This window comes from Nicotiana tabacum, chromosome 4 (assembly GCF_000715075.1).
Source record: "Nicotiana tabacum cultivar K326 chromosome 4, ASM71507v2, whole genome shotgun sequence".
NCBI lineage: Eukaryota > Viridiplantae > Streptophyta > Magnoliopsida > Solanales > Solanaceae > Nicotiana > Nicotiana tabacum.
Genome location: NC_134083.1, coordinates 8,776,110 through 8,848,198, shown reverse-complemented (window position 1 = coordinate 8,848,198; position 72,089 = coordinate 8,776,110). Strand labels below are relative to the sequence as shown.

General features: G+C 37.9%; 3 protein-coding genes and 1 non-coding gene across 6 annotated transcripts in view; 3 read left to right on the top strand and 1 right to left on the bottom strand.

Moving 5' to 3' along the window:
- The first annotated feature begins 49,833 nt into the window (after positions 1-49,833).
- TRNAS-CGA (transfer RNA serine (anticodon CGA)) lies at positions 49,834-49,915 on the top strand. The gene has a single exon. It is a non-coding gene; the product is annotated as a tRNA-Ser (tRNA).
- A 954-nt stretch (positions 49,916-50,869) lies between these two features.
- Positions 50,870-51,827, bottom strand: LOC107782999 (protein THYLAKOID ASSEMBLY 8, chloroplastic). The gene has a single exon (XM_016603954.2). It carries the CDS (start codon positions 51,717-51,719, stop codon positions 51,021-51,023), a length of 699 nt encoding a protein of 232 aa, XP_016459440.1. The 5' UTR covers positions 51,720-51,827; the 3' UTR covers positions 50,870-51,020.
- A 9,990-nt stretch (positions 51,828-61,817) lies between these two features.
- Positions 61,818-66,747, top strand: LOC107783000 (transcription factor bHLH68). 2 transcript variants are annotated; one of them, XM_016603956.2, is made up of 7 exons: positions 61,818-62,357; positions 63,050-63,371; positions 63,750-63,824; positions 64,148-64,213; positions 64,569-64,634; positions 65,308-65,370; positions 66,183-66,747. In XM_016603956.2, the coding sequence occupies exons 1-7, from the start codon at positions 62,158-62,160 to the stop codon at positions 66,312-66,314; spliced, it is 924 nt and encodes a 307-aa protein (XP_016459442.1). In that variant the 5' UTR covers positions 61,818-62,157; the 3' UTR covers positions 66,315-66,747. The 2 variants fall into 2 exon arrangements, with proteins under 2 accessions (XP_016459442.1, XP_016459441.1); XM_016603955.2 differs by having other exon boundaries at positions 64,142-64,213.
- A 3,199-nt stretch (positions 66,748-69,946) lies between these two features.
- LOC107783001 (putative inactive nicotinamidase At3g16190) overlaps positions 69,947-72,089 on the top strand; it is a 3,104-nt gene continuing 961 nt past the window's right edge. The window contains exons 1-4 of one of the 2 annotated variants that reach the window (XM_016603957.2): positions 69,947-70,153; positions 70,254-70,367; positions 70,825-71,059; positions 71,165-71,281. In XM_016603957.2, the coding sequence (XP_016459443.1) occupies positions 70,094-70,153; positions 70,254-70,367; positions 70,825-71,059; positions 71,165-71,281 (526 nt within the window). In that variant the 5' untranslated portion in view covers positions 69,947-70,093. The remainder of the gene's footprint in view (positions 70,154-70,253; positions 70,368-70,824; positions 71,060-71,164; positions 71,282-72,089) is intronic. The other variant, XM_016603958.2, reaches the window with a different exon arrangement.

The window sequence follows — 72,089 nt, the reverse complement described above, 5'->3', positions numbered from 1 at the left end:
TTTCAATAGCTGGACAAGGGATTTGATTCTTGATACTTGCTAGAATTAATTGATGGAGCTTCAATTGTATTATGGAGTTAATTAGTATTTTTCTTAATCGAAAGAGAAGTTCGATATTAATTTTCTGCACATCTTATGATCTAGTTTACCATGCTTCAATTGGGTTAATTACTGAACTAGTATTTAATCGAGAGAGGAATATTAACTTCAAGAGTAATCTGATAATCGGTTGAATTCGTAAGAATCGATCGTATTATAGAGTGAATTAATTCAAGAATTAGTTCCCGAGTTAGTTATCGTGCACCTATCTAGTCAATTACCCTTAGTTTCCTCATAAATATTTTGTAACGACCCGGCCGGTCATTTTGAGAATTTAAGTCTCGTTCGGCGGCATAAGGCCCTGAGCAGCTTCATATTATGTGTATTGACTTGCGTGCGTGGTTGAATTTAGTTACCGGTTGTTACGGAGTGACTTGGGATACTTAGTCCCTAAAACGGGAGCTTAAGTCTTAGGATTTTGACCGTAGTCTGAACTAAGTGAAGACGACTCCAGAATAGAGTTCTGTCTGTTCCATTATCTCCGTTGGGTGATTTTGGACTTAAGAGCGTGTCCGGACTGAAAATCCGAGGTCTGTAGCGGATTTAGGCTAGAAATGGCGAAAGTCAAATTTTTGGAGATTTGGACCGGAAGTGGACTTTTTGATATTGGGATCGGAATGCGATTCTGAGAGTTGGAACAACTCCGTTATGTTATTTGGGACTTGCCTGCAAAATTTGAAGTCATTCCGGGTTGATTTGATAGGTTTCGGCATAGGTTTTAGAAGTTAAAAGATTTGAAATTTATAAGTTCGATTCATGGTGCGATGCGTAGTTTCATCGTTAGTTGATGTGATTTGAGGGCTCGACTAAGTTCGTATGGTGTTTTAGGATTGGTTGGTATGTTTGGTTGAGGTCTCGGGGGCCTCGGGTGAGTTTCGGGTGCTTAACGGATTAAAAGTTTGATTTGTGTTGTTGCTAAGTCTTCAGGCTTCTGGTATTTTTGCACCTGTGATGAAGAGGCCGCAGGTGCGAGAGCGCACATGCGTAGAGGCAAGCGCAGAAGCGGAAAGGTGGAGGAGTGCCAGGGGTCGCAGGTGCGAGGAAAATTCCGCATCTGCGATGCCCGCAGATGCAGATTTTGGCGCGCAGAAGCGAGAGGAAGCGCATGTGCGGCTTGGACATGCGCACCTGTGGTCGCGCATATGCGACTAATTATGCGCAGGTGCGGTCACGCCTGGGCAGAAAATAGAAATCCGAGGGTTTGGTTTCATTCTTCGTTTTTGGACTTGAGAGCTCGGAATTTGGCAATTTTTTAAGGGATTTTCAGAGGAAACTTTGGGGTAATTCCTAACTTGTTTTTGGTTCTATTCCATTAATCTATAGTTGTTTCTCCATTTAGTTTCGGATTTTTGGGGTTGAAATTGGGAAAAATTGGAAGAACTTCTTCAATGAAGATTTCGAGTTTTGAAAGGGGATTTGAGGTCGGATTTGAGTAATTCTTATATGGTTGGACTCGTGAGTGAATGAGTGTCCATATTTTATGATTTTTACCCGATTCCGAGAAGTGGGCCCCACGGGCGATGTTGAGTTAATTTCAGAATTTTTGTTAAAATGTTGATTTCTTTAATTAGATGAGTCTATTATTGTTGTAATTATGATATGTAATTTCTTTTGGCTAGATTTGGGCCATCCAGAGCCGGATATTCGTGGAAAGGGCATTCTTACGGATTTATTGAGCTTGACTCGAGGTAAGTATCTTGCCTAACCTTGTATGGGGGAACTACCCCTTAGGATTTGAGTTATCTATGTTGATTGTAGTCTGTGTACGCAAGGTGACGAGTGCGTGCTCGGACCTATTTGTGGAAAGTTGGCCTTTTAGGGTTCTTATGTCCTTATATTCACTGTGTATGATGTTATTTTTGATCTTTTTGAATTCTTATTTGCTAGTTTCACCTCTACATGCTTTGACTAGAGATAATTACTTTAGGATTCACTCTTACTGTCTATTTGACCTTTATTCGACTTAACCAAAGATTTTACCTCTTCTATCGTCGTGCTATATTTTTTTTCCATAACTGCTTATCTTTAATTGAAATCATTATTTTCTCACCCTATAATTGTTTAGTCTTAATTGGAGTTATGATTATCTTCCACTGCTTATCTTTATTTGAATTGTTGAATTTTTCTCGTAATTTCTCAACCTCAAAAAGAGTTTAGATAACCTATATCTTAGTTGACTTGCCATTATTTGGAACTATTTGACTCGTGTTGCTTCTTATTGTTGACTTGAATATTGTGGAATCGTTGCTACATTTTTGTTTTGTTTTCCCTTGTTAAGTTATTCTCCTTGTGCCTAACATTCTTTTACTGTGGTTATTTCTTGTGAATGAGTTATACTGTTCTTGTGAGTTAAATTCTTGAGTTGATTTGCTCGTCGTACTTTGCATTTTCGTCATTGTTGCTTTTATACTCGTTATGGTGATTAACGAGGTTTCTGTCGTGTTATAGTTGTTATGGTATCGTCAGGCTTATGTGGATTAGGGTGATGTGGGGTCAACCACGAGTGTATGTTGAACATGTGCTTTTAGTGATTTCAAGACTTCGAGGCGATGCTTAGCACGTTCGAGGACGAACGTTTGTTTAAGAGGGGAAGGATGTAACGACCCGACCGGTCGTTTTGAGAATTTAAGTCTCGTTCGGCGGCATAAGGCCATGATCAGCTTCATATTATGTGTATTGACTTGCGTGCGTGGTTGAATTTAGTTACCGGTTGTTTAGGAGTGACTTGGGACACTTAGTTCCTAAAACGGGAGCTTAAGTCTTAGAATTTTGACTGTAGTCAGAATTACGTGAAGACGACTCCGGAATAGAGTTCTGTCTGTTCCATTAGCTCCGTTGGGTGATTTTGGACTTAGGAGCGTGTCCGGACTGAAAATCCGAGGTCTGTAGCGGATTTAGGCTAGAAATAGCGAAAGTCAAATTTTAGGAGATTTGGACCGGAAGTGGACTTTTGATATCGGGGTCGGAATGCGATTCCGAGAGTTGGAACAGCTCCGTTATGTTATTTGGGACTTGCCTGCAAAATTTGACGTCATTCCGGGTTGATTTGATAGGTTTCGACACAGGTTTTAGAAGTTGAAAGATTTGAAATTTTTAAGTTCGATTCATGGTGCAATGCGTAGTTTCATCGTTAGTTGATGTGATTTGAGGGCTCGACTAAGTTCGTATGGTGTTTTAGGATTGGTTGGTATGTTTGGTTGAGGTCCCGGGGGACTCGGGCGAGTTTCGGGTGCTTACCGGATTAAAAGTTTGATTTGTGTTGTTGCTAAGTCTTCAGGCTTCTGGTATTTTCGCACCTGCGGTGAAGAGGCCGCAGGTGCGAGAGCACACATGCGGAGAGGCAAGCGCAGAAGCAGAAAGATGGAAGCGAGAGGAAGCACAGTTGCGGCTTGGACGTGCACACCTGCGGTCGCGCAGATGCGGCTAATTATGCACAGGTGCCGTCACGCCTGGGCAGAAAAGAGAAATCCGAGGGTTTGGTTTCATTCTTCATTTTTGGACTTGAGAGCTCGGAATTTGGCAATTTTTCGAGGAATTTTCGGAGGAAACTTTGGGGTAATGATTCCTAACTCGTTTTTGGTTCTATTCCATTAATCTATAGTTGTTTTCTCCATTTAGTTTCGGATTTTTGGGGTTGAAATTGGGAAAAATTGGAAGAACTTCTTCAATGAAGATTTCGAGTTTTGAAAGGGGATTTGTGGTCGGATTTGAGTAATTCTTATATGGTTGGACTCGTGAGTGGGCCCCACGGGCGATGTTGAGTTAATTTTGGAATTTTCGTTAAAATGTTGATTTCGTTAATTAGATGAGTCTATTATTGTTGTAATTATGATATGTAACTTCTTTTGGCTAGATTTGGGCCATCCAGAGCCGGATATTCGTGGAATGGGCATTCTTACGGATTTATTGAGCTTGACTCGAGGTAAGTATCTTGCCTAACCTTGTGTGGGGGAACTATCCCTTAGGATTTGAGTTATCTATGTTGATTGTAGTCTGTGTACGCGAGGTGACGAGTGCGTGCTCGGACCTATTTGTGGAAAGTTGGCCTTTTAGGGTTCTTATGTCCTTATATTCACTGTGTATGATATTGTTTTTGATCTTTTTGAATTTTTATTTGCTAGTTTCACCTCTACATGCTTTGACTAGAGATAATTGCTTTAGGATTCACTCTTACTGTCTATTTGACCCTTATTCGACTTAACCAAAGATTTTACCTCTTCTATCGCCGTGCTATATATTATTTTTTTTCATAACTGCTTATCTTTAATTGAAATCATTATTTTATCACCTCTATAATTGTCTAGTCTTAATTGGAGTTGTGATTATCTTTCGCTGCTTATCCTTATTTGAATTGTTGAATTTTTCTCGTAATTGCTCAACCTCAAAAGGAGTTTAGATAACCTATATCTTAGTTGACTTGCCATTATTGGAACTATTTGACTCGTGTTGGCTTCTTATTGTTGACTTGAATATTGTGGAATCGTTTCTATATTTTTGTTTTGTTTTCCCTTATTAAGTTGTTCTCCTTGTGCCTAACATTCTTTACTGTGGTTATTTCTTGTGAATGAGTTATACCGTTCTTGTGAGTTAAATTTTTGAGTTGATTTGCTCGCCGTACTTTGCATTTCTGTCATTGTTGCTTTTGTACTCGTTGTGGTGATTTACGAGGTTTCTGTCGTGTTATAGTTGTTATCTCTGTTGTTTGCGCTGCATATTTAAATTAGGACTACGGACGTATTCCGGGAGATCCCCCAGCACTGCATATTTAAATTGGGACTACGGACATATTCCGGGAGATTTTCCTGTCTTGCATATTTACTTTGGGACTACGGGCGTATTCCGGGAGATCTCCCAGTACTGCATATTTAAATTGGGACTACGGACGTATTCCGGGAGATCCCCCTGTCTTGCATATTTACTTTGGGACTACAGACGTATTCCGGGAGATCCTCCTGCACTGCATATTTAAATTGGGACTACGGATGTATTTCGGGAGATCCCCCAGCACTGCATATTTAAATTAGGACTATGGACGTATTTCGGGAGATCCCCCTGTCTTGCATATTTACTTTGGGACTACGGACGTATTCCGGGAGATCCCCCAGCACTGCATATTTATTTTGAAATTACGGGACGGTATTCCGGTAGATTTCCCACTGTGGTTATATCTGTGTTCAGGGCTGCAAATCTTCCATGCTCAGGTGTCACAAGGTGACTTATACTCGAAGGATATGATTTGAAAAGTTTATATTTGAAAAGTATTTATTTCGAAGAAACTATATTTGAAGATATTTATTTGAAAGGGTTATACTTGAAAAGTATTTATCTTGAAAGAACTATGTTTGAAGGCTAATTATTTGAAAAGTTTATATTTGAAAAGTATTTATCTCGAAGGAACTATATTTGAAGATATTTATTTGAAAGGGTTATACTTGAAAAGTATTTATCTTGAAAGAACTATGTTTGAAGGCTAATTATTTGAAATGTTTATATTTGAAAAGTATTTATCTCGAAGGAACTATATTTGAAGATATTTATTTGAAAGGGTTATCCTTAAAAAGTATTTATCTTGAAAGAACTATGTTTGAAGGCTAATTATTTGAAAAGTTTATATTTGAAAGGTTTTATCTTGAAAGAACTATGTTTGAAGGAAGTATATTTCAAAAATAATTTCTTATTGGAAAGGATTATATTCTAAAGACCTCAATTTAAAAAAAAAAAACTTACGGGTGAATGTTTACACTTGAAGAATTTTGACTAATTTATTGGGGTTGTTGGCTGAGACCTGATGCGAAAACTATTGCAGCTGCTGAGTTACTACTTGCCTTTACTGTATTGTGATTTCTGGATTTGGGTTGTGTTTTCGTTCATTCTTCTGTGTCTTATTCTGGTGTTCCGCTGTTGCTTGCTGCTTTTCCTTCCTTATTGCAGTTGCTATGTCGTTAGTCATATCTCGGGGTCCTTAGATAGATGTCATGTTCTGTCATCCCTATACTTATACTTGTTCAATTTATTAGACCAGTAGGTGTCTTGACTAGTCCTCGTCACTACTTCACCGAGGTTAGTCTTGATACTTACTGGGCACTGCTGTGGTGTACTCATGCTATTCTTTTGCACATTGTTTTGTGCATATCCAGGTACTTGTTCGTTAGCTATTTGTGTGGACTGTTACTGTGGAGACTCAAGGTAAACCTGCTGCCGCGTTCGTAGGCTTCAGAGTCACCTTCAACTTTTCGTTTTGCACTGTTTATTCTTATTTCTAGAAAGTTGTATTTAGAAGTTTTCTAGCAAATATTCTGTAGAGCTTATGACTTGTACTACCGGTTTTGAGAGTTTTAAGAGATTCTATTTAAATAATATTATTTTAATTATTGTTAGACTTACCTAGTCCCTAAGACTAGGTGCCATCACGATGCCCAGACGGAGGAAAAATTGGGTCATGACATATTTCTTCATGCTTACTTGCTCTTTTTATTGATCAATTGATATTTGCTTGAACTTCAATAGTTAATCGTAGTAATAGATATCCAACCAAGTATTAATTTTTCTGGATAGTAATCAACTGAAAATTATTCAACACTGTTTAATTCCAATCCCTGTGGAGACGATAATTTATCTATACTATCTTTGACTAGCGAGCATAATTTAAGTGTGTGTTTTGCGCTCGTCAGATGCCGGTCTTAATAAGCGGATGTACTAACTGTATGGGTCGAAAATTGTCTCATTACTTGGGACTAAGTAACATCGAGAAAAGAGTCAGTTGAGGTCGACCAGGAGATGGCGAAGCCCGTGGTCGAGATACAAAAGATGATCGATGTCGAGCGCCGCAAAAAGAACTGCAACGACTAGTTTATTAGGGAAGGATATTAAAGAGAATATTTCATTGGATATTCTTTATACTTGTACTACTAGGGTTTATTGGGGTATGTCCCATATAAATAGAAAAAAGATAGTAAATAAGGGCATGTGATATTCATTGTGATAAGAGCAGACTTTGCTAAAAGATTCTCTCTTGTAAAGACACAAAGACTACCTTTTTATCAAGATTCTTGCTCATATTATTGTACATTTTTTCATAAGATCCGAGAATATTTTGAATGTTCTAAGATATGTCTGTCACTCATCATTGTAGGAGGAATAATCACCTACCTCATTGTTTATTGGGTGAATCATTTCTCTTATTTACTTCAATGTCATTTATTGCTATTTATGATCAGTTATTCTTCCATTATTGATCATACTTTATGACTATTTAATGCGTGTTATTGTCAACCCCTTATTGGATCTGTCCCACCTTATACACGTTTTCAAGATTCACATCTAGAGATATTGTCATTAACTAGGTTTAATCCTTTATTACATAAATATAATAGTTTAAACCGAAAATTATACTTTTTGGTCAAACATATATGTTAGTATTATTTTTATAAATATGATCATTATTATTAAATTATAGTTAGTTAATATATATATATATATATATATATATATATATATATATATATATATATATATATATATATATATATATATATATATTCTTAACGGGTTTATTACTTAACCATAATATAAATTGATATGAGCTGGTGTAAATGAATGTTTTACGTGTGTTCATGAACTTCAATACTGAAGATCAAAGTAAAAGTAAACATAAACATTTATTTATTTGTACTTAAAACATTTTTACTACATATAATATGAATTTTCCTACTTCTTAGAAGAGGGAATAGCGGGCACCAGCCCGTCAACATGCCTGTTTAAATTAAGGGCATTTTCAAAATTTATCATGTTAGCTTACTTGAGAGAGTTGCACTCAGTGCTTCAGTATTTGGACGTTAACAACAACTACATAAGATGACCATCGTTTTGTGCAGACCTTGTGCCACGTTGAAATATCCCTGCGCAGCTGTACTTTGAGGGCCCATGCTCACTGTTTGTCTATGATGGGACCACACTGAACACCCTAGCATCTTATTGCATTCTTGATTTAAAACTTGAGAACTATTAATTCAAAGAACTGGTACATAAAATTTGTAATTTAATCGTTGTTATCATAGCTGATACATATGTCCTGAATGTCTCACTAATAGTTTGCTCCTGTTATATTAATATTTTAATATAAGTCTATTTACAGAATAATCTATCAGTTGAATTTATTAATCTATGCATGTCCTCCAAAATTTCCTACAACATAGTCCTCCAAAATTTTCTGCCAATTTCTACAATTAGACCCTCAGCTTTTCTCGCTGAAGGCCTATACTTGCTAGCCATATAATTAATCGTAGAAAATCATTGCTAAAATCTTAACGGATACACTTGAAGATTAGCTATAACTTATATTTCAAATTAAGAAGATTATGTAGCTTAATATAAATAGATTTAAGATACGGGGTAGCTTCTAATGAAAAATTTTCAAATGCTAAATGGCATCCAAAGCTACTGCAGATCCCACCTCCCATATAGCATAGATTAATCTCAAATTAGTTTTTACCACCTAAATCATATTCCAACACTATGTATCTTGAAGAGATTGAATATTATATCAACTTGATCTTCTTGGACCATTTAGAAAGTTTAGGTTGGTCCCTACATTTATTTCTCTTATACCTTTGAATCTCATTTATAGAACCATTGGTATTATATGTTTTTGCTTGCTCTATATCTAATAGAAAGTGTCAAATAACTTCAGATAACTTAAAAGTTAGCATGTTTATTTCTTTGCCAAGTTTCTGCAATCTCCATTTGACCGCTTTTAGGAAAAAATGTGTGTTTTATAGCATCCACTGAACTCCAACTAAATTCTTTGAAAAATACGGGCAAAACGTTTTCACTGTAAAAGCTTTATCGAGAGAAATACAGCTTTTCAAATGTTTTATGAGAAGAACACTGTAATCTTTTCAAAAGTAGAATTCACATCATGTCCTAAGAATTTAAACTATAAAAATGAAATTATAATTAAAACTATTTTACTAGGAAAAAATTAAATTCTTATGGGAAAATATTACTATTATTTTCTCTAACCCGTAGTTAGGTCTTATACAATGAGATAAAGAGAGTACTTAAATGAGGGGGGAAAATAGTAGAACATTTAGAAATATTTACGAGTTTAACATAAATATCTCAAGGTTAGATTATGTTATTAGTAACTTTTATTCGTTTACGGTTATTTAGAGAGAATGATTAATTCATGCAAATTCCATTTAGACAGCTTTGGAAAATAAGGGAAAAATTATTTAAAGTTGGAGTTACATAAAATTAACTTTTATTTTCTCACAAATTCGCAAGTGTCATGTCTAGCTTATTTCTTGGGCACATGTACTATCAAATATCTTCTTCTTACACGTGAAATTTATAGCATACCAAAAAATAAATCTTGTTGTATTTTCCTTTTTCTAAACTAAAACTAATATTCTTTCACTCAATATAAATTGAATATCTAACTGTAGTATATTTATTTCTAAAATCATATAATTTTAGATTATCAATTCATATAAATTAAGAAAATAATTCACTCACGCTAATTAACATAACCTAAATATAGAAATATTAACCCAAATAGCCGCCCACCCAACTGTTTAAACTAAAAATATTCGGTGGAGATATAATATATGCATAATTTATATATTATATGTGTATAATTTGGTATACTCAATGTATAAATTATATATATCGCTAGAAAAGGTAAACCATGAATATGGATGACTATTTACATAAACATCCGTTAAATATGATGTTATTGGGCCCATGCGCAGCATGGGTTACCCTTACTAGTATTTTTTATTAACTGACTTTTCTGCTTGAAAATTTCAAATATTTCACTGTCTTGCTAGTTAATTCTGATGGATTATTATATGCAGCGGAAGCAATCCCAGTATCAAAATCACATGTAATTTAGACAACTAGCATAAACGGGATTTCACGGGTTACCTCTTGAAGCCTGAACAAAGATCCTCTATCACGCGAGCCTCCAATTCCACAACAACTCAATGACTTCTCCATGATCAGCATGATAAAGATTCGTGTACGTTCCACAGTCTTCTACTGTATTTCTCAAATAATATCCGAAAATAGTAATTTCATGTGGGCGAAATTTTTTAGGAAAAAGACTGAAAATTTCGGCCACCTTGTTCTTCTTCCTCTAGATGAAAAACCTTATATATTTATAGCACAAGTTTTAAGGGTTAAAACTCTTTTCCAAAATCTGTTGAGTTTTCTTTTCCACCATAAAAAGGATTCCTTTATTTCCTATTATTTAGGCACAGCATGAACCATAGAATTTAGTTAACAAGGCTTCCAATTATGGAATTAATTTCTAATTTTCGAAATTAATATCCACCATAATTAATTATGAATTATTCCACTAAATATTCGTAATTGCACTCCTTATTCAATTTCGAAATTTATCCATTAAATCTTACTTAACTCCCCATGTTAAGATTCAGATACTAATCAATTAAATTAAATTACTGACGATTTAATTTATTGATTATTTCTTTTAGACTTTCGCTTAACTTATTTCATGTGTCGGATACAAAAATTCACCGGCTGGGTTTACACATGAAAACTTATAAGTTTTCATAAAGGTGTATCATCAATCTCTAAACCGAGACATGGATTCTATCAAATAACTATTACTTCGTCAATGTACATTATTATTATCCAATTTATCAGGCATATTGACCCACGAAAGAATCTCGCCTTTTAATAAATCAAAATAATAATATACACAGCTAATAATAATTATATCAAGATTAAGAGTATAAGTACATTTAATGGCTAGAGAGTTTATTTTATTAAGTCAGTATAAAATACTTATCTCTACTTGGTCCATTCAATACATACAAAATGTACTAGCACAAGAAGTTGGAATTAAACTATTCCCATAATCAAGATAAATAATATTTAATCTTGTGCTATAATCATCCGTGATGGTTTGTCCAATTCTATCATTAGATTGTGAACTCAAACTTTATACTTATAAGAATCGTTGATTTAATCTTCCGTGTATAAGCTAAACTCTATACACTAAATCATCTACTATATAAACAAAGGATACAAACTAATATATGATCTATTTAAAACTTTATTAAAACTGAATAAATAATTATTTCATAATAAATACTATATCTAAACCAAACCCATGGTTAATAGTATATATCCCAACAATCTCCCACTTAGGCTTTTAACCATGACAATTGTTAGAATATACTATATCCAAACACATGGTTAATAGTATATGCCCCAACAATCTCCCACTTAGACTCATAGCCATACATCTACAACTTTCTCTGGCATTCTTTTACATGACTATTAAAAGTATTCACCAAATAAGGTTTTGTTAAAGAATCTTGACAAGTTATTTTCGATGCAATCTTTGTCTAGTAGTTCTTTGCCGTCACTATCTAGTTTGGTATTAAACTCTTCAGGGATCCTGTTACCGAAACTATCCCAAGAGTGTACACCGAACTATGATTTTCCTTAGTATTCTCCCACTACGACGAAGTACTACTAATATTACCTTCATTACCTTACGGTATTGAAATATTAGCTACTTCTTACTATAGTGTTCACTGTTCAAACATCACCCTCACTCGATAAAGGCATATTATGTCTATTAACGTTCTCCCACTACTTAAATGCAATGGAACGTCAATTCCGACGTGTGAATTTTGATGTTCTTGAACATCTAGTTATTTCTTTGCCCAGTTCCTGTAAAAATAGTTTACTTCTAGGAACATGGTTTATTAATTAGTCCTTATCTAGAAAAATGCCATTGTTTTAACAATTGCCTTATTTTCTTTAGGACAATAAAATAATACTCCATTCGTTTTCTTGGATACTCAACAAACATGCACCTATCCATTCTTAGTTCCAAATTACATATTCGCTTTCCCTTTCAGCACATATGCGGGATAATTTTATATCTGAACATGCCACAAACTGAGCTTACATTCAGTCCACAGTTCTATAGATGTCACAGATATTAACTTAGAAGGAACTAAATTCAGAATGTAATTTGCAGTTTCTAGGAAATATTCCAAAAACGAATAAGGCAAATCTGAATAACACTTCATTAATCTATCCATGTCCAAAAGAGACTTATTTCTTCTTTCTACCACACCACTCTATTATGGAGTTTACAGTATAGACAATAGAGATGTAATCCCTTATTCTGATAAGTAACAAAAGAACTCTTTAGAGAGGTACTCGCCACTACAATCAAATTATAGTAACTTAATATATTTCCTTGGTGCTTCTCCGTTTCAAGTCTTAAAAACCTTGAATTACTTAAATCATTAAGACTTGCGGTGCATCAAATAAATATATTAATATTTTGAGTAATCATTTATGAACGCCACAAAGTACTCAAAACTATCTCTTACCAGTATGTTCATTTAACCATACAAATCAGAAGGGATTTATTCTAGCTTATCATTAGCTTTTATTTCCTTTTGAAGGGAAACAACCTTTAGTCAAATTTCCTTCTAAACATGATCTACAAGTTGGTAGTGCCTCTACTTTCAATGAACCTTAAGGTCCATCCTTGACCAACTTGAAATCCTATCCAGATTAATATGACTTAGACGAAAGTGTACAGATAAGTTTTTCTCAATTTTTGAAGAACATATTCTCTTATGAGGTAGACTAATATTGTTCTGTTCAGGAGAGACATTAATATACAATAACAAGGTTATGCATTCATGTACCACAAATGATAAAATATTTATCAAGCTTAATAACTCAAGAGTTATTCGAAAAAGAAAACAAATATCCATCTCTTATTTTGCCCAGAAATCGAAATTAAATTCCTTCTAACAAAAGGTACATATATCGCATCCTTTAAATTAATGTCTTATCACTAAAAGAAAATTTTAACAAGTAATACGACAAATAGCATGAAGTCATTATGGAGTTGAAATAAAAATATTAAATAGATCATAATAAGTCAAAACACTGAATAGTAAAATTCAGACTACATTCAATAATTATATACATACATGCATCTCGAATAATAAATTTTGATGGGAAAAGAATTATTGATGCAAAGTATATTATATAATGCAAGAATTATGCAATCCAAAAATAAATAGAACCAACTCAGACGTAGAGTATACTATTATTTCCAGTTAATTGTATATAACCTTTTAATATGAAAATTTTAAACACACTACACATATATGTCATGCATCCTGAATAGCAATTTCGATGGAAAAAGAACTACTCATGCAAAATACATATATAATGCCAGATTATTCACTCCAATAATTAAAACAGACCCAACTCAAATGGAGAGTATTTTGTTAATTTAAGTCAAGTGAACCTCATAATTTATAGCTCTAGTTCCATTGATCCAACATGTATACTCAGATGGAGAGTAAATACAAGATATCAATTACTAGTATTTCACCTAGTGAGCTTACAATAAATTTATCCGATATGAAAGAAGACCTAAATTCAACGCATAAATTTATTACTCTCTTAAAATTAATAGTGGAAGACCATAAAAATATATTTCCATCACCACTTAATCATGATTGTATTTTAGTTACAAAATTGATTTAACCCTTTAAACTCAGATAGTGTCACGACCCAAAATCTCACCCGTCGTGATGGCGCCTATCTCAATACTAGGCAAGCCGAAAATCTCAATAAACCACAATTTCTCTCAAGATTGAAAATATAATATTTAAATACAAGACAAACACTCCCCAAAATCTGGTGTCACTGAGTATATGAGCATCTAATATGAATACAAGTCTGAAAAATATAGTCTATAATAGTCTGAGACCAAATACGGTAAACAAAGAGATAGAGAGGGAGAGACAAGGTCTGCGGAACACGACAGCTACTTCAAAATCTCCTGAAAATCAATCGCGCGAAAGAATCAACACCCGCTATGTCCGGGAACACCTGCATCTGCATACGAAGTGCAGGGTGTAGTATAAGTACAACCAACTCAGCAAGTAACAATAATAAATAAGGAACTGAAGATAGTAACGAGCTACACAGTTATGGTTCATTTCGAGTAATTTCAGCCAAGAATAGACATGCTATCAAATCTGGCAGATTAATGTCAAATTAATTTTTATACAGTTCATGTTCATGTAATCCGTATATAAACAGTTTCTGCTTATGTGACTTGCCTAGAGGTCTTGTTTTTGATTTCGGAGTGATTTGGGACACTTAGTCCCTAAAATAGAAGCTTAAGTCTTAGGATTTTGACCGTAGTTGGAACTGTGTGAAGACGACTCCAGAATGGAGTTCCGTCAATTTCATTAGCTCTGTTGGATTATTTTGGACTTAGGAGCGTGTCTGGACTGAAAATATGAGGTCTGTAGCTAATTTACGCTTAAAATGGCGAAAGTCAAATTTTTGGAAAGTTTGACCGGGGGGTTGCACGTGAGTTGGCCGTGCGGATCCTTATATTATACTATATCACGTGAGTTGGTCGTGCGGATCCTTATATTATACTATAGCACGTGAGTTGGCCGGGCAGCATGTAAGTTGGCCGTGCAGATCTAGATATTTATATTATGGCACGTGAGTTGTCCGTGCAACACGTGAGTTGTCCGTGCAGATTATAGCGCTTGGGCTGTAGGAGCCCCTCCAGAGTCTGTACACCCCCAGTGAGCGTGAGTACCCATTGAGAGAGTGATGAGGGCTGGGAGCCCAGGGAGTGATGAGGGCTGGGAGCCCAGTGAGTGATTGTTGTCCTAAGAGGTTGTACTTGATTTCCATTTGTTGTTGCACTTAGTTGCTATCTGTCATTATTGGAAAATCTCTGAAACCACGTGTCATAGTATCAATATCTCACAATCAGGCCCTCGACCTCACTTAGTCAAAAATCTCTCCAGTCTCTCGGGCTCTCAATAATCATGAAATCAGCCCAAACAATAATGATATGATGTATCAATAATAATAAAAGAGACTGAGATAAAATGTACAAGTAAAAACTGAGACTGAGCAAATATAGCATTTAGCAGGCAATTCAACAAGTACACGACCTCTGTGGGTCCCAACAGTACTATCACATAGCCTAAGCATGATTTCTAACATGATTTATAGTCAAATTTTATCAACACATAGAGAGCATATAGCTAACAATAAATTATTCAACTTTACGATTTTTCGGGACGGACCAAGTCACAATCCCCTCGGCCCACGCCCACACGCCCGTCACCTAGCATATGCGTCACCTCCAAAATAATCACATGATACCAAATCCGGGGTTTAATACGCTCAGGACCAGATTTAAAACTGTTACTTACTTCAAGCGTGAAATTCTTATTCTGTAACGTCCTTTCCTCGTGAATTGGTCTCCAAACGCCTTGAATCTAGTTATAAATAATTCATTTCAGTCAATAAAATTCATTGGAATTAATTCCATAAGAAAATAATAATTTTCCATAAAAATCCGAAAATTAGCTCAAAAATCGCCTGTAGGGCCCATGTCTCGGAACCCGACAAAAGTTACAAAATCCGAAAGCTCACTCCGCCCAGAGTCTAACCATACTAATTTTACCAAAATTCGACATCAACTCGACCTCCAAATCATCAAATCTTATTTCAAATCCCTAAGTTGAAAACCCCCGATTTACACGTCAAAAATATTAATCTAGTCGGATTATTCGATGATAATTCAATATTATGGAGTAGAAATGATCACAAGGGACTTACTTCAAGTTTTCCCGTGATAACCTTGCTCAAAATCGCCCAACCCGAGCTTGAAATGCCCAAAAATGGCAAAAGCTCGTAACCCCTATGTTTTTGTACTGCCCAGAGGTTATCGCACCTGCGGCAACTTGGCCGCTTTTGCGCCAACCGCATGTGCGGAAAAAGTCCCGCATCTACGCCTTTGCCCTCATCTGTGCGTCTATTTGTGCTCCTGCGCAAGCCGTTTCTGCGCGCGTCCCTCCGCATCTGCGCTCACGCAAGTGCGGAATTTCCCTCGCACCTGTGACCACTGCCCCACAGTCCATTTGCGTATGTGATGACCCAAAAGGTCATCTCATGTTTTAGAACTCGAATTTGCGCTCTTAAGCCTTAAAATCTCATTTTACCCTCCTCGATTTGCGTGCACAGTCCGGGCAGGTTTCCGAAAAGCTTTTATGTTGAAAACTAATAAAAATAAGAATTTTTGCCTTAAAAGTTGATTTTAGTTGACTTCTGTCTATATTTTTGGTAAACGAGCCCGGATCCATACTTTGACAGTCCCGGTAGGTCCGTATCGTATTATGGGACCTGGGCATATGCCCGGAATCGAATTTGAAGGTCCCTAGCTTGAATTATGAATTTTTGATGAAAATTAACAGTTTGGAAATTATTTATTTTTAAGAATTGATTGATATTTGGTATTGTTAGTATCGGGTCCGTATTTTGGTTTCGGAGCCCGGTACAGGTTCATTATGATATTTAAGACATGTCTGTGAAATTTGGTGAGAAACGGAGTTGATTTGACGTGATTCGGACGTCCAGTTGAGAAAATAGAAATTTTAAAGTGTTTTTGAGAATCCCATTTTAATTGGTGCTAAATTTAGAGTTCTAGGTGTTATTTTGGCGATTTGATCACGCGAGCAGGTCCGTATGATGTTCTAAGACTTATGTGCATGTTTGGTTTGGAGCCCCGAGGGCTCGGGTGAGTTTGGATAGGCCATGAGATGTTTTGAACATTGGAAATCTGATTTTTCTGCAGAATTTGTGTTCTGGCATGTCCTTCTTCGCGTTCGCGAAGGTACTCTCGCGAACGCGAAGAGTAAACTGGGCAGCTGAGGATTTATTCTTCGCGAACGCAAAGGCTTGGTCGCGAACGCGAAGTAATGGGGGCGTTACCCTTCGCGAACGCATAGCGTTAGGCACTGGGGAGGGGGAGTCAGCCTTTTCTTCATCGCGAACGCGAGCAATGTCTCGCGAACGCGAAAACCAGGGAAGGGTAGCCTACGCAAATGCGAGCACTGCCTCGCGAACGCGAAGTCTTGGCAGTCCATACACTTTGCGAACGCGACAGTGCTCTCGCGAACGCGATGAACACTGTCGCCCAGTACTTAACAGAATCCAAAACGAGATTTTTTCCAAAAAAGCTCATTTTTCTCAAAAACCAAACGGTGAGGGGCGATTTTTCAAGATTCATTCCTTCCCTAAATTGTTGGTAAGTGATTCTAAACCATTTTCTTTCAGTTACCCATTACATTTCTTGGATTTTCAACCTAAAATCTAGAATTTTCATGGTAGAATTAGGGGTTATGGTAGAAAATAGGGATTTTGGGGGATTTAGACCTCAATTTGAGGTTGGATTCCAAAACTAATTATATATTCGGGCTCGGGGGTTAATGGGTAAAAAGATTTTGGTCCGAACCTCGTGTTTTGACCAAGCGGGCCCGGGGTCAATTTTTTGACTTTTTGGAGGAAAAATTGGAAAATTTAATTTATAAAATATAATTGATTCCATTAGCAATATTTGATATTATTGAGTCATTTTTGAATAGATACGAGTGATTTGGAGGTGAATTCCAAAGGAAAAGTTGTGATTGAGAATTAAGTGGCCTTCAGAGCGAGGTAAGTGTTGTGTCTAGCCTTGACTTGAGGGAATTAGGAACCTTAGATTATTTGCTAAGTGAAATTCATGTAAGCGGCGTATATGTGAGGTGACGAGTACTTATGCGCCGCTAATTTACTTGTTTTCCATGTTTCTCTGTTTTTCTTATATTGTCTTATTCCTATGCCAAATTGCTACGTGTTATATTGGTGCTGTTCAAATTATCGTTCTTATCATGTTTACGGAATTTTCTAGTGATAATTGAGTTTTTATTTCAAAGTTGAGATTGATATTATGGAACCAAATGTTGAAGTAAGGTTTGTACTTGTTATTCTATCTCCCTGTTGTTATTCATGCATTGCATTATGGTAAGGGAGAGTGTTAATGCACGAAGGGTGATGTCGTGCCATATTGTGAGTGTTAATGCACGAAGGGTGATGCCGTGCCATATTGTGAGTGTTAATGTACGAAGGGTGATGTTGTGCCATGATATGAGACTAAAAGCACGAAGGGTGATGTCGTGCCGTTTCTATTAATTTTATGGTGAGATTGAGAGTAAAAGCACGAAGGGTGATGCCGTGTATTTTTCTTTACTGTATTCATTATTCATGTTGATTCATGGTATATTGACTGCTACAGTGATTATTCTGTTGTAGTTCTTTATCTGTATTCCCCTCAGTATGTCTCCCCTCCTGACATTTCCTGTTTAGTTCTTCATTCCTGTTATTTGCGTATACACTGTTAAATTGTACAGGTTGATTGTAGGTGCCTTGCCTTAGCTTCGTCACTACTTCGTCGAGGTTAGGCTCGACGCTTACCAGTACATGGGTTCGGTTATACTGATGTTGTACTCTGCACTTTCTATGTAGATTTTAATACCGGCTCAGGTTGATCGCGATTTGCTATTGGTCCGCTGTCCGGAGACTCAAGGTAGATCTGTCGGTGCTTACAGACCTTGAAGTCCCCGTCTATCTTTTTATGTCCTATTGTTTTCTTTCATTCAGACAGTTGTATTTCTTTCATGCTATCACTTGTAGTAAATTCTAGAATGCTCGTGAATTGTGACTCGAGATCTGGGTGGTAGTAATTAATACAGTTTTATGATATTCTGCACTTATTATATTTCATTTTAGTTAATTATTGTTATTTACTGAATGGAAATAAGGAATTGGTTTTTCTCTAACATTGGCTTGCCTGGCAAGTGAAATGTTAGGCGCCATCACGGTCCCGTCGGTGAGAAATTTCGGGTCGTGACTGTTGGTATCAGAGCATTAGGTTACATAGGTCTCACGATTCACGAGCAAGCTTAGTAGAGTCTGGAGGATCGGTACGGAGACGTCTGTGCTTATCTTCCAGAGGCTATGAAGTTTAGGAACAAGTTTCACTTCTATCATTCCTTGTCGTGCGATTTTGCTTTCTCAATATTGATTGAACTCTTCTATTCTTATTCTCTAGCAGATGGCGAGAACACGTACCGCTTCCTCAGCTGAGCAGCAGCTAGGGCCTCCAGTGATAGCTCCTACGCGGGGCAGAGGTCGAGGCCGAGGCCGTGCCAGAGGCCGAGGCAGGGGCAGGGCTCAGCCTAGGGCCCGAGCAGCAGCCCCTGTAGTGGAGCCTCAGATAGACATTGACGAGGAGGTTCCAGCCCAGACTGTTCCTGTCAGACCAGCTCAGATTCCGGAGGGGTTCATTGTTACCCCAGTACTTCAGGACGTTTTGGTCCGTTTGGTGGGCCTTATGGAGAGTGTGGCCCAGACTGGCACATTTCCCATGGCACCAGCAGTCTCTCAGGCTGGAGGAGGAGCCCAGACTCCTACCACTCCCGCTCCGGAGCAGATAGCTCTCCAATATCAGGCTCCAGCAGCTCAGCCAATCGGGTTAGTTCAGCCGGTTATTGCGGCACAGGTTGGAGATGGGCCAACTATGTATTCTGAGGCTTTATGGAGATTGGACAGGTTTACCAAGATATTTCCTGTTCACTTCAGTGGTGCTCCTTCAGAGGACCCCCAGGAGTATCTTGACAGCTGTCACGAGGTTCTACGGAACATGGGTATAGTGGAGACCAATGGGGTCGATTTTGCTGCATTTCAGATGACTGGTTCCGCCAAGAAATGGTGGAGGGATTACTTGTTGACCAGACCAGCTAGGTCGCCTGCTCTTACTTGGGACCAGTTCTCTCAGCTCTTCATAGAGAAGTTTCTGCCTATCACATTGAGAGAGGGGCGTCGCCGTCAGTTTGAGCATCTCCAGTAGGGCAGTATGACCGTTACTCAGTATGAGACCCGTTTTGTGGATTTGGCCCGTCATGCCATTATTCTGCTTCCCACCGAGAGAGAGAGGGTGAGGAGGTTTATTGATGGACTTGCTCAGCCTATCAGATTGCAGATGGCTAAGGAGACTGGGAGTGAGATTTCTTTTCAGGCGGCTACTAATGTCGCCAGACGAATCGAGATGGTTCTTACTCAGGGAGGTCAGGAGTCTGACAAGAGGCCTCGTCATTCCAGTGAGTTCAGCGGTGCCTCATCTAGAGGCAGGAGTACTTTTGGTAGAGGCCATCCTCCAGGCCGTTTCATTCAGCGCTCCAGGCATCCCACGGTGCCTCAGGTGGTCGTGGCCTTTAGATGCATTATTCCGACCAGCTAGCCTATAGTGCACCACCAGCTCCTATTAGTGCACCTCCACTCCAGAGTTATCAGGGTGGTTATTCAGGTCGACAAGGTCAATTTCAGGGTTAGCAGTCACAGCAGCCGAGGTTATGTTGTGGTGATTCGAGGCACATTGCTAGATTTTACCCTCAGGCAACGGGCAGCTCACAGCATCAGAGTTCTCGTGCCATGGTTCCGGCACCAGTTGCTGCACCACCTGCTCAGCCAGCTAGAGGCAGGGGTCAGCAGCCAGAGGTAGGGGCCAAACAGTTAGAGGTGGAGGTCAGGCCGTTAGAGGTAGAGACCAGCCAGCTAGAGGCTGTCCCAAGGACGTAATTCAGGGTGGTGGGGCCTAGCCCCGGTGTTATGCTTTCCCAGCAGGGCCTGAGGATGAGTCACCTGACGATGTTATCACAAGTACTGTTTCAGTTTACAGTAGAGATGTTTCAGTTCTATTTGATCCGGGATCTACTTACTCCTATGTGTCTTCCTATTTTTTTCCTATTTGGTTGTGCCCCGTGATTCTTTGAGTGCTCCTGTGTATGTGTCCACACTAGTGGGAGATGCTATTATTGTAGATCGTGTTTATCATTCATGTGTGGTCACCATTGGGAGTCTTGAGACTCGTGTAGATCTTTTACTTCTCGACATGGTTGATTTTGATGTCATACTGGGTATGGATTGGCTGTCACCTTATCATGCTATATTAGATTGTCACGCCAAGACGATGACCTTAGCCTTGCAGGGGTTGCCTCAATTAGAGTGGAGAGGGAATCTTGGCCATTCTGCCAACAAAGTTATCTCTTATGTGAAGGCTCGGCATATGGTCGAGAAGGGGTGTCTAGCTTATTTGGCTTATGTCCCCGATTCTAGTGCGAAGGTTCCTTCCATGGATTCAGTGCTAGTTGTTCGTGAGTTTCCAGAGGTGTTTCCTGCAGACTTGCTGGGGATGCCACCCGACAGGGATATTGATTTCTGCATTGATTTGGCTCCGGGCACTCAGCCCATTTCCATTCTGCCATATCGCATGGCCCCGCCAGAGTTGAAAGAATTGAAGGAGTAGTTGCAAGATTTGCTTGATAAGGGCTTCATTAGACCTAGTGTCTCACCCTGGGGTGCACCTGTGTTATTTGTGAAGAAGAAAGATAGATCGATGAGGATGTGTATAGACTATCGACAGTTGAACAAAGTCACCGTCAAGAACAAGTATCCATTACCGAGGATTGATGATTTATTTGATCAGCTTCAGGGTACCAAGGTGTTTGCAAAGATTGATTTGAGATCTGGCTACCATCAGTTGAGGATTAGGGCATCTGATGTTCCTAAGAGAGCTTTTCGGACTCGGTATGGGCATTATGAGTTTCTAGTGATGTCATTTGGGCTGACAAATGCCCCAGCAACATTTATGGGTTTGATGAATCGGGTGTTCAAACCCTACTTGGATTCCTTTGTGGTTGTGTTTATTGATGATATCTTGATCTACTCCCACAGTCGAGAGGAGCATGAGCAGCATCTTCGGATCGTTCTTCAGACTCTGAAAGACAGTCAATTATATGCTAAGTTCTCAAAATTCGAGTTTTGGTTGAGTTCAGTTGCTTTCTTGGGTCACGTTGTATTAGCAAAGTGTATTCAGGTGGATCCTAAGAAGATTGAGGCAGTCCAGAATTGGCCTAGACCCACATCAGCTATAGAGATCCGTAGTTTCCTGGGTTTGGCGGGCTATTACCGTCGATTTGTGGAGGGGTTTTCATCCATAGCAGCCCCGTTGACCAGATTGACCCAGAAGGGTGCCCCGTTCAGGTGGTCAGACGAGTGTGAAGCGAGCTTTAAGAAGCTCAAGACAGCTTTGACTACGACACCGGTATTGGTGTTACCCACAGGTTCAGGATCTTATACAGTATATTGTGACGCATCTCGTATTGGTCTGGGTGCGGTATTGATGCAGGGTGGCAAGGTTATTATATATGCTTCACGGCAGCTGAAGGTTCACAAGAAGAATTACCATGTTCATGATCTAGAGCTGGCAGCCATCGTTCACGCGCTGAAGATTTGGAGGCACTATCTTTATGGCGTGCCATGTGAGGTATTCACTGATCATCGGAGCTTGAAGTATTTGTTCAAGTAGAAGGAACTCAATTTGAGGCAGAGGAGGTGGCTGCAGCTATGGAAAGACTATGATATCACCATATTGTATCATCGCGGGAAGGCCAATGTGGTGGCCGATGCTTTACGTAGAAAGTCAGTCAGTATGGGTAGCCTTGCATATATTCCAGTTGGTGAGAGACCGCTTGCATTGGATGTTCAGGCCTTGGACAACCAGTTCGTGAGGTTATATGTTTCTGAGCCCAGCTGTGTTCTAGCTTGTACAGTCGCTCGGTCTTTCTTGTTTGAGCGCATCAGAGATCGGTAGGATGACGATCCGCATTTACTTTTCCTTAGAGACATAGTGCGGTACGGTGGTGCCAAGCAGGTTACTGTTGGAGATGACGGAGTTTTTAGGATGCATGGTCGTATTTGTATGCCTAATGTGGATGGACTTCGTGAGTTGATCCTTGAGGAGTCCCACAGTTCCCGGTATTCTATTCATCCGGGCGCCGCCAAAATGTATCAGTACTTGAGGCAGCATTATTGGTGGAGGCAAATGAAGAAGGACATAGTTGCCTATGTAGCTCGGTGCCTAAATTGCCAGTAGGTAAAGTGTGAGCATCAGAGACCTGGTGGTTTACTTCAGAGGTTAGATATTCCTGAGTGGAAGTGGGAGCGTATCACTATGGACTTTGTTGTTAGACTCCCACGGACTCAGAGGAAGTTCGATGCAGTTTGGGTCATTGTGGACAAGCTGACTAAGTCAGCGCATTTCATTCCTATGACAGTTACCTATTCCTCGGAGCAGTTGGCTGAGATTTATATTCGTGAGATCGTTCGTCTTCACGGTGTGCCCATGTCTATCATTTCTGATCGAGGTACGCAGTTTACCTCATACTTTTGGAGGGCATTTCAGCGTGAGTTGGGTACGCGGGTTGAGTTGAGCATAACATTTCATCCTCAGACGGACGGGCAGTCCGAGCAAACTATTCAGACCTTGGAGGATATGCTCCGCGCCTGTGTTATTAACTTTGGAGGTTCTTGGGATCAGTTTTTGCCGTTAGCGGAGTTTGCCTACAATAACAGCTACCAGACGAGCATTCAGATGGCTCCCTATGAGGCATTATATGGTAGGAGGTGTAGGTCTCCAGTAGCGTGGCTCGAGCCGGGGGAGGCTCGGTTATTGGGTACAGATTTAGTTCAGGAGGCCTTGGACAAGGTTAAGATTATACAGGATCGACTTCGTACAGCTCAGTCCAGGCAAAAGAGTTATGCTGACCATATAGTTCGTGATATTGCATTCATGGTTGGAGAAAGAATATTTCTTCGGGTATCTCCCATGAAGGGTGTTATGAGATTTGGGAAGAAGGGCAAGTTAGAACCCTAGGTATATCGGGCCATTTGAGATCCTCGAGAGAGTGGGGGAGGTAGCTAATAGACTTGCGTTGCCTTCAGGGTTATCCTCAGTTCATCCGGCATTCCATGTGTCTATGCTCTGGAAATATCATGGTGACCCGTCCCACGTGTTAGATTTCAGCTCTGTCTAGTTGGACAAGGATTTGACTTACGAGGAGGAGTCGGTGGCCATTCTAGACCGACAGGTTCGTCAGTTGAGGTCAAAGAGTTACCCTTGAGTTCGAGTACAGTGGAGAGGTCAGCCTATTGAGGTAGCTACTTGGGAGTCTGAGTCCGATATGTGGAGTAGATATCCCCGCCTTTTCACCAGCCCAGGTATTTTTCTATGTCCGTTCGAGGATGAAGGGTTGTTTTAGAGGTGGAGAATGTGATGACCCAAAAGGTCATCTTATGTTTTAGAACTCGAATCTGCGCTCTTAAGCCTTAAAAATCTCATTTTACCCTCCTCGATTTGTGTGCGCAGTCCGGGCAGGTTTCCGAAAAGCTTTTATGTTGAAAACTAATGAAAATAAGAATTTTTGCCTTAAAGGTTGATTTTAGTTGAATTCGGTCAATATTTTTGGTAAACGGGTCCGGATCCGTGCTTTGACGGTCTCGGTAGTCCGTATCGAATTATGGGACCTCGGCGTATGCCCGGAATCGAATTTGGAGGTCTCTAGCTTGAGTTATGAATTTTTGATAAAAATTAAAAGTTTGAAAATTATTTATTTTTAAGAATTGATTGATATTGGGCATTATTAGTATCGGGTCCATATTTTGGTTTCGGAGCCCGGTACAGGTTCATTATGATATTTAAGACATGTCTGTGAAAATTGGTGAGAAACAGACTTGATTTGATGCGATTCGGACGTCGAGTTGAGAAAATAGAAATTTTAAAGTGTTCTTGAGAATTCATTTGAATTGGTGCTAAATTTAGAGTTCTAGGTGTTATTTTGATGATCGCACGAGCAGGTCGTATGATATTTCTAGACTTGTGTGCATGTTTGGTTTGGAGCCCCGAGGGCTTGGGTGAGTTTTGGATAGGCCACGGGATGTTTTAGACTTTGGAAATCTAGTTTTTCTGAAAAATCTGCGTTCTGGCATGTCCTTCTTCGCGTTCGCGAAGGTACTCTCACGAACGCGAAGAGTAAACTGGGCAACTGAGGATTTCTTCTTCGCGAATACGAAGGCTTGGTTGCAAACGCGAAGCGATGGGGGCGTTACCCGTCGCGAACGCGACAAGCCCATCGCGAACGCATAGCATTAGGCATTGGGGAGGGGGAGTCAGCCTTTTCTTCATCGCAAACGCGAGCAATGTCTCGCGAACACGAAGACCAGGTAAGGGTAGCCTACGCGAACGCGAGCACTGCCTCGCGAACGCGAAGGCTTGGCAGGCCATACACTTCGCGAACGCGACAGTGCTCTTGCGAACGCGATGAACACTGTCGCCTAGCACTTAACAGAATCCAAAACGGGATTTTTGCCAAAAAACTCATTTTTCTCAAAAACCAAACGGTGAGGGGCGATTTTTCAAGAGTCATTCCGTCCCCAAATTATTGGTAAGTGATTCTAAACCATTTTCTTTCAGTTACCTATTATATTTCTTGAACTTTCAACCTAAAATCTAGAGTTTTCATGGTAGAATTAGGGGTTAGGGTAGAAAATAGAGATTTCGAAAATTTGGGAATTTAGACCTCAATTTGAGGTTGGATTCCAAAACTAATTACATATTCGGGCTCGGGGGTGAATGGGTAAAAAGATTTTGGTCTGAACCTCGGGTTTTGACCAAGCGGGCCTGGGATCAATTTTTTGACTTTTTGGAGGAAAAATTAGAAAATTTAATTTATGAAATATAATTGATTCCTTTAGCAATATTTGATATTATTGAGTCATTTTTGAATAGATACGAGTAGTTTGGAGGTGAATTCTAAAGGAAAAGTTGTGATTGATAATTAAGTGGCCTTCGGAGCGAGGTAAATATTGTGTCTAACCCCGAATTGAGGGAATTAGGAATCTTAGATTATTTGCTAAGTGAAATTCATGTGAGCGGCGTATATGTGAGGTGACGAGTACTTATGCGCCGCTAATTTACTTGTTTTCCATGTTTCTCTGTTTTTCTTATATTGTCTTATTCCTATGCCAAATTGCTACGTGTTATATTGGTATTGTTCAAATTATCGTTCTTATCATGTTTAAGGAATTTTCTGGTGATAATTAAATTTTTATTTCAAAGTTGAGATTGATATTATGGAACCAAATGTTGAAGTAAGGTTTGTACTTATTATTCTATCTCCCTGTTGTTATTCATGCATTACATTATGGTAAGGGAGAGTGTTAATGCACGAAGGGTGATGTCGTGCCATATTATGAGTGTTAATGCATAAGGGTAATGTCGTGCCATATTGTGAGTGTTAATGCACGAAAGGTGATGTCGTGCCATATTGTGAGTGTTAATGCACGAAGGGTGATGTTGTACCATATTGTGAGGGTTAATGCACAAAGGGTGATGTCGTGCCATGATATGAGAGTAAAAGCACGAAGGGTGATGTCGTGCCGTTTCTATTAATTTTACGATGAGATTGAGAGTAAAAGCACGAAGGGTGATGCCGTACATTTTTCTTTACTGTATTCATTATTCATGTTGATTCATGGTATATTGACTGCTCCGGTGATCATTCTATTGTAGTTCTTTATCTGTATTTCCCTCAGTATGTCTCCCCTCTCGACATTTCCTGTTTAGTTCTTCATTCTTGTTATTTGCGTATACACTGTTAAATTGTACAGGTTGATTATAGGTGCCTTGTCTTAGCCTCGTCACTACTTCGTCGAGGTTAAGCTCGACACTTACCAGTACATGGGGTCGGTTGTACTGATGCTGCACTCTGCACTTTCTGTGCAGATTTTGATACCGGCTCAGGTTGATCGAGATTTGCTATTGGTCCGTTGTCCGGAGACTCAAGGTAGATTTGTCGGCGTTCACAGACCTTAAAGTTCCCGTCTATCTTTTTATGTCCTACTATTTTCTTTCATTCAGACAGTTGTATTTCTTTCAGACTATCACTTGTAGTAAATTCTAGAATGCTCATGAATTGTGAGTCCAGATCCGGGTGGTAGTAATTAATACAGTTTTATGATATTCCGCACTTATTATATTTTATTTTAGTTAATTATTGTTATTTACTGAATGGAAATAAGGAATTGATTTAATGATTCACTAACGTCGGCTTGCCTGGCAAGTGAAATGTTAGGCGCCATCACGGTCCCATCGGTGGGAAATTTCGGGTAGTGATAGCGCATCTGCGCTTGCCAGGCTCACTTCTGCGAGCTCGCACATGCGATGGAATTTCCGCAGGTGCGATTGCAGCAGAGGGCAGAAACTTCAGCTATTTCTTCTAAGTCCGAATTTGATCCGTTAACCATCCGAAACTCTCCCGAGGCCCCCGGGACCTCAACCAAATGTACCAACAAGTCCTAAAACATCATACGAACTTAGTCGAGCCTTCAAATCACATCCAACAACACTAAAACACAATCACACATAGATTCAAGCCTAATGAACTTTGAAATTTCTAATTTCTACAAATGACTTTGGAACCTATCAAATCACGTTCGATTGACCTCAAATTTTGCACACAAGTCATAAATGACATAACGGAGGTATTTTAATTTTCAGAATCGGATTTCGACCCCGATATCAAAAAGTCAACCCTCTGGTCAAACTTCCCAAAAATTTAACTTTCGGCATTTCAAGCCTAATTCCACTATGGACCTCCAAATAATATTCCGGACACGCTCCTAAGTTCAAAATCACCATACAGAGCTATTGGAATCATCAAAATTTAAATTCGAGTTCGTTTACACATAGGTCCATATTCGGTCCATTTTTCTAACTTAAATTTTCAATTATGAGACTAAGTGTCATATTTCATTCCGAATTTCTTCCGGACCCGAACCAACTAACCCGATAAGTCATAAATCAATTGCAAGACATAATTTGAGTAGTAAATGGGGGAACGAGGTTATAATATTCAAAATGACCGGCCAGGTCGTTACAGATAGAGAGTTAATACAGGTTATCAATAACTAGTAATTGTATCCAGTGAGTTCATAATAAATTTATCCGATATGGAGGAAGACCTAATGTCAACGCGTAAATTTATTATCTCATTATAAATAAAAAATGGAGAACATAGGGGTTAATTCCTATCACCACTTTATCACAACCACGAACTTTTCTCTGAGGATTAAGTTCCATAATTAAATAAAATGCTCAATCTTTATTTTAGCAGTCTTAAAATGCTAAATTTAACGTTTTTCAATGCATAGCCGTGAGTATTGTTCACTAGGTTATTTCTGATAAACCTACCAAATTTCAGACCAATCGGAGATCGTTAAAATCACAATCTCCAAAAATTGCGACCAAATTTGGAAAATTATCATTTTAAGCATTTTTTAAGAATTTAAAATATGACCTACATTTTTATCATGTACCAATTCATGTCAAATCAACATGTGTTATCATGTTCCAGATTAGACATAAATAAAATGATAGAAAGAATGACTTTTCGTATGTAAATCACACTTTAATCCGCCAAACCTTCAAAAAAACTCATCTAAACGATCTCGAATCATCAAAATACGATCTGGTTCACTGCATAGCAGTGAGTTCTGCTTAATTGGTCGTTTCCGATGATCCTACTAAATTTCAGGTCATTCGGAGATCGTGAAATTAACGATCACCAAAAAACTAGACCAAATTCAAATAAATTATTTTTGGCGTATTTAGGGTTAAATCCATGTGATTTGCATTCTTGCTATATATCATATCAAGTTAAATCATCATGTTTCATATTTAACACAAATATAGCCGATATATAAAGAATAATTTTTTCATATTTATAACAAATTCAATTTAATAAACTGCTTGAAAACCCATCTAAACGACCTCAAAATGCCGAAAAACAGCATGATTCACTGCATAGCAGTGAGTTTTTCTCACTAGATCGTTTTCGATGAACATACCAAGTTTCAGGTCAATCGGACTTTATCAAATTCATGACCACCAGCCTTTAACCGAACTCGGAGAATAACCATTTAAGCAGTTTCATGAATTAAAATAAATATGATATTGATTTATATTCTCCTTATAATTATACTATGAGCTCAAGGCATATATTATGTTCTTCCTATTTCTAGGATACATAATATCTCCTTTTATAATAAATTATCCTTTTATTAAATACACAAGAACCTAAGATATTATATTTTCTCCCATTCGGCGAAAAATCTAATATCTCTTCTCCTGGATGGAGTTGGTCTCACTAGTACCCAAAGATAAAACTCTTTTTCTAATTAAGAACCTCCACCACTAATGTAGATTTATCAAAGATAATTTTCACATGGTACATTAAGCAGATTTTAATGACTCAAATAAATAGACCATTTTGTGGATCCTACTTATTAATCATAATTCTCAATCCATGAATAGACACAATTTCATATGTACAAATTTATTAAGAATTTTTCATGAGTTCAAACAAACAGACCACTTTAATGGTAACTATTTATTACTCACAAAATTCTCAATTTACGATTGAAGATACATGTAGCTCATAAAATTATTTTACGACAGATTATGGACCACAGCTTAAAAGCCATACCAATAATATAAAACTCATACAAAATACCGTCATATTTCACTTAATTACAACCTCCAACTAGAGAATATTTTTTTTAATCGAAAATCCAAGACTAGTAATCACGTAGGGCATGAAAACATAAACTAAAATTTGAGAAATATTTTATGCACAAATATTCCAAACGCACCAATCATTAGTCATCCAGGATATCAAACAGAGGATTTCACTTTCTTACAAAATAATTATATCATCATACAATATCAAGTATACTTTGTAAGACCTAGTCAATAAAATCCTACACTTCTATTATTAAATTTAATATAACAACATGTCTATTTACTAATAGCCAATGTGTAAACCTATTATATCACCAGTATTTAATTATGGAGACCATGGAGAGTCACCCTCACCACCATTGAATTAAAATTATTAAGAAATAATTTCCAAAAATTAGAAAAATGTCCAAAACACAGTCCAAACAACCTCAAAATGCCTAAACACCATGATTAACTTCTAAAGCAGTGCGTTTTTCTCACCACGCCATTTCCAATGGACCCACCAAATTTCAGCTCAATCGGAGTCCGTCAAGTTCGGTGAGCTCCGAAAATACCGGCAATTTGGTCAAAATTAGGTTTTGCATTTTTCTAGGGTTCACCAAAAAAATCCAGATCATCCCAATCAAATATCAATAAAAACAGATATCTCATGATTACAAGAATAATCCAATTTTTTTGCACAGTTAATTCACAAAACAGCAGTGCAGTTTTTCAGAAAACCACATATACATGTAATTCAAAAACGCATATAAACACGATATTCTTGTTTCATGAAAAATTTAATTATCTAATTAGATGTGAGTGGGCTTTGATATCAATTGATGGATTAATATAAGCAGCGGAAGCAATCCCAGTATAAAAATTACATGTAATATAGACAACTAGCATAAACGGAATTTCGCGAGTTACCTCTTGAAGCGTGAACAAAGTTCCTCTATCACATGAGCCTCCAATTCCACAATAACTCAATGAATTCTCCATCATCAGCATGATAAAGATTCGCGAACGTTCCACGGTCTTCTACTGTGTTACCCAAATAATATCCGGAAATAATAATTTCGTGTGGGTGAAATTTTCTAGGAAAAAGGCTGAAAATTTCGGCCACCTTGTTCTTCTTCCTCTAGGTGAAAAACCTTATGTATTTATAGCACAAGTTTTAAGGGTTAAAACTCTTTTTCAAAACCTGTTGGGTTTTCTTTTTCACCAGAAAAATGATTCCTTTATTTTCTATTATTTAGGCACAGCAGGGATCACAGAATTTAATTAACAAGGCTTCCAATTATGGAATTAATTTCTAATTTTCGAAATTAATATCCACCATAATTAATTACGAATTATTCCACTAAAAATTCGTAATTGCACTCCTTATTCAATTTCGAAATCCATCCATTAAATCTTATTTAACTCCCCATGTTAAGATTCAGATACTAATCAATTAAATTAAATTACTGACGATTTAATTTATTGATTATTTCCTTTAGACTTTCGCTTAACTTATTTTATGTGTCAGATACAAAATTCACCGGCTAGGTTTACACATGAAAACTTATAAGCTTTCATAAAGGTGTATCATCAATCTCTAAACCGATACATGGATTCCATCAACTAACTAAACTTCGCCAATGTACATTATTATTATCCAATTTACCAGGCATATTGACCCACAAAAGAATCTCGCCTTTTAATAAATCAAAACAATAATAATATACACAGTTAATAATAATTATATCAAGATTAAGAGTATAGGTACATTTAATGGCTAGAGAGTTTAATTTATTAAGTCAGTATAAAATACTTATCTCTACTTGGTCCATTCAATACATACAAAATGTACTAGCACAAGAAGTTGGAATTAAACCATTCCCATAATCAAGATAAATTATATTTAATCTTGTGCTACAATTATCCATGATGGTTTGTCCAATTCTATCGTTAGATTATGAACTCAAACTTTATACTTATAAGAACCGATGATTTAATCTTCCGTGTATAAGCTAAACTCTATACACTAAATCATCTACTATATAACCAAATGACACAGACTAATATATGATCTATTTAAAACTTTATTAAAACTGAATAAATAATTATTTCATAATAAATACTATATCTAAATCAAACCCATGGTTAATAGTATATATCCCAACAAATGGATCCCCACCATTGCCATATTTACCATTCAAAATTGCTGATTATCCTTTTACCTGTCCTATCTCTATGTTGTAGTGGAATTTTATAGCACTCAACTTACTTCTTTTCTCGTTTTTTTTTTTTCTATCGATCTTGTCAATTGGAGAACAAGGTCCATCAAAATTTGATGCTCAAATGGTACGATGATTAAACTGGTCCAGAACTCATCATGTGTTACGTTATCCGTGACCAAAAAATGTTCCAATTCTCGTGTCATCTCATTGTATAGCGACCACTCGCACTAAATATTAGGAACTCCAAGTAGCAATTAGTCGAGGTAGCATCAAAATTTGAAATTTATACGGTTAGAATTTTAGTCTTTTAAATTGCCAGATTTTAAATTACATAATAATTTATAGTACATATTTACTAAATTTTTAAAATAAATCTAAAATTTGGACTAAAGTTAGTGTGTGTTTGTCCGAACATATAACCTAAAACTCTTAGCCCTGCCCTTGTTTGCTAGTGAAAATAGCTTCTATCCAATTAACAAATGACAAGGACGAAGCATCTAACCCCATATTCAAGCTTATCTTAGGGGCCTAGGATGAGAATCTTCAAATCATGTGTTTTTTCATACTTTATGTAAGTGCGCATATAATGACGATGATCCCATTTCCTTTGTGTAAGTGACTATATTTTTTTTTTATCTAATCAAGTGCCTTTTCGAACTAAATGAAATGAAATTTGATTGTAATTCCAAAATTTACGATATATCTCCTTGGATATTGTTACTATTTTCAAACTTCTCATAGAAAACAATAGAAGTAAAACTTATTTTCTGATATTATAATATAAACTTGTCTAAAACGTATACTGTCGTATAATAATATTGTTTACCTTTAAAAACAGATAACAATTGAATTTATACGCGATTTTAAGGATATGTGGATTAATTCAATACAAGTGATTAATGACGTTAGAATAAGCAAATAAAAGACGTAATAAATTACCAAACCAATGATAAAAATGAGTCCGAGCTCGGTAAATAGCTTAACAAGGAACCCGCCTTCGGTTCCGAGCTTGCACTTGTGAAGAAGTTACGAACAAGAATAAGAACTTTGAATAGCTTTCAGAAACAGAAGTATATTGCCTTGGTATGCGCGTTACACTGTCTCTAATAAATAATAAGTATCCCCTATATATAGTAGGGGAGTTTTACCCCAGGTACAATTCTAAGAAAGGTAAAAATCTTTCTTTTCACTAATCACTAATTTTCTGCGTGTCACGACCCCATTTTTTCATCCGTAGGATGTCGTGATGGCACCTAATCTCTAAGACTGGGTAAGCCTAACAATTTGCGGGGTCAATGAATAATAAACTAAACTCCAACCTCAACACATGATATATAAATATAAAACTGACATTCAATAATTATAACTCCCAAAACCCGGTGAAAACAAGTCACAAGCTTCTAAGAGCAAATACTAAGTGTCTCTATACATTAGAATCTAAAGAAAATAAGGAAAATAACATAGTAAGGATAGAGGAGGGACTCCGAGGTCTGCGAACGCTGGCAGATATATCTTGAAGTCTCCACGTGCGGTCCAACTCACTGGTATCTGGTCTGGTGGGAAGAACCTGGATCTTCACAAAAAGATGTGTAAAAGTGTAGTATGAGTACACCACAACGTTACCCAGTAAGTGCCAAGCCTAACCTCGTTAGAGTAGTGACGAGGTCAGGTTAGGGCCCTACTGGTTTAAAAGAAAAGTAAGGCAGAAGAAATAATAATATTTTGAAATGACTGAGAATTTAAACAATAAGAAGTTTCAGAAAATATCAGCACAATAAATAGAGGTAAACAACAGGAGCACTCCCGAGGTACCACCTCGTAGTCCAAATGTAAATATGCACGACAGGGGGATCTCCCGAGGTACCGCCTCGTAGTCCCAAAGTAAATATGCAAGATAAGGGGATCTCCCCAGTAAAGGCCTCGTAGTCCCAAAGTAAATATGCAGTACAGGAGGATCTCCCGAGGAACCGCCTCGTAGTCCCAAAATAAATATGCAGTACAGGGGGATCTCCCGAGGAACCGCCTCATAGTCCCAAAGTAAATATGCAGCTAGGTAATCGAAGGAAACACGAATTTACAGCAAGGATCTTATAGTTAAAGATTTAATTCAAATCAAGAAAAGAAGGTAATTCAGCTAAGCATGTTGCACAAATTGCAAGAAAGAGTTAAGGCATGTAGGCATGCGATACTAGGCTAAATATGATCACTACATATGCTAAGGCAACTCAGTAGATGAATTTTAAAAGGAGACACTCAGTTAAGGAATTCAAAAGATGACAAACCAGCAAGGATCGAATTTTCCATAATCAGCCCGTGTACGCACTCGTCACCTCGCGTACACGGCACTCACATATCATAAATTGTTACAACAGTACCAAATCCTAAGGGGATTTTCTCCACACAAGGTTAGACAAGTCACTTACCTCAAATCTCGCCCAATCAGTCAAGTAGTATGTCTTTCTCTCAACTTTCCAACTCTGATCGGATCGAATCTAGCCAAAATAATTTCATACTATAAATATAATTACAAGAAACTAATTTAAATAATGAAACTACGACTTTAGCAAAGAATCGAAAATTCGGCCCAAAAGGTCAACCCGGGCCCACGTCTCGGAATCCGATAAAAATTACAAAATATGAACACCCACTCGACCACGAGTTCACCCATACCAAAGTTACCAAAATCCGATACCAAATCGCCACTCAATTTCTCAAATCAACTCTCCAAATCCCTAACCTCCAATTCCAAATTTCCACCTTAAATACACACTAACTAGGTAGAAAAATCAATGGAGAAACAAGATTATTGATAAAAAATAAGTATAAGGGACTTACCTCAAGAAATCTCTCGAAAATACTCTCAAAAATCGCCAAGACCCGAACTCAAAATGTCCAAAATAATAAAAATCCCAAACCCTTGAATTAATAGAGTCTGCCCAGACTTCCGCTTCTGCGGTTCACTTGACCGCATTTGCAGAAAATGCACCACTTTTGTGGTTAACCACTAGAGCTGGACCTCCGGTTCTGCGGTCTTCTCCCTCGCATCTGCGTAACCGCAGGTGCGGAACTCACCAACGCATCTGAGCACTTTCCGTATCTGCTCCCATCTTCTCGCTTCTGCGAGCTCGCTTCTGTGGGGCCATGACCGCACCTGCGGGCTCAACTGGACGGTTCCAATTCCACTTCTGCGGATCGAAGGCCGCTTCTGCGGTGCCGCACCTGCGGCCCAAAATGCGCAGGTGCGATTACACCAGACACAACAAAGCTTCAACTATGCTCAAAGTCCAATTTTTGATCCGTTAACCATCCGAAATCCACCCGAGGCCTCCGGGACCTCAACCAAACATATCAACAATTCCTAAAACATCATATGAACCTAGTCGAGTCTTTAAATCATATCAAACACGCTAAAAACACAAATCGCGCATCGATTCAAGCCTAATGAACTTTAAAACTTCAAACTTCTACATCCGATGCTGAAACCTATCAAATTAAGTCTGATTGACCTCAAATTTTGCATACATGTCATACTTGACATTACGGACTTACTCCAACTTTCAGATTCGGAATCCAACCCCGATATAAAAAAGTCCACTCCCGATCATACCTTCCAAAAATTCATCAAATTTCCAACTTTCGCCAATTGACGCTAAAATGATCTACAAACCTCCAATTCAACATCTGAACATGCTCCTAAGATCAAGATCGCCCTACGGAGCTATTAGAACCATCAAAACTTCATTTCGGAGTCGTCTTCACAAAGTTTAAACTACAGTCGATTCCTACGACTTAAGCTTCCATTTTAAGGACTATATGTCCCAATTTTACTCCGAAACCAAAGACAAATCCTCCCAGAAAGTCATAAAACCCAAAAATTAAATAGAGGGAGCAATAAATAGGGGTTCAGGCTAATACTCTCAAAATAACCGGCAGGGTCGTTACGCTGCCGATACGGGCCGAGATTTGCGTCGTGATATCCGGTTGGGCACGGACATCACGGGCCTTTGTTAGTCGTGTACGGTTGTTTGGTAAAGTTCTTCGAGGTCTTGGGAAATGAACCGGACCCAGAGGACATGGTCCTGATGGCTCCGAGGGCAGGTATTTTTCTCGGGCCTTGATACGAGAGGCTCATCCCTCTAATTTCGATTCCTTACATTTACAACCCAGCTCTGTTTGCCTCCCTAGGCAATCGGGGCGCATACTAGGCTCGGTTTCACCCGTATACAGATAGTCCCCTCGTTTCTCAGATAGTAGGCTTGTTGAAACGAAGGGAAACGACAGATGCTCCTCGGTTCCTTCCTCCGTACGTTACGACGAGGGAGCCGAAACATCCCATCAGTCACGTCGTTCTGACTTCAAACACGTGTCACTCATCTTCTGGTTGCCCCCGAATGCGAAGCGTGGCCTTTTTCTTATAAAAGCCTCAATCATTTGTTCCTTTTCTACATTTGACCAAGCTATTACCTTCGAGTTTTCCAGCTATCATCAAACTTCATCCAAACCTTCATATCTTCATCCTTATTCTTTAATTTCCGCTGAGATTTTCAGGTTTTTACCAAAATTTTTTTCAAATCTTCATACTTTGTTCTTCATCTTCAAAACCTGTTTTTCTAAAACTTTGCATTCTTTCTTCATATTTTCAAAACCTCCCCTAGATAACAATGGCCAAAACATCGAAATCTGTTCCTCAACAAGTTGCCTCTTCATATTCTTAGCCGACTGTTGGTACTGAGGCGGTTGCCCCTGAAGTAGTCAATCTCGAAACGGCTTCCCCCGATGTGGTTGGTAATGAATGGCCCCGAGCCTCCCTTGAAAGTGTTCATTACTGGGGGCTGCTCAATTGCAGACGACTTTAAGGTCGAGAAGCCCTCATGCAAATAGGACCGGGGCGAAGGAGTTTTGAGGTACATATGCTCCGTGACTGAAGACGTTCTTCATATAGTTTGAAAGGACTACAATTGGGAGGGCAATGACGTAGTAGTCCCCAGGCCCGAGGACTCTATTACTACCCAGGTGGAGGGGTACTTAAGTGCTTATACTTAACCCTTCACATTGGGCCCGGTGGACCCAATCGTTCTAGACTTTTGCAAGAGGTATGAGGTATGCCTCGGGCAAATCCATCCATCACTATGGAGGATCGTGATCCTCCTCTGCTACTTTGGGAACGAGACCGAGTCTTGTTAGTTCACGATCGATCACCTATTCGATTATACAGTCCCCGAATATTCTGAGGGGGACTGATCAAGCTTACTCACCAGGCAAGCAAGGCCCCCTTTTCGAGTATCGATGAAGACAAAGACCAGGGCTAGCAGGGATATTTCATTCGAGTGAAGACCGAGAATTTGACTCCCCCCGAATACATGCCATTCCCCGAGAAGTGGAATGTGTCTCATAAGTGCAATCTCTCTTTAAACGTCAAAAATTCTTTTTCTTCAATTTCTTTCTTCTCTTTCATGCTTGTGGTTGTGTAGCTGTCGTCCGGTTATGAATGCGGTTCCCCAACTAAAGGAATAGATCGAGGGCATCTGTATTAAGATGTCGTACTTCGAGCGCAAATGGAGCGGACTCTCGAAGACCCGATGGGAGGCATGTTCTCATGGTAAGACCTCTTTCTCAATAGCTAATGCCATGTTTCTATCTTTCGTTACACTATCTCCTCTTCCCCTTTGTTATTGCAAGTTTGCCTAAGACCACTGAACTTAGGCCTCTGGAGGGGGATGAGGATGTGCCCCCATCTGTTGATCCCTCTGTTGCTGCTACTGAGGAAAAGAAGAAAAGGAAGAGAAAACCTTCGGGTTCCGAGGTGAAGAAACCAAAGAAAAGGGTGTCCCGCAAGCCCAGGAGGGGCTCCAGTTCCCGGGTGTCAGATTCCAACTCTCTTCTCCGGCTTAGGGACGAGCCGGAGGATGAACCTATTTTTGTTACCCATGTGATGACTTATCCCAGGGAATCGGAGGCATTTGAGGGGGAGACTCGTGATATCGACCCCCCCTCCAACTCAAAAGATCGATATGGATACCCGAGGTGAGACTCCCCAGGATGTCGGCTCTGCTCCAATGGAAGTGCCCGGTATAATTGAGATCTCGGGGACGCCCTCCTACACTGATGTCACGACCCAAATACAAGTGACTGGCACTCGACACACTACCCGAATCGAGTGAACCAACTCATGTGATATCATATACCCCAACCATATGCATAAACAAATAATTTATTGTGGAAGCCATTAGAAAATTTATATATTTTCAAATCAAATTATGAAATATTTTTCATATCAAAACCATACATAAAGCATTTCATAAGAATAATGAAATCAAAATAAAGTATATATTATTTCATATATGTTGTGTACAATCTCATCATACCACCTAACATAACTATCTATGGAGCCTCTACTAAAGAATAGATGTAAACACTTAAGATAATTCCTAACTAAAAGAAAATGAGAACAATATGATAGCTACCACGGAATAAAGTGGAGCCTCACCATATACCTCAGGAAGAGAATCATCCTATCCCTGTCCATATGTCATGTGTCACACCTCATCCTAAAATATGTAAATTAAGTAAGGCCCTAGAGAGGGCTCCTGAGGGCTGAGTACACGACCATGGTACTCAATAAGTATCATAGACTCTCTCTAACTCAAGCTACTGGGACAAGTTTTTACAAAATTAATGCAACCAATATTTGATATGAAACGATAATAATTATATCAATTCATGCTTTTTATTATTTTAAATAAAAAACTAGTGAAATATAAACTTCTAAAATATCTATATCAATCATATAAAAAAAATCCAATTGCATTAAGTCACTGAAATCACTTCCAGCTCCTTAGGCCTAAACATAAGAAAATAATTGTTTATCTTTTCAGTGGGAGTACTATACCATCACCGACACAAGAAAGTCAACTAGGTTATGTTACTAGCGGCAAGTATCATATACCCTACTTGCTCAGTTCGTCTCATCGTAGTGCCGCACGAATTGATTCAGCCATGCTAATAATAGCACAAAATAGTACCATCTCGAGGAAGAGCACGCTGCCGTAGTCTATAACACAAAGTGGCCATCTACGCCTACACCAGTACGTGTAGTTTCATGATGACAAACACGATATATCCGAAGCCAATCTCGGTGAACACAAGTAACTCCCAAAATATTTAATATTCTAAAAATAGATTCATAACGTAGTAGCCTCAAAGGATCTATTTTATTAAATTATAGCTCATGGCAGAACTAAACAATTTGACCAAAATCAAATACAAAATCTTTTTCATGTTAAAGCCCTTAGTAATTTATTACCCATCTTTTAAAGATACATCAAATTGTATTTATTAATCACGTTTAAAAAGAAATATCTTTCATGAAAATACATTTTTAGCACTCAAACATTTTATATCCTTTTCAATACATAAGTTTAAATAAAACTTATAATATTTGCCTCAAGCGTCATTTGCCGTCAAGCCTTTACATATAAGATTTTTATTTTATAAAACAACAAGATTTTTTATATGCAACACAACTCAAAACATATGATGACATCCTTCCCCGCTTGTCCCCACAAGTACGGATGCACATTTACAAGCAATATCATGTATTAACTTAAACATGATTTTAGAGAAAGAGTAAGTTTTAATCAACTTACCTTAACTCTAAGCTTCAAAATAATACTACGATCTCCAATTTGATTCAAATGCTCAAAGATATCCAAAAGTCGATATCTACATTTAAAGGCATCAAATACATCAAAACTTCTCCAAACATAATCTACAAGCCTTCAAGAATCTCAATTCACCCATACATTTCACTTTTTTCCTTAATCAATCCCTTTCTTAGCATTTCATGTGCATTTGAAGTTATTAATGATACTACATTAACTACCCAACGCCGCCAAGTCACTATTCATCGCCTTCCTTAACTAATAAGTATTTCTAAACAATTTAATTTGGATGAATCCTAGTTGTCACTTTCAATTTAGCAGACAAATAATTCAATAGGTTCATTGCATCCATTAATTCCCATTTCCAAGGACACTATTCATCTTCTCCCTCATTTCTTCAAGAGCATTATTCACGCCATGAACTATGGTTTCATAATCTAACCTTCCAATCATTACAACTCGTAATAAATATCGTAAGCTTTTATAAACAATCATAATCAAATGTGTTAGAGTTATTGGAATTACCTTAGGAAGACCAAATCTTGAAAATCAACTTTGGGGTGTTCTTGACCAACTTGAAGATTTCTAAGAACTTTCAAGATTGAATTATGTTAATACTAGTATTTAGGAGTAGTAATTAACTCAAAAGTACTCCAAAAACTTACCTTGATTAGTAGACAAAGTCTCAAGCTCAATCTTCAATTTATCCCAAAACCCCAACTTAAAATATCCCCAAAGAATGAGGCTGCCCGTCACTGGTTTTATGCAGGTTGGCTGCTGTCATGCGTTGTACCTCACGCATCACAGGTTGTACCTCATGATTTAAGTTTTTTCCTACTAGACACCTTTCACTAAAATGCTTATAATGCTTTATATAAATATACAAATGATTAATGGTTTACTTCGTTGAAAACTAGAGTCAAAGAGCTACAATTTAGGACCAAGAACTATGGGAAAACATTTTATAACATACAAGTTATGCTCGTTCAAAGTCGGATGATGTGCGACTTTGCACATCTTTTTCACTTACATTTGCAACTTCTTCCAAACTATTTCTCCTAATTTCTAAACATCCTTAATACGTCCCAAAACATGTTGCACATATATTTTAGTGTCCAAATGATGTTTTTCATACTATTAACCCTCATTCTCAACAAATCCATATTCTTGGGGTGTTACAATTGAGTCCATGCTCGAGGAGGCCCAAGCGAGAAAGGAGAAGTCCAATGAGGGGGTCCATGGTACGGAAGATTCCCTTCACTCCTTTTTCGATGGCGTGGAATCGTCTCCTTTGGAAGACTCCTCCGGGCTGGGCGATCTGGAAGTTTCGAAGAAGGACACATCCTCAGAAGTTGGTGGGCCGAGCTCGAGCCCGAAATTGATCAATCAGTTCCCCGCTCCGAGTGTGGACCCCGGTCGTAAGATATCGGTTGTACTGACCATCCTAGAGGATGTTGAGGTGTGGGGATAGCTAGCTACCTCTGATGCCTGGTGACCGAGAAGGACCAGACAAAAATGAATGAGGTGAATGTGCCATTCCTTTTCAATGAGGCACAGCAGACGCTGAATCGGGTAAGGAATCATTACTTTCCATTGATCTATTGTTATTCGTGTTTGATGTTTCTCACATTTTTTGCCTTTTTGCAGGCCTCTGTACTTCACCACAAGAGTTTACTTCGGTACCGGGTTGAGGTTAATCAGCTTGAACTCAAGATCAAGGAGCTTGCCCAGAAAAGGGACATGTACAAACTTCTCAGGGAGCAACAAAAAGGGGTCACTAAGAACCTCCAGGCCGAGCTGGATGTAGCTCAGAAAGAAGCATCTGCCTTAAGGCAGGAACACACCGACTTGGTGGAAAAGGTAAAGGTTTTTGAAGCTAGAAACGAGGGTTCGGTTGTAGTAGCTAACAACAATACCTTGCAGGTCCAGCAGAAGATCGACCAACTCCGAAAGGAGATGGACGAGATCCAAGTAATAGCCGACGGGTGGAAAAGCAAGATGGACTTGCTGACCTCGGAGAAGAAGACCGCCCAGGCCAAGCTGTCCTCGGTGGAAGTTCAACATCAGGTGGCGAAGGAGAAGGCTGATACACGGGCTCAAAATGAGGATCTCCGAACACAACTGGGCTCGGCCATCGCTGAATGGGATGCCCTTGGTAAGGAGCTTGAAATAAAGAGGTCCAAGTTGGAGATAAACTCTGTCGATGCTGACGAGATGGTGGCCCAATACAAGCCCGATGTTGAAGCAGCTGAGGCCCGCCTGAAGACCACTACTGAGTACGTGAGGCGGCTATCCCTAAGGGAGACCTTCTAAGAAATCTATGCCCGAGGCTTCGACCTATCTGCCGAGATCGAGGAGGCAAAAAGACGTGAGGTCGAGGCGAAGAAGCTAGGTGAACCCCAAGGTGAAGAGGGCTCCAAAGAATTCGAAGGCCCCGATGGTTCTGGTAACGAGTCGGGCTCTGGCGAAGATCGGGCGTAAATGCCTTAGGATTTTTGTTTTTAGTTTTTGTATTTTGTACATATTTTTTGTTGAGGCCATTTGTTTGGGCCTTTGTAAAGATATTCCGGAATATATAAAAAATTTTCCCTTTCGGAAATTTCAAGTGTCTACTATCTTAGCATCTTTTTATAATTACAAATATTTCTAATGTATTAGCACAGTATCAAACGTAGTAATAAGTCATTATTCGGAGCTCCGAACAAAACCCGTCCACGATGCAATTTTTGCTCAAAACTTTTGAAAACTCGGAGTGACCAGAAGTTTTTCCAAGATGCTTGCTTAAATATTTTTAGACGATGCCTTTGCCGAGGGTAACCTTTTAACAGGTTTAGAATTTAAGGTCTTACGTTTTGATTATGGGCCCGAACCATTTTTAGGGTGGTCGTAGCCTTTTAGGTTTAGGCACTTCCTAATAGGTTTTGTGCCTCCGGATTTCGATAACCCGAGCCACCCGAACTTATTTCGGATGACAATCCCCGAGTGAGGGTAGCCCTTTGGGCTCGTATAGGGGAGGACCTTGGGCTCGATAGTCCCCGAGTGGGAATAGCCCTTAGGCTCGACACTTTTAAGAAGCAAAAGTGTGTAATAGCAAGGTAGAAACTTCCTTTCATTTCTGTGTGTAACGTACAAGATTGAAAGCGTGTAAAAGCTTGTATTATGGCTAAGATGACCTACGTCGTCACAATTCACTTTGACCGTTTGGCCCATACAATAAATCCTAACCACCGAGCCTAAACTATTCAAGCGCAAAGTTTCCTTCCTTCCTTGCTAAGAAGCTTGACCCAAGGGTGATGGCCCCCAGTATTCGAGGTCGAACTTGAGAGGGCTTGGATACTGTTGATGATACCATTAACTCCAATTTAAAACCGGTCTTCGATTCTAATTTAGTACGATTTATTGTTGCCTCGTTAAAAACCTTGCCAGAAAATCCATTTGGGACAAAACCGGTTCAAGGGAAAAAGAGTGCAACGCGTGCTTTCAAACCTAATAGTCACATTCTCCTTTGGTTGTTGCCTGCAAGTGTTAGTCCGATTCGTAATATTAAAAAGGTGAATGAGATCGTACCTTAGCAGTAATATCGCTTTAAGTGTGTTACGTTCCAATTGTTTGGTAGTTGTGCACTGTTTACCCCTTCGAGTCTGTATGAACCCTTACCGTTAATCCCGATGACTCGATATAGTCCTTCCCAACTCGATCCCAGCTTCCCCTCGTTTGGGTTTCGGGTGTGTAGTGTTACTTTTCTTAACACCAAGTCCCCGATATTGAAGTGTCGGAGGTTGGCTCTTCGGTTGTAATATCTTTCTATCTGTTATTTCTAGGCGGCCAACTGGACTAGGGCGGCCTCGCGCCGCTCATCCAATAGTTCCAGGCTCGTGCTCATGGCCTCGCCGTTTGATTCTTCGATCGCATATCAGAACCTGAGGCTCGATTCTCCCACGTCGATCGATATTAGTGCATCGACACCGTAGACCAATAAAAACGGAGTGGCCCCGGTACTAGATTTCGAGGTTGTACGGTACGCCCACAAGACTTCGAGCAGAATTTTCTTCCATTTCCCTTTGGCATCGGTCAACTTTTTCTTCAGTATACGAAGTATGGTCTTGTTAGTTAATTTTGCATGTCCGTTCCCACTAGGGTGATTGTGTGTTGACAAGATCTTTTTGATTTTATGGTCCTCAAAAAATTTATTTACTTTGCTGCCGATGAACTGCTTTCCGTTATCGCACACTATCTCGGCCGGTATTCCAAACTGGCATATTATGTGGTCCCAAATGAAGTCGACGACTTCTTTTTCCTAGACCTTCTCGAATGCTTGAGCTTCAACCCACTTAGAAGAATAGTCGGTCATAAACAGTATGAATTGAGCCTTACCGGGTGCCGACGGCAGGGGATCGATAATGTCCATTCCCTACTTCATGAACGGCCAAGGCGACAAGACCGAATGCAGTAGCTCTCCGGGTTGATGGATCATTGGTGCATGCCTCTGACAGCCATCGCATCTTCGTACGAAGTCCTTTGCATCTTTCTCCATGTCGATCCAGTAATAGCCGGCTCTGATTATCATACGAACCAAAGATTTTGCCCCAGAATAGTTTCCGCAGGTGCCTTCGTGAACTTCCCTCAAAACATATTCGGTGTCTCCCGGCCCGAAGCATATGGCGAGTGGGCCATCGAATGTTCTTCTGAATAAAGTACCTTCGAATAAGCTAAACTTGGCCGCCTTCTTGCGCAGAACTCTCGATTCTTTAGGATTTGAGGGCAGCTTCCCAGTCTTTAAGTAGTCTATTTACTTGTTTCTCTAGTCCCAAGTTAAACTTGTTGAGTTTATTTTGGCATGGCCTTCTTCTACTACTGATTTAAGTTGTACGACTGTTCCTGAGTTGAATTCATCATCATCAACCGATGACCCCAAGTTAGCTAGAGCATCGACTTCGCTAGTTTGATCTCGAGGTACGTGTTGTAGGGTCCACTCCTTGAAACGATGCAACGTTAACTGTAATTTGTCTAAGTACCTTCGCATTCATTCCTCTTTTACTTCGGATGTCCCGTTGACTTGATTTACCATAAGGAAAGAGTCACACTTAGCTTCGACCACTTCGGCCCCCAGACTTTTAACCAATTCAAGACCTACAATCATGGCCTCATACTCGGCCTCATTGTTAGTCAATTTCACTATTCTAATAGATTGCCTAACTGTGTTACCCGTAGATGGCTTCAACACGATACCGAGTTTGGACCCCTTTGCATTCGAGGCACCGTCCGTAAAGAGGGTCCAGATTCCCGAAGAAGTCCCTGAGGTTAACAACAATTCCTTTTTGACTTCGGGTATTAAGGCTGGCGTAAAGTCAGCCACAAAGTCTGCCAAAATTTGAGATTTGATGCCAGTCTGGGGCCAATATTCGATATCGTACCTGCTAATTTCTACGGCCCATTTGGCCAACCGTCCCCTTAGTGGGTAAGAAGTTACGACACATATGGGGTGGCATTGAAAATACGACTTTAACTTTTTGGAGGCTTAGCTAATTTTTCTAGGAGAGGGTACCTTGTTTCGACTTTGCCTAGAGTTTTACTAAACATAATAGATAGAAAATTGCGTACCTTTCTCTTCCCAGACTAAGACTCCACTTACCTCTATCTCGGATACAGCTAAGTACAGGTACAACTACTCGTCTGCCTTCCGAGTATAGAGCAATGGTGGACTCGAAAGGTACCATTTGAGTTCTTCCAAAGCTTGTTGGCACTCTAGGGTCCACAGAAAGTTATTCTTCTTCTTCAATAATGAAAAGAATCGATGGCTCTTATCGGAAGACCTCGATATGAACCGGCCTAGGGCAGCTATGCACCCGGTTAGCCTCTGAATGACCTTGACATTGTCCACTACGGTGATATCTTCTATAACTTTGATTTTATCATGATTGATCTGGATCCCTCAGTTGGACACCATGAATCCAAGGAACTTTCCAGATCCGACCCCGAATGCGTATATCTCCGGGTTTAGCTTCATATTGTATTTCTTCAGTATGTTGAAGGTTTCCTGCAAATATTTCAAATGGTCCTCTGCTCGCAGGGACTTAACTAACATATCATCAATGTAAACTTCCATTAATTTTCCTATTTGTTCTTCGAACCTCCGGTTTACTAGGCGTTGATAAGAAGCACCGATATTTTTTAGTCCAGACGGCATTACGTTATAGCAATATATGCCGAATTTAGTGATAAAGGAAGTTTTTTCTTGATCGCTCGGGTCCATCCGGATTTAGTTGTACGAGGAATAGGCATCAAGAAAGCTGAGTATATCGTGCCCGGCCGTTGCATCGATCATGTGATCGATGTTAGGCAAAGGAAAAATGTCCTTATTCTATGCCTTGTTCAAGTCTTTGTAATCTACGCACATCCTTAATTTATTTCCCTTTTTAGACACTACTACTACGTAAGCCAACAAATTCGGGTACTTAAATTCCCGAATAGAACTTATTCTAAGGAGTTTAGATACCTCATCTTTGATGAATGCATGCTCAACTTCAGACTGAGGCCTCCTCTTCTATTTAACCTGGTGGAACTTCAGATCCAAGCTTAGCTTATAAGTAGTTATTTCTGGCGAGATCCATGTCATGTCTAGATGGGACCAAGCGAAACAATATACGTTAGCTATAAGGAAATTAATAAGTTTTCTCCTGAGCTCGGGAGTTAACCCTGTGCCTAGGTATACTTTCCGATCGGGCAAGTGTTCGATCAGTATGACTTGCTCCAGCTCTTCGACCATTGATTTGGTGGCATCAGAATCATCAGGGGTGATGAACGAACTAGGAACTCCGTAATCATCATCCTCGCCCGCTTCTTACGTGTCCAGTTCGTTCAGGGCTGGTATTGGTGATTGCTATTTAGTTTCTTTCTTCCTAACCGGCTCCGGGTTCTTTGATGTCAAGAGTGCGGACATCAGGATCACCTCGTCGACTGCGAACATTTCTTTTGTGGCTGGTTGCTTTTCGTAAACCATCTTGATCCCTCCCCGCGTGGGGAACTTCAGTGCCTCGTGTAGTGTCGAGGGCATTGCCCTCATGTTGTGAATCCATAGCCTTCCGAATAGGGCGTTATATCTCATATACCCTTCGATCACGTAGAACTCCGTTTCCTGAATGGTCCCGGTGGTGTTCACCGGCAGGGTTATCTCACCTTTAGTAGTTTCGCATGCCATGTTGAACCGTTTAGAACCTGAACTGCATGCACTATTTGGTCTTGCAGACCCAACTGCTCTACGATCCTCGATCTGATGATATTGGCCTAGCTACATGGATCAATTAACACACACTTAACTCGAGATTTATTGATGAGTACAGATATTACCAGTGCATCATTATGCGGTTGCACGATGCCTTCAGTGTTCTCATCATTGAAAGAGATGGTCCCCTCCGACATGTAATCTCGAGTTTGTTTTTCCCTTGTAATGGATACTTTAGTGCGCGTTAGCATTGGCCCTTAGGGAACGTCTACTCCACCAATGATCATGTTGATGATGTGCTGAGGTTCCTCTTGCTCAGTTTGTTTGTTGGTGTCCCTATTCTTGAAGTGATTTTTGGCTCGATCGCTCAGAATTTCCCGGAGGTGCCCGTTATTGAATAACCGAGCCACTTCTTCTCTTAGTTGTCGGCAGTCTTCGATCATGTGGCCGTGAGTGACATGGTACTTACACATTAGGTTGGGGTCTTTTTGGGCAGGGTCGGATTGCAATGGACGAGGCCACTTGGTATCTTTGATTCGTCTGATGGAAGATACGATGCCGGTACCATCGATACTGAAGTTGTATTTCGATAGTCTCGGTACCTCCCTGGCCTCGAGTGGCTTGTCGAAACCATTTTTACTCATAAGTCCCCGGCTATTATGGCCTCGATCGCTCTTTTTTTCATTCCTCACAGGGTTACGTCCGGATCTGCTACCCCTTCGATCTCTATTATACGGTTAATACCAATCTCTATTCGGTCTTGGTTCATGATCGACGACTCTTTTAGGCATGTCATTAGTTCTGGTAGGATACACGGACTCGGAGGGGGCCCCGAGATGATCATCCTCGACTCTGATTTTCGATTGGTACCTGTTATGGATGTCGGCCCAAGTTACTGGTACTCTATCAAATTATATTTCAGCTGCTATGAGGTCAAGGAGCTTTGGGGGTTGAGTCCTTGAGTGAATGCTTGAACGACCCAATCGTCCGCAACAGGAGGCGGGTCCATTCGTTCCATTTTAAACCTCGACACGAATTCCCTCAGCATTTCGTTCTCTCTCTGTTTCACTTTGAAAAGTTTTGATTTTCTGGTCTCGACCTTGATGGCCCTGGCGTGAGCTTTTACGAAGGCATCTGCAAGCATAGCAAACAAATCAATGGAATTAGGGGGTAAGTTGTGATATCATATCATGGCTTCTTTCGACAGGGTTTCTTCGAACTTTTTCAGCAAAACTGACTCAATTCCGTCATCTTCTAAGTCGTTTCCCTTGATGGCACATGTGTAGGAGGTCATGTGTTCATTTGGATCCGTAGTCCCGTTATACTTTGGATTTTCGGGTATACCGAATTTCTTCAGGGTTGGCTTTTGTGTCGCGCTCGGAGGGAAAGGCTTTTGGAAAAATTTCTTGGAATTCAGGCCTTTCAATATCGGGGGTGCTCGTGAGGTTTTATCAACCCTAGAGTTATAGGTCTTTACTTTTTTGTCGTTGGCTTCGATCTTATTTTCCCCTGATTTCACCCGCTTTGTCAGTTCCTCAAGTATCTTTATTATTCCGGGGTTGGTCCCGGATTTAACTTCACCCGGCCTTTCCGTGGTTTATTCATTTCTTTGGGTATTTTTCAGGTATGGTTCGAGCTCAACTCTGGTGGAGGCGTGACTTTGGTTCTGCAACTAGGCTATCGCCGCTTGTTGAGCTTGTAACATTTTGAAAATCATCCGTAAATTGATCCCATCGCCTTCACCATCGTGCGTACCCCGGGTTGTTGATCGAGCTCCTCCGCGAACGCTGTTTTGGGGATCGGTAGGCAAGTTTGCGTCGATGGCCACATGTAAGTTGCCATCGATTGGGTCCGTGGCCGGAACACCGTTGGGGTCAATATGGGACACCTCGTTGCTGGGCACTATATTGTTGTTCTCGCCATGGTTGCCAGACTTAGCATCAACGTTCAAGTGAGCAAATTGAGAGTTTGACATTCTTAAATTGATCTGAAATTAAAATCTCAAAGAACAAGCGTAAAACAAAGTGTGTTATGGAAATTTGTATCAAATTACCACTATTATTCTTAGCCCCACGGTGGGAGCCAAACCGTTTACCCATAAAAACGGATAACAATTAAATTTATACGTGATTTTAAGGATATGTGGATTAATTCAGTACAAGTGATTAATAACGTTAGAATAAGCAAATAAAGACGTAATAAATGACCAAACCAATGATAAAAATGAGTCCGATTTCGGTTAATGGCTTAACAAGGAACCTGCCTTTAGTTCCGAGCTTGCACTTATGAAGAACTTATGAACAAGAATAAGAACTTTGAATAGTTTTCAGAAATAGAAGTATATTGCCTTGGTATGCGCGTCACAGTGTCTCTAATGAATAATAAATTTTCCCTATATATAGTAGGGGAGTTTTACCCTAGGTATAATTCTAAGAAAGGTAAAAATCTTCATTTTTGCTAATCACTGATTTTCTGCCGATACGGGCTGAGATTCGTGCCATGATATCTGGTTGGGCACGGACATCACGGTCCTTTGTTAGTCGTGTGCGGTTGTTTGGTATAGTTCTTGGAGGTCTTGGGACACGAACCGGACCCGGTGGACGTGGTCCCGATGGCTCCGAGGGCAGGTGTTTTGCTCGGTCCCTAATACGAGAGGCTCCACGCTCTGATTTCGATTCCTTACATTCACGACCCTGCTTTGTTTACCTCCCCGGGAAATCGGGACGCTCACCGGCTCGATTTCACCCGTATACAAATTCTAACACCACAAAATGTTAAAGATTCAGCTTCTTACAATAATAATTACCGATTTGGTCAAAAGGAAATTGATGAAACCTATTTGCGTAGCTCAAAGTGGCATATACATTAGTAGTTGTTCTGGGTACAAACAATTTGTGAAGGGAAACTGCTGCCAACTGATCCGAGACTAATATAACAACAATTTCGAACATCTTTTTGGATAAAATCTTGCAGTATACAATATAACCAGAGAGAGACATTTTTAACTCAGGCCTTGGTCACGCTTCGCATCAAATACATGATTTTGATTCGCGCATTTCAATGTTATTGAAAAATTTAGCCAGTGTAATAAATGGATAAAATTTTTAGACAATTAATGGGTTCTCATAGATCAAATAATCCTCCTCCACTCCTCAAGGTGTGGGGCGTGTGACTCCCCAATATCTAAGTATAGAAGGATGTAAATTTTTAACCTTTTTGTGAATGTAAACCAGATGCATAATTAATCTTGGGTATTGAGGTATAATTTTCATTAAGGACCTGAAAGTGGAAAGTGTCGATATGTCCGAGTGGTTAAGGAGACAGACTCGAAATCTGTTGGGCTATGCCTGCGCAGGTTCGAATCCTGCTGTCGACGTTAGTTTTTTCCCCTCCATCCTACACCTATCCACATTTTTTCCCCTCATCCTACTTCTATCCACATTTTTTTCTCCTTTCAATAAGAACCTCCTTTCTTTCCTTTTTGGTTAATGTCAGTTTTTCCTCTATTTTGCGCTGCAGTGGCAATATGGGAAAATAAAAACTATGATCCCTTATCTTTGACAATAGGTTTTAAATAGTCACTGAAGTATCACCTTAACAATTTTGGTTCTTTAAATTTGTCAAAACTGATTACTTTTGATTTCTGTTAAATATTTATCAACCTATTTCTTTTTAAAATTAATCGAAATGTAAAAATATAAAATATTTCATGAGAACTCTATTTGGAAGTGCAATTTTTGCAGTTTATGTTATTTTTGGTCTATTTATGGAGTATGATGCAGCTTTTTGAGGTGTAATTTTTGGTCGTTAGAATTATTTTTTCTATAGCTCGACTAAATTTTAGAATCAAAATTTGGTAAATATCTAGTGGAGACCAAAAGTGCTTACTTTAGTTTTGACAAATTTAAAGGCCAAATTTGAGCATGTGATACCTAAGAGACTATTTTGAATCTACTGCCAAAGATAAGGGACTATTTTTTGTCATTTTCTCGCAATGAATACACTTGTATATCTAAAGCAAAAATCCAGTGCGACCTGACACACCACGGAACATTTAGAAGATCAGCATAACGAAGAACAATGCTTTGGTTATGAAGAATGCTTTGTTTGTGGACAAGAAACTATTCTTTGTTTATGGATAGTAAAGTGCCTATTAACGTTAGTAGCAGTAGCTATTGTTATCTTTATATACGAGTCTTGCACCTTAGAGATGTAAATTCAAAAAATAAAAGTTGCAAAAAAGATTTGGATTCCCCCTGACAATGAGATAACTTATATTTGCATTTCCCTAATTTCTAAGCACGGGTAAAGACCTCTAATTTTAGCATAATTTCATGAACTTGGTAATATTTTCATTAGAATCAAAGCTCAGTTATCATCATCATTGGTAAAGGATATTAAGGAGGGACACAAAAACAATGTATACTAGTGTTACAATGGATAAAGAAAAGTAATCTAATTTCGTTCTCAAATTTCAGAATCTAATGTTTCCCCAAAACTACACGAGACACACTTTGTAATTGTCCATCAACCTCATCAGCCAAATCCTCTTTCCCAAACCTTTTAAAACCCCTCCTTAAAACCTTAGCTACATATTCATCAATTTCAATTCCAGAACCCCATCCACTCCTTTTCATCATTTCATAAACTCTAACAGTCAATTCAACCTGTTCACCTTCAATCAACGCCCTCACTAATCTCACCAGCGCCTTATCATCAACTTGAATTGTACCCTCTTTCTCTAAATCACAAATCAAATCATCAATATGTTGAGTCAAACCTGTCCGAGTCAAAGCTAAAACCATGTCAGCGTAAAGACCCAAATCGGGAACACTGCATTCAGATTGAACGGCTGGGAAAACTTTGAGGGCTAAATCGGTAAGGTCTTGTCGTAAGAGTTCTTTGAAGGCGGAAATGAGATCTGCTTTGATGAGACGAGAGAGGGTTTTGGAAAGTTGAGCTTCAATTTGGGACGGGTCGGTTCTTTGGGCTCGTTTTAGAGCTTGAATTGCTTGGATTGCTTCTATGCTCAGTATTCGGCCCTTGACTAGAGGTCCACGATTGCTTCTGGGGCCGCCGCATCGCACTGAGAATTGTCTTCTGGTGGTAGATTTCAGTGGACGGATTACTGAAGAATGTTGAAAGAGGAAATTGAGGTTTGTGGATACAGAGGATGCCATGAATGGGATTACGTTCCACTGGTACAAGGGTGTGAATCGAATTATACCAAACCTAAAATTAGGAAAGGAACGGGTTTCAGAAACCCGAATTTTGTTTTGCCTCTTCTTTTAAAAAAACTTTGGTAGTTTTTTAGTTTTATTTTAGTTACAGTTTAGTCCCTATAGTTCATATAGACTACATTTATACACTCAAGTTTCTCTTATGAATTCTGTTTCAGCTCATTTTTTAATCAAAGAGACCTTTAACGTTAAGATTGAACTCATGTAGCTAGTCTGTTCTATCTAAGCTGAAGTACGTAGCATGATTAAAGGATGTATCTGTTAGTAGACTGTTTGAAAAAAATAATTCTGCAAAATTAAAATAGAAACAGAAGTAAAAGAGTTTCAAGCCCAACAATAAATTGTGTATCCTTAAGAAATTTACCATTCTATAATACCATCAAAGGAAATTACAGAAATATGTATGCAGGTTTTCTAAAATAATATCAGAAAAAGGAAAATAAATAACGGAAGACGAAGTGGCTTTGATTATCTTTGATCAAACTATCCCATGATTCACTGTGATCTTTTATAGATGCTTTAATCTTCAACTGCTCCAACCAACTTTTTTTTAATAAATTATTCCAAACAAATTTAGAGTAAAAAAGTTTACTAGCTTTGTTATGGCAATTGGCCCGGGCTGTCACTACTGTTAGTAGAAGCCAAATGAAAACTCCTGAAAATTGAGGGCATGACTGGTCGATAACGGGCTTCGCGACTTTCAATAAATCTTTGAGACTTTCAACGAATGGCTAGGGCCTAGGCTCATCGTTTTCATAGTCCGAGAGATGAAAATGCCCTTTTCCCCGCAAGAAAAACATTTTTGTAAAATAACCGCCAGAATTAGGCCTGCGCTGCGTTTGCCCGCCGGTAAAGAACTCCAACTTTCTTTTTTCTAGTATATCTCTTCGCCATTGAAATTCAGGTGAAAGCAGTTATATTAGAAGATGGATAGACAAACCCTAGCTTCATCTTCCTCGTCCAGCACAAGCAATCCCAAACACGTGTTGCGGAAACCAAATGTATATAGTGTGAATGAGTCACAACTACTATACCAAAAATTATGACAACCACTAAATAATAAACAAGACAATAAGACAACAATAAAAGAACACCAGAATTTACGAGGTTCAGCCAATTTTGCCTACTTCCTCGGACACAATCAATATTTTATTCCACTCTAAAATTACAAGTGAAATAATACTAAAGAGAGAAGATACAAATGCCTTAAGAAGATAAAAAGGCAAATGAGAGGTGTATTTAAATCCTAAACATTACGCCTCCTTTTATAGGGTGAAATTCCCATTCAAAATTGTCATCCACCGATGTGGGACTTTTGACAATTTCAACAAATCTCCACCTTGGCACAATTCCACATCTTCAATTTTCTCTCAATAATAAATTTTGGTTGTGTCTTCATCTTCAATCTTTAGTGTTCAACAATGTTGATCAAATCCAAACAATATTGAAACTTGACCGCAGTCACCACTTTTGTCAGCATATCAGCAGGGTTCTCCGTAGTATGAATTTTCTTCACCGTGACTCCACCTTCTTCTATGATTTCTCGTACGAAATAATACCGAACATCAATGTGCTTCGTCCTTGCATGATAAACTTGGTTCTTCTCTAATTGAATAGCACTTTGACTATCACAAAAAATTATAATATTTTTTTGTTCAATACCAAGCTCCTTTAGCAACCCCTGAAGCCAAATTGCCTCCTTCACAGCCTCTGTAATAGCCATGTACTCTGCCTCTGTTGTAGACAAAGCAATTGTTGACTGCAAAGTAGACTTCCAACTAACTGGTGCCTTTGCAAAAGTAAACACATAACCAGTAGTTGACCTTCGTTTGTCCAGATCACCCGCAAAATCTGAGTCACAATATCCAACTAAAGACCGATTGCCTTCCTGCTCAAAAACTAACCCAACATCTACAGTACTATGAATATACCGTAGAATCCATTTCACAGCTTGCCAATGCTCCTTTCCTGGATTATGCATATATCTGCTAATAACTCCAACGGCTTGTGAAATGTCAGGTCTCGTACAAACCATTGCATACATCAAGCTACCAACAACATTTGCGTATGGTACCCTTGACATATACTCATGTTCAGTTTCATCCTTTGGCGACATAGTAGTACTTAGCTTAAAATGGGGAGCAAGTGGCGTACTAATTGGCTTAGTCTTCTTATCTATGCCAAAACGTTGTAGTACTCTCTTCAAATATTCTTTCTGAGATAAACAGAGTTTCTTTGAACGTCTATCTCTTATTATCTCCATGCCAAGAATTTTCTTTGCCTCACCCAGATCCTTCATCTCGAACTCCTCCTTCAGTTGAATCTTCAACTTATCAATTTCTTCCGAATTCTTGGAAGTTATCAACATATCATCAACATATAGGAGAAGATATACAAAGGAACCATCATTAAGTTTGCGCAAATATACACAATGATCGTATTTGCTTCTCTTGTACCCTTGCCGCAACATAAACTTGTCAAATCGCTTATACCATTGTCTAGAAGATTGTTTCAATCCGTACAATAATTTTTCAAGTTTGCATACCATATTTTCTTTTCCAGCAACTTTGAATCCTTCTGGCTGAGTCATGTAGATTTTCTCCTCCAAGTTTCCATGTAAAAACGCAGTTTTTACATCCATCTGAACTAGTTCCAAATCCAACTGTGCTACCAAAGCCAACATAATTCTAATGGAGGAATATTTTACAACTTGAGAAAATACTTCATTGTAATCAATTCCCTCCTTTTGAGCATATCCTTTGGCCACCAATCTTGCTTTGTAGCGAACATCTTCTTGGTTAGGAAATCATTCTTTCTTTGCAAATACCCATTTGCACCCAATTGCTTTCTTTCCCTTCGGGAGATTGGCCAATTTCCATGTATGATTCTGATGAAGGGACTGCATTTCTTCATTCATGGCAATCCTCCACTTATCTTCTTCTGAACTTTGGATTGCGTCTTTATAAGTGGTAGGAACACCATCAGCTACAATTGAGGTTGCACAAGCAACCGTCTCTATGAGACGAACAGGTTTCGTTATTGTCCTTTTTGGCCTGCTGGTTGCTATTGATTCAAGTTGTTGTCGAGGTTCCTGAGTTGGAATCTCCCTCTCTACTGGCTCTTCTTCCAGAGGGTAATCTTCATGAGTTTCCTCCTCTGCTTCTTGTGTAGGAAAAATAAATTTTCCCTCAAACTCCACATGCTTTGATGCACCACCATTTTGTTAAACATCTTCAACTGTCACCTTATCTGTTATGGCAGATTCATCAAAGGTAACATCTCTGCTGAATATAATATTCCTTGTCTCTGGACACCATAAGCGGTATCATTTGACTCCAGAAGTAATCCCCATAAATATAGCCTTCTTTGCTTTCGGATCCAATTTTGACTCTTTCACATGATAGTATGCAATTGAGCCAAACACGTGCAAAGAGTCATAATCTACAGCAGGTTTTCCATACCATTTTTCAAATGGTGTCTTGCCATCAATGGCAGCATATGGTAGACAATTAATGAGGTGGCATGCATATGTAATTATCTCAGCCCAAAATTCTTTGCCCAAGCCAGCATTGGACAACATACACCGTACCTTCTTCAGTAAAGTCCGGTTCATACGTTCTGCCACTCCATTCTGTTGTGGTGTATGTCTGACAGTGAAGTGTCAGACGATGCCATCATTTTCACAGACCTTATTGAAATGATCATTTTTGTATTCACCTCCATTGTCTGTGCGAATACACTTGATCCTCCTGCCTGTTTGATTCTCCACCATCGTCTTCCATTTGAGAAAAATTCCCAACACTTCATCTTTCCTCTTCATTGTATACACCCACACTCTTCGGGAAAAATCATCAACAAAGGTTACAAAATAGTGCTTCCCACCCAATGAAGGTGTTTTGGAAGAACCCCAAACATCAGAGTGTACATAATCCAAAATGCCTTTAGTATTATGGATCGCTGTACCAAATTTAACCCTTGTCTGTTTTCCTTTGACACAATGCTCGCAAAACTCCAAGTTGCAAGTCTTTACGCCTTTTAACAATCCTTGATTAGATAGAACTTTCAAGGAATTCCCTCCAGCATGTCCCAAGCGCATGTGCCATAGCCTGGTTGCTTCTGCCTCTTTGTCATCACTGGATGTCACTGTCGCTGTCCCAATAACTGTACTACCACGATAGCGGTACATGTTATTGTTCTTCCGATTGGCCTTCATTACCACTAGTGCACCGGAGCATATTCTCATCACTCCATTTTCTGTAATGATTTTGAACCCTTTTGATTCTAGGGCTCCCACAGAGATGAGATTCTTCTTCAAACCCGGTACATATAGAACATCTGTTAATGTTCTGATCATTCCATCATGGCTCCTTAATCTTATTGAACCAATGCCATATGAGGTAAGAGGGATGTTATCCGCTGTGTGGATGACTCCATATTCTCCTTCTTGAAAATTCACGAACCAGTCCTTGTTGGGACACATATGATAGCTACAAGCCGAGTCCATCAACCATATGTCTGATGATGTTGATAACTCTATTGTAACTAATGAGAAGTCTGAATCATCACAATCAGCTACATTTGAATCCATAATGGCCTTTCCATTGTTATGTCTGGCCTTATTCTTCAATTTCGGACAGTCTTTCTTCCAGTGCCCCTTTTCTCGACAAAAGGCACATTCATCTTTGCTGGGTCTAGATCTCGACTTGGATCTTCCCTTCTTAGTCCTCGTTTGATTTTGAGGACGACCCCTCACAATTAGTGATTCTCCTTCTTCGCCCTTCTGTTTTTCTCCCTTTCTTTGTTCATAGCTGTACAAAGCCGAACAAACTTCTCTGAGAGAAATTTCGTCATTTCCATAGAGTAGAGTAGTTTCAAGGTGCTCGTACTCATTAGGAAGTGACCCCAACAACATCAAGGCCAAGTCACCATCATCAAAAGTTGCATCCATATTTTGTAAATCTGTGACCAACTTATTGAAACTGGTGATATGTTCATTCATTGTGGTACCAGGAACATAGGTGAAGCGAAACAGTCTCTTCTTCATGTACAATTTATTTTGACTATTTTTCTTCAAAAATTTATCCTCCAGTGCTTTTCATAATTTACTTGCAGAAGTTTTCTTTGTGTATGGATATTTCTGCTCTCTAGCAAGGTAGGATCGAATGGTACCGCAAGCAACACGATTGATAATTTTTCAATCTTCTTCTCCAATAACATCTGGCTTCTTTTCTTCAATGGCAAGATCTAGCCCTTGTTGAAAAAGAACATCTAGAACCTCGCCTTGCCACATCCCAAAATGTCCTGACCCGTCAAAAATTTCTACCGCAAATTTCGCATTTGACACAATTCTTGTCATAAGCGAAGATGCCAACGATGACGTATTATTGACACTTGATGTAGATTCTTCTTGTTTACTGTCTCCCATTTTGACACAAATATTATTTAGTATCTGACGACACAAATCAAGATTATTTCCTTTCTGGTGTGGAAGATCAGACTAAGCTGCAACCACAGAGCATACTCAGACAGAACCTTGACTCAGTTACCAAGATAGATCTTTTCTGATGTGGAAGATCAGACTATGCTGCAACCACAGAGCATACTTAGACAGTACCTTGGCTCTGATACCAATTGTTGCGGAAGTCAAATGTATATAGTGTGAATGAGTCACAACTACTATACCAAAAATTATGACAACCACTAAATAATAAACAAGACAATAAGACAACAATAAAAGAATACCAGAATTTACGAGGTTCAGCCAATTTTGCCTACTTCCTCGGACACAATCAATATTTTATTCCACTCTAAAATTACAAATGAAATAATACTAAAGAGAGAAGATACAAATGCCTTAAGAAGATAAAAAGGCAAATGAGAGGTGTATTTAAATCCTAAACATTAGGCCTCCTTTTATAGGGTGAAATTCCCATTCAAAATTGTCATCCACCGATGTGAGACTTTTGACAATTTCAACAAGACGCTTGGCTCACTACCTGCAATAAGTTACTACCTCGCTCGCTTGCTTCATCTCAGCAGGTATATCCACTATCTTTATTTTCTTTTTTTGGCTCCATCTTCTTTTGTGCTCGTTTTTATGCTTGACTTAGTAGTTAGTATTTGGATTTGAACTCGTGACGTGTGTGATAATGCTGTACGTCCACTAGAATTTTTAGAATTTTATTTACTGAATTGGACTTACAGATTTTAATTTGCAGCCACTAGGCCAGTGGCGGATGCTGCATACTGATACCAGGTTCATCTGAACCTAACACTTTCAGCGCGGATCATAAACTTATGTCTAAAAACTACCAAAATTGCAACAAATAGTATATATGAACCCATAACTTTTAAAATACAATAGGTTCAATGCTAAAAACCTTAAAGGTTGAACCCATAAAGCTTAAATCCTGAATTTGCTTCTGCACTAGGCCCTCACAAACTAAAATTAGGCTATATGTTTCAATCTTATGATTTAGAAAGGAAAGACAAAGACAAAGTTTAGGGATTAGACTGAGCCATTTTATAGATACCTTTAATGATTTTTTAGTGTATGTTTCTATGTGGAAATAACACTTCTTTAAAGCTCATTTAAATTATTATGAAAAGTATAGTTATCGACATTGTACAAAGATATTGGGAAAGCATATTAAGATTTCATTTCCAGATAGAGTCGGTAACTTTACCCAATCAATGGGTCAAAATATAGAAAGATGGGAACATCAAGATAGATCTGATACCTATACAAACTACCAAGTATAACCAAGTTGTCATGTATACAAAACTAGTTTAGACGAAGTAACAGAAATATCTATTGTAGTCAGTCCACTATTAAGGCAATTGTATCTTTAGATATTGCAGAGGGGATATCTTGCTTGTGCCTTCATCTTGTCATCCATTTGGGTTGACGACTTGACGTCATTTGTGTTCTGATTTCTAGTTTTCAGTATCCTGTTAGTAACTGCTGTTCTGTGAGGTTTATGTATCTCTGTCACTATACAGCTACTGTTACTACTGTCTTCAAACACGGTGCTCCGCTGCTCCGTCTTTCCGTTGCCCCCGATGTGGCGAACCGGTTGCTGCTATGCAACGACATGGCGGTTTGGTCAACATTAGTCAGAAACAATAATTGTTGTCCAACGTGAAATGAAATGACGGGAAAGGCAAGCTTCAGTCAAACTATGGATCAAAAGTTGCCCAAAGATAACATAGAAATTGAACTAGGAATCAAGATTCCTCTATAAAGCAACTTGATCTGCTTTATTGAGTGCATTCATTTGTTAAAGTTTCTTGTCTCTTTCAATATAGCCTTTCTTTTTAATCTCATTTATATGCTTATTTTAGAGATTCTCTTAAAAGTTTGATCAGTCACAGGTCACAATTGATTCAATTTTTTATCAAATGGCTCAAGCAGCCCTTTTTTAGTTTTGGTCAGAGTAACTTCCTAATTAAAACTTAAAAGAATGGACAAAAAAGAGAGAAATCTTTCATTTCCTTACAGTTTCAGATTGTAAGCCAGTGTGCGGTGTGTTACTGAATCTGCATGTAAAGTTGCCAAGTGATGTGCAGGTTATAATGCTTTTAAATTGATAAGAGCCGTTGAAGTATTTGAGCAGTAAAAGTTCATCATAACGTGTGATTTCATGGGAATTTAGACCATTAATCCTTACCTTTCTGTTCTTTCCATGGGCTTATAGGTGAATGAATTGCATTAAAGGTAAGTCCTCTCAATTTCAGCATCGTATTTCCTTTTTCCGCTTATCTTTTTGGTTGGGTCTACAAGGGTCAAAAAACCTCAAATAAAAACTACACTTGTCCCTAGTAGCAATCTAAGCTCGAAAGATAGTTAGGATAAAAAGGGAGTATGCCGTCAGCAATAAGACTCCTGAATTGGTCCAATAGGTACTTTATTGTTGGAATTAGCTATATATGCTGACCATGTAATAAATTATTTACACAATTAGTGTAATTTAACTGGAGCCTTGGAGCAACGGTAAGGATATCTCCGTGTGACTTATAGGTCACGGATCCGAACTGTGCAAGTAGCCACTGATGCTTATGCTAGGATGTCTATATTATACCTTTGGGATGCGTCCTTGCGTGCGTGCGGGATGCATTGATTGTTATCAGGTTAAATAGAGTACTTGTAATTGATTTAAATGACCTAGTCTTGTAAATATTTTCTATAGAACTTAAATTCTTAATTGTTACCATTAGCTTTTCTTTTCTTTTTCTAGTCACCGTTAGCTTTTAACTCATTAGCAAAAAGTTTTGGATAGCTTAATACTCTGCGTCTGCTCTAAATTTGTACTACCAGTCACGGTTATTAGGACGAACACTTCAAATCAATCTGCGGAAGAGCTGAACTGGCAATTTTAGAGTGGGGTTACACATGCAGTATAGCTAGTTCCATTCTAATTACTCAAGTAAAAAGGGCTTCATATAGTATATGTTTTCTTTTGCAGCCACCTATGACCTAACAGTGGGATGAGAAAAGTTAGTGTTAGTGTATGTGTCAAGGGGTATCCAGATAGCCCAATTTGGCAACCATGACCAAACAAAACGAGGCAGTAGGCACGCGCATGTCGAGAAGTATTGGTTTGGCTACTATCAAAATTATTAAATTTAGCACTAAGTAATAATTCATATAGCAAGTTGCACGTACACATATCACGTACGTCTTTTTCTTTATTCAAGTTTTGTTTCTGAACCCAACAAAGTAATTTTAGCCGAGGGCTCGCTGGGTACACATTTGGACAATTTTTAGTTAAAGTTGAAAAAAAGAGTATTCGAAGTTAAAGTTAAAAGAGTATTTGAAAGTTTATCATATCTTTTCTTCTTTCCATTAGGCGACACAAGAATGATTTAAAAACTATTTTGGCTTAAAAATACTTAAAATAAGTCAATCAAAACGGGCTCTTAGTCTGGTAGAGGGCTCACTAGGTACACATTTGGACAATATTTAGTTAAAGTTGAAACAAAGGAGTATTTGTATTTTGTAGTTAAATAGTTGAGGAAAAATGACGCTGGATAGCCGATATAAAAATAATAGCTGAAAAATATATAAAATTTGTATATGTATACATTCTGTATGTTATATACAAGTTTTATATACTTTTTCGGCTACCATATGTAAATAGTTTCTGACACGAGCTAAAAGTGATAATACCCTTAAAGTTGAACGACTATTTGAAAGGTTATCATATCTTTTCTTCTTTCCATTAGGCGACACAAAGAAATAAATTTACTGAGATGAACTTTTTATTTGAGGTTAAAATTGACTAGGACACCATGATATTCTCTTCTTTCACTTTTTACTTGAAAATAAAGAATTTTTCAAGTAAAAATAATAGTATCAGAACAAAACTAGACTTATAGAAAGATTTGACTGTACATGCTACTCTCCTTGACTTCTACTACCTACGTGAAATTAATCCATCCACTTTTACCAACAACTATACCTCAAAATGACTATGTAAGAGTGTACGAGTTAACTGTCTTAGCCGAGTAAGATGAATTGTCATACAACTAGCCGTTTGCTCGAGCAATAAAATTTTGTCTCAACATGTTATTTACTTGGACGTGAGAAAGTAACCTCTCAAAACAGGGAAGATAGACATCATTACTAGACTATATATGAACAAAACTTAAAGTAGGCAGCAGATATATATTGATAACGTGTAATTTCATTACTTGTGAAAGCTGCATGTAAATAATCTGATAATATAATTTTTTCTTATACAATTAGTGTATAGAAATTAAAAGTTGATCGGTTATTACTCCGGAAAAGTGCATGATCTCCTTTAGATGATAATAATATGATATGACCTAGCAATGAAGGCAGCTCGACATATGTATAGCTAGTTAGAGAAAATAAACAATCCCAAAGTTACCACGTCACCCCAAATCAAGGAATTAAAACCCCACGAGCATTTGTTTTTTAATGGCCTGAAAACACTCCCCCACCAGCCTTTTCTTGCCCCCACTTTACAGTAAAGCTAAAGCAAGAAATTTTTCAAAATAAAGAAGAATAAGTACACATATAATTGAACGATCGATGGAAGAGCTAGCTAGAGAGGAAAACAAAAAAATAAAACCTCAAAGCTAGTCAACCCCACAAGTAAGAAATACTACTAAGTAAATATATATTTGAAAGGGACATATTGGTTTCTTCTACCTCTTCTGAGAAAAGCAAATAGAGACCTGAAAGCTTCAACTAAGTTTCGTTTTGGTGCTCACACAAGGAAAGAAGACAGACAAAGCTAGCTACTCATATGTAAAGCTAGCTAAAAAGAAAGAAAGAAAGAAAGATAGGATTTTTTTTCCCCTTAAATATTAAGATGTGTTTCTAGCTACAATAATCAGTAGTAGGTAACTGATGGCTGGAAATCCTACAAATAACTGGTGGAGCATGATGATGAACGGAAGCATGCATCCCAATCATGAATCTCAGCACTTTTCTTCTTCTTCTTCTTCTTCTTCGTCGTCGTCTCAGCTTTTTTATGGATCTTCTAATTTTTTGGCTGATATTAATATTCCAAGCCAAGATTTCCCTCGCTCATGGAGCCAGCTACTTCTGTAAATACTCTTTAACTCTTTTGGTTTTTCTTGGTTGTTATAGCCAGTTTAATTTGTGTACAACAATAACAACCACAGTGAAATGAGGTCTGGGAGGATGATGTGTACTCATGCCTTATTCTTACCTTGTGACGGTAGAAAAACAATCAGTTTAATTTGTGTAGAGGGTTTAAATATGTTACCCTAAACATTTGTAGTCTTTGTATTTACCATGTTATTTGTTATCAAACTTCAAAGACTAAAAAGTTTTGTAGTGCGAAATAAAGAGTCTTTCTTTGCCAATTACTTTTGGATTTCCAAAGAACTTCCATGGTATGAGTTTTGAGTTTTTTAATAGATAGATATAGACATCATGAAAACCAGTTTTTACTTATACTTTCTTTTCGTTTCCTTCTTTTATGACCAGAGCTTAGAGAAGGACGAGATAAAAGGACCCTATGAAAAATGTGGTAAAAAAATCAGTAATAAAGTCTAACCACACGGCAAAATTAAACAACTTCATGTATAAGGATTCTAAATTACCTAGAAGATAAGATTGAAAAATCACCGTCACAAACTACCTCCCTAACTATTTCTGTTGTACTTGATCATTTTATGTGGATTATGTGTTAATCCAAGTCATGAGTGTGGTGTTTTGACTTGGTGAAACTTTAATTTTTTTCCTTCTTATTTTGTCCCTATTTAAATTGCAGGTCTGGATTATCGGGTGAACAAGAAAAGTCTGGTATGAGTCATTTTCATCAGTACAAGAAGCTGCAGGAGAAGTGGGAAGAAGTCCAAAGTTTGAATCCCATCAATCCATCATCTTCTAGTTTTAGGGTTCCTGTTGTTGATGTAAAACCACAAGTAGTGGGCCAAGTATTGTACAGTAATTACCAAGATTTGCCAGCAGCTTCATCACCAGCTAACTCTTGTGTTACCACAAATTTAAGCCATGATATTTTGAATTTTTCTGGTAATAAAATTACCAGTAAGGTGGAAGTCAAGCATCAACATCCAGACCATTCATCCGAGGTAAGAAAAGAAAGGGATAGATCTTTAACCAAATAACGGGTCAGATTCACTATTTGCTTTATATAATGATTATAAAAAAATAATATCCGTCCACTATTTTAGTTTAAATAGTTGGATGAGTGTTAATTTAGGTTATTTCGAAAAGTGGATTTTTCATCTTTATCTTTGCATAAAGTCAATAAGTACATAAGTAACATTCCAAAAGGAAAAGGTAATTTTATGATAAATGCCAAATTACTCTATCATTAGCCAAACGAATTAATCATAATAAAAGATGATTAATTCAGGTGTATTTACTTGCTTTGCTAGGTGTCACTATTTTTCTCTTTTTAGCTCTCAAAGTATGTTTTGCTTAACCTTTTTTTTTTACTTTGAAAGTGTAACAGCACACGCAGTGGAGGGGTAACAAAGAAGGCTAGAATTCAGCATTCCTCAGCTCAACCATCTCTCAAGGTAATATAATTCTCTATTAATTCCATATCCCCCATTAATCTTTAATTCTAATTCAATGTAATTATATATTTTGTTGAATAAGTCTCTTGCACCTGCTGATCAAGCAAGTCATTAAAAAGCCATATTACTCGGACTTTCAAAAATATGTTACCGTATCCGTGTTGTATTCTCCAAAAATACTGAAGGATTCGACACGAACCTATTGACATTTTTTAATAGCTCTGAGCAACATATAGCTGAAAACTATGCATGAAGAGTTCATGAAGTCCTCACTAATATATATATAGTTTAATTTGTTTATATATATATATTCTAAGCTGCAGGTAAGAAAAGAGAAGCTAGGGGATAGGATAACAGCACTCCACCAACTTGTTTCTCCATTTGGAAAGGTAAAGTAAATTAAACTTAGTACAGTCTCTTAATTTGTGCTACTTAGCTCGATCTCTCATAGCAAGGAATATAATAGACTAATTATGTAGAGTCAATTTAGTAGTGCTGACAGTTTATGATGAAACCCATAAAAGGAGATTACAGAAACAGATTTTAATCTTTCACTTTTGCTTTAATATATATACCCATGAAGCATTGTCTTTAAAGTTATCTTCAGAAAAAGATCTGACAAAAAAAAGAAATTAAAGAGAATGATCAATAAAAGAAAGTCATAGTTATACGATCATTTATAATATTTACGCCGAGTTTGGATTAATGCTAAGGCATGGAATATGCATGTTTACTCTTTTGCAGACTGACACAGCCTCCGTCTTGTCAGAAGCTATTGGCTACATCAGATTCCTTCAGGGTCAAATTCAGGTCTCTCCTCTTCTATTTCTTAACCTACTTTCCATATATATACGATTTGTCGGAGGCGGATATACTATTAAAAAAGTATTAAGTGAGAATCAATCAAACAAATGCATCATTCAATATTTGTGGAGCATGGATGTCAACATATAATATTAGATCAATTCTATAAAATACATATTTAAAATATCTGGTTTGACAGAAAGATCGTGAGTTCACGTATATTCATGGATTCTACAATTCACACGAAGTATCATATTTCATTAAGTTCTTTACGGATGCGAGAATCAAGATATTCGTTCCGAGAGTCATTTATTTTCACGTATAAATTCTAAGTATCCTCAAATTAGAGAAGGAAAAAAATTATCGCTGCTATGAAACTACTTCCTCTATTTTATTTTATTTATAGTATGACATTATTTCCTTTTATATTTTTGTATTTTAAAATTCTTTAATTTTAAACTTTTTATTTTATATCTTATATAGCCATAAAATATTATGACGCGTATGAAATCACAAGTTCTTAGGACACATTCCGTATGAGCTTATAAAAGTCTTTTTATTTTCTCAATTTTATATATAATCAAACATTGTCCTATAAAATGAAACGAAATGTATAGTTTCTTTTTTCAACAGCTTTTTTGGTTAATTTTTTTTTTCTGTTCGTGCACTACATATGCAGGCATTGAGCTCTCCATACATGGGCAATGTAGCAGGAAGCATGGGTCACACTCACCAACAATCTGTGAGTATATATATCGATCTCATGAGTTGTTTGTTTTCTTCACATTTTCCAATGAACGACCAAGATTATATTCCCTCTTCTCTTTCACATCCATCATACACGTGCATGTCACACTAATCATATATTGGATTAATTTGATATTAATGAATAACAATTTTCTACCATGATTCAAGAAAAATACTATAGTTGTTTATTATCCAACGAATTTGATCATGTGGCTGCTTTATTGGATCCCTCGCCAAAAAGCAAGCTTTGAGATGCTTTGCGTTAGTGTCAAAATTTCCTTTTCAAAAAGAAATTGTCCTAAGGTGCGAAAGTTGCCAACTTTATGAATTCAAACAATTATTGAAGTTCTTGAACGACATGATCTCTTAGAAAAAAATTGTTATTTGTTCATAGAATTTGATCAGTTTGTAAAAAAATTGAAATAAAATTTCAAGTATCCAAAAATTGATTTAGGGCAATTTTTGGATAACAATTTTTCTTCCACTCATAAAATTTTAATTTTTTTGAAATAAAATGAATATCAAAACACAAATTCAACTTTCAAAAACTATTTTTTAACATAACTTTGAAAAATTCTTTTTTCAAGTTTTAATTAAATCTATATCCAAACGTTAGCTTGTTCTACTCAAGAAACGAGTGATGAAAATTTTAAATGAGTCCCTTTTATTCATATAGAAGTACTAATAATTTAGCTAGTTATCAGCACTAATAACAACAATTATCAAATAGCTTCATTTTTTTTCCGGCAACTATTAAATCTCCTTCAAATTTTTCATAGTTATATGATTTTGAAATAAATTTTGTAGGATTCTCAGCATAGAGCCAAGGATTTGAGGAGTAGAGGGCTGTGCTTGGCTCCTATATCTTGCACACAACATGTTGGAAATGACATTGTTGCCGATTACTGGGCTCCAGCACTAGGTGGAGGATATTTATAAGATCAAATTATGTTGATCGGACTCTCTAAAATACTGTCGCACTCCGGATATTTCAATACGTATTACTTTTGAAGGATCCGTAAGATATCTAGCGACAATTTAAAGAGACTTGCGCAACATAGATCACAAGTCAAATTAAAGTTAATGATGATGAAGTGATGATATGATGAAATATATGATATAACATCAGAAGCAGTCACTCTCAATATATGCTGCTGAAGTCAGGGCTGACTGTTGCTGATGCTATATATTTGCCTTTCTAGCTAAGTATTTAGGAACAATGATAAAGTGGTATTTTATGGTCAATGCCAATATGATCATTTTATTTCATGAATAATTATAAACAGTACTATAAGCTAGCTTGCAAGTGTTGTATATGTACTTTGAATTCAATTGCTAGATTCAAGAATATTGATCTTTCTTCTTCAAGCAACACACTAAACCTACTATTTTTGAGTTCCATACAGCTTCCAAGCTAACCTACGCAAATATCTAAGTGTATCTACAATGAATTAAACAAAAATGCATACGCTGCCAGTTAAAATGCTTTATATATCTTAGACTAAGCGAGTATAGGTGTTATTAATTGAGTTCTGAATTTTATTTTTGTACATATTTTGAATGAATTTCTTAATACATAGATCGAACTCTTATTTCGGCTTTTAGCTCCGCCCATGCTTCTTGTTCCCAATCCATTCACAGTATTAGGGACAAGTTGCAATTCTTACATGATGTAATTAATCATCAAAATTTTGTGAAAAAAGAAAGCATTTTCCTTTTGCTTATAATATTAAAAAGAGATGTACACCAACATATATATATATATATATATATATATATATATATATATGTTGTTGTGGCACCCAAAGTTACGGTTTAATAATCAATGAAGTAAGTTGAAAATCATGAGATATTAGTTTCAAATTTTAGCGAAGGCAAGACATCAGATGATTTTTAATTCTCATTTGTCCAAGTTTTTATGGACAAAGTTATTGATATCTGTAATGATCAAGATGCGCAGGTTGCAATCCTTATATGATGTCATCATCGCGTAATATTTTTTGTGAAAAAAAAAAAGAGGGGGGAGGGGGAATCTATCCTAGACAGGCTAGACTACTGAGTACTGAGTGTGGGATATGCATAGGTCATTCCACAATCGTTTTCCACTAACAAAGAGAAAATGATTTAAAAAAGAAAAGGAATGCAAAAAGTGAAGGGACTATCGGTAATGTCCATAATGTCCAACAAACAGCAAAATATATAAATGTGGCTAAACACAGGTCAATACAATCATCAAGTCATGATCATGCTAAAATATCACAAAGGAAGAAAATAGTATCATTATGTTGTCTACTTGTGCTTTATTAAAAGTGTTATTAGTATATATTTATATATGTTAATTGTTTTTCTTTGGGAGTGGCTGGACGGCCAAGTTCTATAATCTTACATTCAATAGAATATAGTTTAATTTGGTTTCTATATAAAAAATGTGGAGCTTTTGCTCATGATTTGCATTATGTTTATTCTGATCGGATATTCCAAGAACATCCATTAGCATGTTAATGATGGCGCTTAACTCCCTTTATCACATCACCAGCTCACCTAAGGGGTGTCAAAATTAGCCCAAAAGAACATGACCCCCCAAGTTTAAGCACGTCAACGACTCGCCTATTTTTTTGAAATTTTTACCTAGCTATACTATATTAGAAATTTATTTACTACTATAATTTAGATTCCTTGTTAATTACTTTATATATCTATATTTATTAGTTTTATACAAAATCATAAAAAAAAGAAAAAGAAATGCAACATACCTTAAATATAGCATATCACTTACACATAATCCCCCTGCATTTAAGATTCTCTTCCTTTTCCAAAGGATTATAAAAACATCTTCTCTCTTCCTTTAACAATTACCCAAATTTGTACTTACCCACCGTAAGAGTTCTCCCTTACCCCACTTATACCCAAAATCTTTCTAACCCAAAAATCTCGCTTACTCACTCATCTTCCAAAGCTTTTGATATCCGATTTCTCTCTTTCAATCATCTACTGTTATCCCCTCAAAATTGCAGATTATTTCCTCTTCTGAAGCTTTTGATATCCGATTTCTCTCTTTCAATCATCCAAAATCTCTTTCTTTTTTTTATACAATACAGAAGAAATTCAAAATTTTGCTTCACAATCAAGTTGTGGGTAAGTTGTGGATACAATACTAATACAATTATAATACTAATATATTAAATTTTTAGTATAGAGTTGTGATTGAAACTTGAGGACGATGAAGATCATAATTGTATCATAATTTTTTAGAAAATATATCGGGATTGTATTATAATTGTATATGTATCATAATTTGTTAGAGAAATTGTATTACAAATGTATGATTGTTGTGTATTCATTGTATATTGTTACGAGCAGTTGTGAATTCGTGACGAATTTCACAATTTGTATCACAAATATGATAACTGTATATTAATTTATTAGTATTGTATCAGGTATTATTTTGGGTATTAATGTACCCGATACAAGTTAGATACAATTGTGATACATGTTGATACATTTATGTTTTAGGCATTGATGTATCTGATACAATTCAACTACAATTATGATATAGTTATCATACAATTTCTGAATATTTTTTAATAATATAAAGCTGTCGGCAATGGTGAAGAGAGAATATGGAGATTCTGGACGTAGATTAAGGGATTTTGATTTTTAAAAAAAGGAGAGAGAAGAGGAGAAAGGGGAAAAAAGGAAAAGATGTAATTGAATCCTTTAATTGAAGACTCTAATAATGATTAGGAACCTTTTAAGAAGCAATGTATACAAGTTATAAGAAAAACCTAGATACTTATTAAAAACTGCAAAATATAAAGAATATAGGTAAATAAGTTTTTAATATAGTATAGCTAGGTAAAATACCTATTTTTTTTTTACTCAGCCCATTTGACCTACCAATTCAGCCCATTTAAATTTGGGCTAGCCTAAATGAGCTAAAATGTAGCTCAAATTGACCCATGAGAAACCTTATCAAAATATTTTTGAATTTTTTTTTTGTTGTTGTTTTTATGTTATATATAGCTATAATAAAGAATAAAAAGTTTTATTAGTTTTGTTTGGTAATTAAATAAATGGTAAGAAAATAAAGAAAAAAATATTAATACTTGATAAAAATTGGACGGGTTGGGTTATGATCCGCTTGTTAACCTATTTTGACCTAGCCCATCTCAGCTCAAGTAATCTTTGGGTGGGTTATTTATTAAAATGTAAGATCTATATAAACTTATAAAAGAACAGTTAAATGAATTATACTAAATATCGGGGGGGGGGGGGTGGTTTGGTGAATAAAAAGGAGGAGGAAAACATACCAGTTAAAGCAAAAGGCCACCATAGAGAAGTGATTGCACCAGGCCTAGACCAAAGCCCAATGGATCTGTAGATAAAATATTCACCGAGTGAAAGAAAAAAAGGAAAAATTAACCCAAATAACCGTCAAGCCAACCAATTAAACTAAAAATAGGCGATGAAAGTATAACATATGTATTATTTATGAATTATATATGTATAATTGCGTATAATGAATGTATAATCTACCGTGAAGGCTATTTGTATAAAATCCCAATTAATTAGCCTGGCCCAACCAAGTTCGAAATATTAACAAAGTAATGATTAGTTGAAAGTGTTGAAACTGGGTGGAGGGGATAAACTCGAGACCGATCAAAGCAAGACTTGTTAGTCTCAAATCTTTCTGGCAATTCAAAGTTTGTAATCAGCAAATGGCCTCAGAAAATGGTTGTAAATGGAACAAAACTGCTCTTCTTGTCATAGACATGCAGGTATATCTTTGTTATATTCTTCTTATTCAGCATAAAAGCAATCATTTCTTCGAATTTCTTGATTTATTTGACAATATGTAATTTTTACTTATATTTCCAGAAAGATTTTGTACTACCAGGTGCTCCTATGCTAGTTAAAGGAGGCGAAGCTATTGTTCCTAACGTTATCAAGACCGTTGAGGTTACAAGAAGCCGCGGCATCCCCATTATTTGGGTATTCTTAACTTGCTCCTAAATTTGTCACAGCCCTTTTTCTTTGCCTTTTTAGCTGCAAAGTTAAAATCTTTCTTTGATTAACAGGAATTATTGACGGATTTAACTGACTGTGCAAACTTATATATATTTACACTATCCATGTACTTTAACTTATTACAATGTGTAACTTTTTTTTTAGGTTACTAGTTCTAGTTTATGTGAATTGTCACCCGTAGTTATTTTTTAGGTGACATTATAGACTGTCAGTGAGGGGGAGTCTTGGCGTAATTGGTAAAGTGGCTGTCATGTGATCAGGAATGCAGGGTTAGGCTGCGTACAACACACCCTTGTGGTCCGGCCCTTCCCCGGACCCCGCGAGCTTAGTGCACTGGGCTGCCCTTTTATTATAGACTGCCAGTGTGTGGAAGTTAAACTTGTTACTAACATACAAATCCCATGTGGCCCATTTGTTGTAGGTTGTCCGTGAGCATGATCAATTAGGTAGAGATGTTGAATTGTTTCGTCGGCATTTATATGGTGATGGAAAACCAAAACCAACATCAAAGGGTAGTGTGGGGGCAGAGCTAGTTGATGGGCTTGTTATTGAGGAAGATGATTACAAATTGGTGAAAACACGGTTCAGTGCATTTTTTAACACGAACCTTCATTCGTATCTTCAGGGCATTGGCATTACCAACTTGGTCATTATTGGTAATTGGATACTTATAATCGAGTTTTTCTCCAGCTATAGACTTTATGGTTCGATTAACTGATGTGTTTGTATTTGTCAAATGGCTGATAAATTTTCTTGTTTAGGTGTTCAAACTCCAAACTGCATACGGCAGACTGTCTTTGATGCTGTAGCATTGGACTATGAACGTGTTACGGTCATTATAGATGCCACAGCTGCTGCTACTCCTGATATACATATCGGTATGTATTATTCCCCAGCACCTAGTGAAGGGTAACAGATTTCACAAAGCAGACGTTTAGGTGCTTCTTTACTTATTGAACTGTTTTTTCTAAATAGCATATGGCTACTTGCCCTTTAATCTAGGTATGAGCGGACTTGATTAGTATTAACTATTAAATAACTTTATACAATATCTTATTTTAAATGGTTAAAAATTACAATTGACGATCACTTAACCGGATCATAAGTTCAGACCACAGGGGTCGACATTTCTCCTCATCCTCGATACATGCATTTATGCTTACTTTGTAGATGGTGAGGATGGTTTAAAATTAGGACTACAGCCATTGAATTTTAGCGGTTGATGAGAAGCGTGTTAGGCTAATAAAACTGTTTTCTTTGTGGCTTGGATTAGGCAAAAATTGCCGAACCACATAAATCTTGTGAAGTTTATTTGCACTTAGATGCATAGATCAATATTCCACATATTTGAAAGTCAAGACACCCAGGTGGCCTTATTTTCTGCCTCGGAAAACTTGAAATTAAGAAATTACTGTGTAAAATGGTTCAGATCCATACTTTTCTAAGCAATAATCTTAAGTTTGGATCCATACTTATCTAAGCCATAAACTCGAATATTCAGGAAATACAGAAGAACTCTGAAAGTATATCAAACAATAACTTTCAACTGTAATCATGTTTTGCACTACGACATTCACTAAAACATATGAGCTATTTTCGACTATTCGTGTTTGCCCTTGGCAGCAGCTGCTTGCACAAGTCGTAGAGAAGTCAGACATGGTACCGGTCCTTCAAACTGTCTAGATC

Coding starts and splice junctions, on each gene's coding strand:
- LOC107782999 (XM_016603954.2), bottom strand. CDS start 51,719: ATGGCATCCTCTGTATCCACAAACCTCAATTTCCTCTTTCAACATTCT.
- LOC107783000 (XM_016603955.2), top strand. CDS start 62,158: ATGGCTGGAAATCCTACAAATAACTGGTGGAGCATGATGATGAACGGA. Junction 62,358..63,049: donor TCATGGAGCCAGCTACTTCT/GTAAATACTCTT, acceptor TTTAAATTGCAG/GTCTGGATTATCGGGTGAAC. Junction 64,214..64,568: donor TTGTTTCTCCATTTGGAAAG/GTAAAGTAAATT, acceptor ACTCTTTTGCAG/ACTGACACAGCCTCCGTCTT.